At 41.6% G+C, this 72,089-nt stretch overlaps 1 protein-coding gene and 1 long non-coding RNA gene across 2 annotated transcripts; both read left to right on the plus strand.

Annotated features, from left to right (window-relative positions):
* Window positions 1-9,010: 9,010 nt before the first annotated feature.
* On the plus strand, window positions 9,011-53,476 carry LOC146660167 (uncharacterized). Its single transcript, XR_014913500.1, has 4 exons — window positions 9,011-9,551; window positions 39,736-39,808; window positions 52,379-52,416; window positions 53,040-53,476. It is a non-coding gene; the product is annotated as an uncharacterized LOC146660167 (long non-coding RNA).
* Window positions 53,477-69,304: 15,828 nt separating this feature from the next.
* LOC146660168 (paraneoplastic antigen Ma1 homolog) lies at window positions 69,305-70,705 on the plus strand. The gene has a single exon (XM_085421626.1). The coding sequence runs from the start codon at window positions 69,305-69,307 to the stop codon at window positions 70,703-70,705; it is 1,401 nt and encodes a 466-aa protein (XP_085277752.1).
* Window positions 70,706-72,089: the final 1,384 nt, after the last annotated feature.

The raw sequence follows: 72,089 nt of genomic DNA on the forward strand, positions 1-72,089 counted from the left end.
CAGTATCCAGAGTCGTATGTAGTGAGGATATAATATCTTGCTAATATATATCGTCTTTTTGGTAGCGTTGTTCTTTTGTTAAATGTTGCGTGTGTGTTTTATTTAATGTTGTATTTCCTGAGATGTTTTTGTGTTTTTCTTTTTGTCGTTGCTTAATTTTGTGTCGTTGTACTTAAAATGACACCGTAGTTTTGACACATTGCTAACCAACAGTAAGGTAAAACAGGCCTGGTATGAATAAAATGTGTTCAAGAATAATGTGTACAAACTATGACTGTAGTTACTTAAATAAATGCACATCAGCGTTCAATAGTGGCAGCTGTTACATGTTTTTTCATGACTGTAATTTGCCACTTGTTAGTCACTGCAGTAAAGCACATTAGTTTTTCCGGTTAATCTCCTGCACTAAGTTTTTAATTGGTGTCTATGAGGTAAGGCTAAAGTGGCAGTGAATCCTTTTCCTTTTTAGAAGCAGCTGCTAAGAAATGAAGTCACAAATGCACAGTGAAGAGGCCGCAGTGAGTACTCCAGATGTTTAACATTCAGCTTCCCATTTAGGCAAAGTCACAATCAGCAAAAAGAGCGTCTTGGCTTCCAGTCGATTAAAAGGGGAAAAAATGAAGATGCTATTAATACATGACGAAACATTTGCTGGATCCCGGGACCATAAATCATTACCTTAAGCCCTTTCGGTCCACGGTGTTCTTCTTTAATTTGTCCCCCTCCCCCCACCAGCTCATGGCCCAGATCACCGAGGAGCTCACTAAGACCATTGTCTTCCTGCCAGCTCACTTAGCATATCTAGTTTTATTTTGAACCCTCTGGCTGTTTGGCAGGAGGAGAGAATAAGCAATGTTAAAGGTATTTATGAGGCTGTCCTTAAAGAACCTTTCTTTATATCAACAGTTTGACTAATGCATATGACAGGGAACTTGATATTGGCAGCAGCTATGAAAAACTTGTCTGCATGACTGATGGTGGGTACGATAGCTGCCAAGCCAACATGTATTAATTATAGTAGCTTTTAAACACACTGATTTTCACTACGTTTGGGAACTACCTAAATGACCGGGCCATTTATAATTACAAGTCTGCAAGAAGCTTATAATTAAGACAAAATCGATATTTTTTTTTATGATGGCTTATGTGTATAAGCAGAAAACAGATTGTTGGACCATTCTGCAAAGCGAAGGGAGTTTGAGTGTTTGAGTGCAGGCACTTTTTTATGGAAGGTTTTTAGGCTATTCTGGATATATACAAATACCTAATCCTGCTCTGAAGGAGTCTGGATATACTACCCAGGGCACTCTGTAGGTATGAAGAATAAATGAAGGGTGGAGGCAGAAATAAAAGGCTTTTAAACAGCTCAACAGTCTGTTCTTTTTTATTCCTCTTTTTCTTCACACCGGTGAATTATTGCAACATGCATCAGGCCAAGCTGAAGAAAACCTGAAGTTATGAAAAAGAATTCAGCTAGTGAGAAAAGAATAACCGGGACTCTCCAACTTCACTTCGAATTTGGTGATCCAAAAGCAGATCCAGTAACAGGCTATACCCCCATTTCAGCAGGACCCATGGCTGCACAGCTACTGTGGCCTGACACAAGTGCAGTTTCAATAACATTACTAACTGACTAACATTTGTAATCAGACTACCTTTGGCATTGTGTATCAGGACATGCAAAAACCTTATTTGGTTTTTTAGTTTTATTTATATAGTGCCAAATCATAGCAACACTTGCCTCAAGGCACTCTATATTGTAATGTAAAGACCCTACAATAATACAGCGAAACCCCAATAATCATATGACCCTTTTTGAGCAAGCACTTAGGCAACAGTGGGAAGAAAAAACTCCCTTTTAACAGCAGAACCAGTTTCAGGGAGGGGCAGCCATCTGCTGTCAACTGTTGGGGTGAGGGGGAGGATTTTTTCGACCATCTCTGTGTGGCTGCTATGGTTTCTGATCAAAACATGTCTACAGACAGATGACAATGAGCTCAAGGCGTTGACCTGGCCTCCAAGACACACTCACACCTCGCCAAACATGTCCAATCCTGGGAAGAGCCTGCAACTCTCAGCACGACAAATTATCCCCACCACTAATCTGACATTACGTGCATATGTGTTTAAATGAAAAAAAGTTTCCGTTTGCTTCACTAAGGTCTGACAAAAAGGTTATTAGTAGGCGTAGTTATGTTTTATTCACACCTCTTTCACAGGCTGCAATGTGACTGCTGGAGTGGAGCCCATGTACGTACCTGTGAGCTTTAAATGCATTCCTGTTGTAAATATTTCTAACACATCATTAATAGTATTCCACACATTATCGGAACTGCTAACAGTTACTGTCATAGCACATTTAAATGTGTACTGCGCACACTACTGTATCATAGGTTATATATGAAGATTGTAAAAATTGTATTTTTTATTGATTTGAACATTTTTATAGTGTCTAATATTATTATCCTTTTTTTAAAATCAGGTACTAGCAAGTGGTTATTTTTTGAGGTTGATGTAAAACCACAGAGGTCACTAAAGTAAAAAAAAAAATTACTGCATAGCCCGTGTAATTGTAGATAATGTAACAAAAAATAGCCTAAATTTTCAAGAACCTATAAACGCGCTGCCAAATTTATCCTCAGCACTTAAAACTCTACTTCTGCAAACGCCCCAAAGCATCCTCTACCAATCTCCCTCAGTCAGACCCCACAGAACACCTCCAGGGGTCCCACGCCTCACGGGCATAAGTCCAGCCAGAGCCACTGAATGGAATTTGACTTAGTCAAGGACTCTGAGTCCGACTTAAACCCTTTGTGTTACATCTGTAGTTTGAATTTAAAAAGACTGGCAAATATTTTCACATGGACAGTGTACGTGGGATTTCTTGCACTAATGGAAAATTATAGCCAAGCACAAATGAAGTGACTCACACATGTCTGAACCACAGAAAAGAACAAGAGAGAGAGAGAAAATATAGCACATTTATTTGTGAAAAAATAACTTGGTAGACAGGAGGGATGACTCAGAATGACAAAACTGCAGAATAAGAACCTCCAGGTTTACAGGATACATATTTATTTTCATTCTTAGTAGTTATCATAGATAGTACAGTTATCCATCAAACTGTCTATCCCATTACCTGGGCTCTCTCACAGTTACATACAGCACCTTTGCACCAGGCCCTCTGCTCTGGCTTCTGTGACTGTCAGGTTGATGTATGTACCTGTTAGCTGCAGCTAACCATCTGCACTTTTCACGTCTTTTTTCAGTGTTTCCCTGCATCTCTGAAAGACTCTTAACATCTTATTATGTATCTTATTTGTTCTTTGGATGCTAATTAAAGTGTAAATTTACATCAAAATTACAATTTTATTAATTGTTGCGTTAATTAGCTTAGCTTAAAACTTAGCTAGTTTACCGGATGCATTAGCTATGGTTTGCTTAACGATAAAGTTTTATTTTATAGGTAGAATTAATTTGAAAGGTTGATATTGGTGTGTAGAGCAAAGGCCATACATTTCTACAATGAAAAGCAGCATCAAAGCTGCCAGGAAAAATGCTGCATCAGCCAAGAAAGCCTTGGATCCTTCCTCTCTCTCATTTGGAGGAAAACAACAGAGGAAACTACAGGGTGAGTTCAACCAGCTGCTGTTAGCAGTAAAATATCTTTTTAAATAAATACATTTTCATCAGATAACTTTTCTTTCCTTCTATTTGCTGCTATTTTTGACTTGAATTTGTCAAAGATACATTCTGGTCTAATCAAACAAAGGAAATTTGTCTTGACTTTCTGTTTTGTTCTAATCATCTTTGTTGAAGATGTTGAAGATTTTGGCTTCTTTAATTTACTGGGAGACAGGGTTGAGAAGTTCCGGAAAAATGCAAAATATTTTTCATTTGAGTTTTTTGATATCTTTTCTTCCAGTGTTTTTACTTATTCAGGCACACATTCCCTTAAATGTTTGGGATTTTAGTGAATGATTTAAAATATGAATTCCCTGACACCATACTTTCTTTTAGGCCGGAACACCAAACATTATTGTGTATAACTCAGGTGTCCTCGGTCATTTTCAAGAGCCACAAAAATAGAAAGAATAATATATAAATGATTGTAGCCCACGGCTTTCCGCACACTGTTTGAGTGTGTGAGATACTTTAAAAGCTGAATACTGAATAAAGTGAATTGAGGCACTGTACTAAGATACCACACATGACATCCTCTAATCTGCCCTCACTAAATGTCGTTGTTTTCACAGCATGGAGAGCACAGTGATGCATCTCTGCTGTATCATGGTGCTGAGCTCATCGTTCATGTAAACAAGTAAGTTTTTCATTTTTATTGGCATTTGGATATTTCCCCCTTTCAACCCTGGATTGGCTCAGTAAAAGGACAGAGAAACTTTAAGATATTGCTAATGTGTGTTTGTGAGAAACAAAGGGACAGACTGTGTAGACTGCTCCACACATTCCTTTGACTGTTTATGGATCAGGACTCGCTCTGCGTGTAGTATTTAAACACTCAGTTTTCCCATACAGCAGAGGAGGGCTGTGAGAGGTTTGAACACCTCCAAGCTGCCGTGAAATCTTAACAGTGATTGCGTCACACGTTAAGGATCAAACAAACAGATGCTGTCAGATGTTTCCTGCCCATGTTAGCGCAGGAAATTCAGCATGCTCTACATAAAATGATAATGAGAGAATAAAAATGTTAAGCACACAGTTTAGCTTCACTAAGTCCCAGTAAGGTTGGATCTGAATTATAATAGCATATCTTATATTTTTGTAAATATCTATCCAGCCCACGTGCTTTATGAGCTGTATGAATTTAAATTCCTCCAGAAGCACATGCACGTGAACAGTATTGGGACTATTTATTGCTTTTTCTCATGCAGTTGAAACACTGACTGAATTGTGTGGCTGTTCGTTACCTGTGGAGGGCAGCAGCAGGCTAGAGATATATCTGAGCTACCTCCAGAGTGAAAAGAAGAATAAGAACGGAGAAGGAGAACAAAAATCCCAATGCAGCTCTATACAACTTCAAACTTGGCCCAGCGTTTTTACTATTATTCTAAAATGCTACTATATTATTATTATTTATTTAGAGCTGAAGCTAATCCAGTTTGGGCAGACTCGCCATAGGACAATAAGGTTTAACTGTAGGCTATGTATTAATGTCCTGCTCTACATGCTGTTGAAAAGGACTAGCAGAGAGAAGAGCGACCAGCACTTAGTAAGAGGCTGAAAATTCAAAAGCAGCAGAAAATTGTTTTATTTTCATTTTTAACTCCAATATGAAGAAACTGACCCCAGTGACTGCTGGAATAGGCTCTGATCCCCGTGCAACTGTGAATTGGATAAGCAGAAGAAAATGGATGGATGAAGAAACTGGACATTGGTAACATTGGTAGCATCACACAAGTGCTTTCACACGTTCAGTATCTTGCATAAGGATACTTTGGCATGCAGATTGGAGCAGCTAGGGATCAAACCATCAACCTTCCAATTAGTAGATGATCTACTCTACCTCCTGAGCCATGGTCACCTATTTAAACCAACGTCCAATCATATTATTTACTGGCAAGTATATTAAATATCCTTTTATTTGGCACATATAGGAATTTTAGTACTTATGTCAAACACGACTTACCTTAAGTTTGTGTTCAAATTATCCTAATTCTTTCTTTATTGTGGTTAGCATTTAGAGCTGTTTCCAGCTCTAAATTTCCATTAAGAAAAATTGTGGGGCAACAAATAATTTTCAAAGAAGTTTACATCTGTAGGTAACATGGCACAATCCAAAGCCGTTTACTGTGTAAAGGATGGCTACCTTTGCTCTGTTTGATATTCATTCAGTGTTCGTGACTCACGGCTGTCAGTTTGGTTTCTAGGTGAATGATGATTCTGTCAGCAGAACAATACTACTGATGTTTGTGAATGAAATTATGCAGAGAAAGCAGTGAAAGTCAAGGCAGGATGAGGTCCAAGAGACAACCCAAAGTGGTTCCACCAAATTGGACAAAAGACCAGAATCTTCCAGACAGTCATCACTGGTCAAAAACACATGAAAAGGCGTTAAACAGAAATTATTTTATATCATTTTTCATAGAAATTCAGTAACTTGTAACAATGTATTTTACATTTTACTCAGAAGATGGTGATAAATAACACATTTTTTTTTATTCTTCTGCCTTGTGCTCACAGTTTTAAAAATGACTGTGGTCTAGCACTGATGATAGGAGTTAATTAGCTTGGTCATCATATAGTGCCAAATCACAACAACATCACCCTCAAGGTGCTTCATATTGTAGGGTAAAGATCCAGAAATAATGATCATGAATAAAGTGGTCAATATTTATTATGATGATTAAAAATAAATTTAAAATTTACAAAGTTTCACAAGAAAATATTCTTGGTTTACTAAACCTGTATTAGGTCCTTAATAGTTAGCTCACTTGTCAGCCATATTGGAAGGCTTCCAGCCAGTGTGTATTTGGAATATTGACTAAATGTACTTTGATTTCAGTGGTAACCAAGACATTAAAACTGCATGCACATCAGGGCTGCCACAAACAATTATTTTAATAGTCGACTAATCGTGGCAGCCCTAATGCACATAGAGACAGTTTATGAAAACTTTTTTTTCTCCAAATATGAAAAATTTAGAATTTAAAAATGTTTTTTTTAGGGGCTGCGTCTCCCTCTCACAAAGTCTCCGTTGTGAATCATTTACTAATAAGCAGCTTTCTTTGCTTTAACAGAAATCTTTTAAAATCCTTCTTCTGCTTTCATTGTCGCCCCGAGAGGACTAAAATGGACTCAAATATAGTGCGATAATATCTGTTTATTTTCACGATCTCTAAATATTTATCATCACACACGCTAACAGGATTTTTTCTGCCTCTTTGTGAAGCGACTGCACATTAGCACAACTGGCCTGCACTTAGTGAAGGCAGTGAGTGTTTTACAGGGTGACAGGGTGACATGTGTCTTCCTGTTCTACCTGGTGATTTTTCTGTTAGCAGCAAAGCTAAAATCTTTTTAGGGTTATATATGTGTATATCTATCTATCTATCTATCTATCTATCTATCTATCTATCTATCTATCTATCTATCTATCTATCTATCTATCTATCTATCTATCTATCTATCTATCTATCTATCTATCTGTATATACATATATATATATAAAGAGTCACTGCACCTTGACAAATATATATATATATTGTACCAAATCATTTGCATCTGAAAACAAAATCATGGTTATGCAAGCTTCTTCAGAAATGCAAATATATGGAACCTGGGTTTTATGTAAGCATTCAAGTGTCCAATTGAGCAAGCTGTCTCCTTTTATGTGGGGTCCTGTAACCTCATTAAACCTTACTTTGTGATATGAGCACAGATGGGTCTTATAAGTGGATGCATAAAGTAAAGTATGCCTTTCATCACCCAGTCAGTGCTATTCTGCTGATGGAGACTGATGCACAAATATGAAATGTCAACTGGTAAGTGATACGATCCTTTTTTTTAGCGTTTGTTGTTCCATCACTGATGTGTTTGAGTGTATGTGAGAGGCTTTTCACAACTTTCCTTGTTAACTATCCATTATAACAGCTGTATTGCAAACAGCTCATGGAGACTTTTAGTACTTTTTATTGATAAAAGGTGTCCATACGGAGATGGAAGTCTTCAAAACAAAAGTAAATCTATAATATTTGCATTAATGATTTAAACAAACAATGGTAAACTTTCTGTATGCAGTGTTTTTTGTTCATAAGCTATGGGAACTGTGTTCGTTTGAGGGATTGGCAAATAGACTGGGAGGGGGCAGGATGGACCCATATTAATAGGAACACTTGAATGAATTAGAAGAATAGGTTTTAAACATGCAGGACAGCGACAATACTGGGCACCGACTGGAGGACTGTACCAGCTTGTCTCATTCAAATGATGCAAACCTGCCTGATTGGCGGGATTTAAACGCTTGTTTCAGCACACTGTCCAAGCAAAACCAAGTCCACTCCAGAGTGTGTGTGTCTGTTTAACTGCCAGTAATCTGAAAGTAAAAAAACAAAAGCTAACTTCAGCTCCAGCCGTGTCTCATGTCATCTTTGAATTGCTAAAAAAAAAGAAAGAGGGATCCCATTAATGTTTTTTTTTTCATTTTGCATGTGTGTGTTGTTTGTGATATTTGCTATTTGGAGTGAACTTTAAACAGCAAATGATGAAATTATGACATACACGTGTAAATAAATTCCCAAATTGACACTCCTTTGTAAACCTGTGTGATTGAATGTGCTTCACTCCAACACTGTGGGCTGTCCAGAAACAGCAGCTTCTTCAGATTAATTCAGAAGAGCACCACGAGTGGATGTTTTAATTTGAGTTATTTGGTCATTTGGAAAGGTCCAGAACAATTTAATACAATTAATCTTGCTGAGTGAAGGCAGTCATTGTTGCCATGTAGCAGCAGTAAGTGTTACCCTGATTGCGGCAGTGGTGTAAGTGTCCACCAGTATTGTCTCTGTCAAGTGGCTGTCCAGGTATGGTTATATGATCTTGTGAGGTAAAGCTGCCCCACAGATTTAGGTACACACAGACACAACTAAAAGCTCCACACCCCTTAACGTGTGCACACGCATGCACACACACACACACACACACACACACACACACACACACACACACACACACACACACACACACACACACACACGTATGTGTATATATATATATATATATATATACACACGCCCTGCGTCTGACCTGCGGGTCAAGGTGCAGTGACTCTGAGGTTGTCTAACTGGGCCTCTTGAAACTCTTGCTTTGCATTCCTGCACCCAGTGGAGGGGGGTTGCCACAGACAGGGTTATTACTGGACTGAGAGACTGAAAGAAAGACTGATAGAGAGGGAGAGAAAAGCGACAGAGGGAGGGAGAGAGGGAGGGAGGGAGAAGGGGGGGTTGAAGGAAGCTGGAAGGTATTATGCACTATTTCCTTGCCTTCCTAGAAGCTCTCACTTGTTCCCTCCCACTCGGCCGGCATTCTGTGGCAAAGTAAAAGAAAACGCTGAAAACTTGAACCTGCTTATACTCGAGCTTCCTCGGCCTTCAAACGAGCTCACTTGTTTTCTTTCCCTACCCTTCCCCGCGTATGTTTCTCGCACTCTTTCTTGCTCCTCGCCTTGTTCGTCTCTCTCCCTCTCTCTCTCTCTCTCTGGGCTGTGTGTAAGAGGATCACTTTGTTTCCGTTGCCTTTTTCCGCGGTGCTGCAGACACACATGGAGCAGAGGATTGGATTTGAGGAGATACTGACGAAGTGCACAGCTGCAATGGTCCCCTCCATCTCCACACCAGGACTAAGCCCCCCCACCGACCCACCCCAGTGTGTGTGTGTGTGTGTTTGACTCTCTCCCTCTCTCTGTCGCACTCTCTGCTATCCGGCTCTCCGTGGGGTGGGGGTTGCAATATAGTAACTCAGAAAAATGGAAGTGGATTGGAGACAGACAAGATAGGAAGCTTTCGTTCTTGGGCTCGGACGTCAGGATCTGTGTGGTAAGTGCTTTCCTCTTAGCACTTTTGACAAGTTCTGTCCCTAAGAAGAATCCATCTGCCTGAAATCTCAGGAGCACTCTTCATGGCTCTATTGATTCATTTGTTGCCTGCTTTAACTTCTTTAGTTGGACTTTAAACTCCGTTCCCAAGTATTAACAAAATAAGCCTGATTTTCCTTATATTTCTTGTCAGTCTTAAATTAATTTGGTGACAGGAGAGGCTAGATCTTTGAATTTGTGTCCCAATGATTTTTAATGATTTTTAAAACATTTTTTTATTTTATTTGGTGGGAGGGGGGGCGAGGTGGAGAGATGGGGTGGGGGCAGTTGACTGGGGGAAGGGATTTTGAAGAGGTCAAAGAGAACGGCTCGGACAGAACAATGGTTGTGAAAACTTTACTAGTCATTTAGTTACGCCTCTGTGAAACATGTGTCCGTTTGTAGCCAGGGACCCGTGCTCGACTCCAAGGAGGCTTGCTGTGGAGGCCATTTATTTTAGCTAATTCAATTTATCAGCTGCTCAGTAGCTTCACTTTTTTATGAGTTTGGAATTTTTTAATTTGTTTTTTAAATGGGGTGGAGTGCAGTTGTGAGACACCGCACAGTATTTGAGACACCGTCAGCCTCACCAACCGACAAAACTGTTCATGTCTCGTGTATTTTACACCGTCACTGCTTTTACAGGAACGAAGTGATGAACAAGAGAAAAGAAATGAGACAATGAGCAAATGTTTTGATACAAAATCATAGAGAGAGAGAAAGAGAAGTTCCCAAGTTTGCAGTGGATACGGTGGGCTAAGCTTCGATCCACATTTCATCGGCCTTTGATGAAGCGCTTGAGGAATTCAGATTTTTTGTTGTAGTGCTGTTGAAGGAATAAATAATGCAGGTTACAGGGAAAGTAATACTTTACTGCGAGCCCCCCGAATAACTCCATTGTGTGAAATGTTAGGGGGACCTCACATTTCACATATGTGAGAAGCACTGGACCAACATTTATAATAATTAACATTATTTATATATTTGAGATATGTTATTGCTCAATAATTAGTTGATAATAATATATGATAGGACTTAAGATTTAGTTTGAATTAAAAAATCCTCTGAATTGTAATTTAGAAAGAATATTGTTACCTATTTATTTTAAGTAATGTTGTAGCTCATTTAAACTCACAAATGTTGGTGCAGTTAAAAAAAAGCTTCTTGTTTCCTGAATGTAAATCATCAGTTACATGAAATATATCACTAGCATCATTTAAAATTCACATTTTATTTTACTTTAATTTTTTTTGATGTGCAAATATTCTTTAAGGGTCTGACAAACTATGTAAAGTGTCAGTTTAATAAAGTAAGCCTTTTCACTCATTTGCACAGAGAAAGCTGTGGTTTGTGAGAGTCTTGAGAAATTAGCTGAGTTGAGCAAGAAACTCATTTTAGGAAGCTACTGAACTTTAGAGCCGTGATTTATGTGTCTCACCTTGATGGTTCACTGGCAGTTTGGGGTTTTTGACCTCACTCTTTGAGGAAATCAGAACCCGTTTCTCTGACCGCCTCACTCTGTGCCTCCCTCGTTCCCTTTGTTCATTAGACATCTCAGTAACATGGGAATTGAGTGTCTCGACTGGCTGTAATGGGCTTATTTCTCCTGTGAAAGGTAGTTTTTAGAGCCACGTTTTAAAAGCCTCAGATGTGCCTCTTTTAATTTATTTATGGCGTTCTCTGAACACAGTTGAATTTATAGTATGCAGGATGAAGCCTAGCTGCTACCATAGCTCCTTTATGCATGCACACGAGCTGTGCTGCAGGGTCTGGTTCTTTATTTTGATTATGTGGGTCATAGTGTTGTGAAGGAGCACAGAACTGCACATCTTCTTGGAAAAAAAGTCTGTCAGAAAGTTGGATTTCCAGCTTCAGCAGCGTAATATGAGAGTAAATAGAAACTTAAAGTGACTGCTCAGCACTGAGGATGATGCTGTCGATCGGTTTCTTCTTGGTGAATGGCTCTTTACACACTTGCAGCTTTTGCTTTTCTCTCCCAGTGTTAGCTTGAACAAATATTAAAATAATGTAAAAATTCCAGCTGTGCTCAGAAATATTTTTTGACCCTTTTTAGGAGGTAATGGCAGAATTTTTGGATTAAAATTACTTTTTTTCTTTTTTTACAAATTATAAAATGCACTTATTAAATAATAAAGTAAAAATCTGATTTGTAAAAATGACAAAAAACTTTACTTGAGTTTCTCAGCTCCCAGAATTCAGTGCTAGTGAAGAAGACTGCAGTTGTCTTCTATGACTATTAATCAGTTGGTACGGTGCAGTTCATCGTCTAATCGGAAACCCTCTCTACTCCTCTCTGGGATGCATTTGTGTATGTTTTCCAGTAGTATGTCTGCTGGCAATCTCCACTGCTGTTTTTTAAGCCAAGTAACGACATGTCGTCAGATAACCTCCCTGACCTCCCCGGGCCAATTTTAGCCTCTCCTGCAAGCCTGTTCTAGTTATAAATTAGCCTGGTTCTTGTGCGCAGGCAGTGAAAAGGAAAAGCTCAGTTAGGAGCAGTGATTTATTAGCTGTTAGGCTTCCACTGTCATGTGACTGACAGAGGTGTCATTCAGGATGAAAACAGAAACCCAGAACGCAGGCGGGATCCGACTGGTTCAGGAAATAGGAGGTGGTTTCCTTTTCTGCCACTCAACCAGGAGAGAAGTTGCATGATTTACATTTGAGTATTCCTGCCAAGTAGTGTTTGAGTCATTCTCAGAGCCTGTTAGTGCCACACTGTACTATTTACTATGATTTTCAAGGGTTTTAAGGTAATTGTCTGCGACGTTCCTAAGTTGTTTGTTTGTTAAAATCCATAAGATGAGAGACAAACAGGAAATAAAAATGAAATACTAAAATCTTTCTAAAACTTAAGTCTTTCCACTCAGCATCCACCTTGAATTGTCAGAGGGCATTTAGCTAAATGAACTTTCATTAAGAACTGCATTCGTTGAATCCTTAGATCAAACACTTACTTATAAGGGTTTAAAAGCTTTAAACAAGCCCTTCCACCCACGTCTTCCACCCTGTTTGCTGTTGTGCATTTTCCCACTGACTTCATCTCAGCTATGCCACGTCTCCCTTATGTTTCAGATAAATATGTTTGTACCTCATCATAATGCAACCTGTGCGAACCTGTGTGCTGGTAATCATCTATGTGATGTTGCCTGAAAACCGTGTTTTATTGCTCACTGCTGCTCACCTGGCTCCTTCTCTTTCCAAACACACCACCTTGCATGTGCTTCACTCTATGACTCGTGTGGCAGCTGTATACATACTGTGCTATATGCTCTATACGTGGTCAGGCTCATCTAAAAATCGATTACTTCTGTAAATCGAGTTTTGCTTACTCCGATTACGGCCTTAATGCAAGTAAGATAATTTTGTTAAGATGTTTGTATGACAGTCCCAATAATGTGAGTATTGTCTTACTCGGGTTATGATCAAATTACTAGAGTGCATGTAAAACCAGTGAGTGGAAGCCCTGTTTGTCTCTGTTTACCAAGCAGGCTGCTCCAGTTTTTACCTCTGACACATGAATTGTTGTAACAAAGCCTGGATATCACCAGGCTGAATTCAGGGAGGCTCGTGCTGTTGCAAGTGTGGACAGTAAGAAGTTTTTAGTCGTCATTGCTTTGTTTGTTTGTTTTTGAGAATGGCTAACTAGGAGACAGTTTCTAGTTGAATTTTGCTGACTAATGTAGGCACACAGTGTGGCGTACAGTTAATTCATGCTGTTCCAGGAAGAAATATGATCAAAATAACTCCTCCAACAATGCAGCTGTTCATAGAGCAGGAGTTCGTATCCCCGAAGGCCGAGAAGAGAGGAGCTTTACAGGTGCTTCTTAGGCCTGAGCAATGTGACGATCATGTATTGTGAACAATCTTAACTTGGCATATCTGCTTTAAAGTCATAAAGTTTGCGTCATTAAATGACATTCCCTTCTCTGTGTGATGTAGACAAAAGCATGATTGGTTATGACTCCTTGGATCATTAATTAGAGTTTATTGTAAACCAGAGACAGTATGACAGATGAAGAATAGCAGCGAGCAACAAAGGAGTCCCAAAAACAGCACTTCTGATCAGAACTTTCAAAATAAAAGCAAGATACAAATTGAATGCAGACCTTAGTGACACTGGCCTCGATTCGACTGCAAAAATAGGCCCAATCCAGCGTTTCTGTTATGATACTGATATCTGGGCTTAGGCAATTTCCTGATGCAAGCATTTAATAGTAGTTTTCTTCATTTTGAGACTCTGAATAATTCAAAATTATTGCTTTTATAACTTTATCATCTGATATGTCACAATTTATATCCAAGAATAAAAACTTACTGGATTTGTATTTGCTAGTAAATTAGTAAGTGAAAACAGGAATAATTAAAAAGTAATTACAACATAAAAATCATTGCATTTATCACATTTCAGCTCAAAGTGAGAGTCTCTTGTAGTTATACTATTTTCCTTTTTTGTCTCTCACACTCTCTCTCTCTCTCTCACACACACACACACACACACACACACACACACACACACACACACACACACACACACACACACACACACACACACACACATCGGGCGTGGAGCTGACATCCATCCATTCATTTATTTTCTTAACCACTTATCCAGTTCAGGGGCACAGGAGGGTTGGGGCCTATTCCAGCTGTCACTGGCTGAGTGGCGGGGTACACCCTTGACAGGTTGCCATCCATTCCATGGTGAAGTGAACTAATATTAACTGAGTTGACAACAACACTTTCTGTTATTTTAAGTGGAATAAAATCTTCCCTGCAAGTGTTAAAATGAACCAAAGACCTTCTAGCTTCTGTTCGTAATTGCTGTCTCTCCCTGAAAGTTAATGAGAGAGAGAGAAGCCTGTTCGGTTGTGTCAACTGTCTTGACCAAAGTTTGCAGTTAAATAAAAAACTTTTTCAAACATAGAAAAAAAGGAGCATGAAATGGCTCCAAACTACTGCAGCGTTTCAAAGAGATTTTACTAGGGCTGGGCCATATCATACCGTTCACGGTACCGGTATAATGTTGGGCAATGATAAGAAAATGAAATATCACGATAGAATATGGGTAAAACGCACATGCGCAGTGCTTTTGTTTTCATACGCACATGGCGGAAAAAGCATGGCGGCGACGGAGAATATAAGAGCGAAAGTGGATCGTTGAATGAAACGGATGAACCAGAACTGGTTTGTAAAAAATGCTGCAGCTTCACTGGTGTGGAACTGGTTTAGCTTTCGTCCGTCAGATACACAACAAAGCACTATTTTTGGTAGCGCATGCTAGCGGGCCGTCGCTATTACCGTGTTTTTTGGAAAATACGGCACACTTAAAATCAATCCTTTGATTTTTCTGAAAGTCGACAGAGCCCCTTATAATCCCGTGTGCCTTATGTATGAACTCTGGTTGTGTTTACTGACCTCGAAACGATTTTATGTACACGGCGCTCGAAAATCTGTCAAATGTTTCAGTGCGACTTTGCTAAGCTATGAAGCCGCACCGCTTGATGGATTGTCGGAGCATTACGGCTGTCGTAGGCGGAGCCTCGCGGAGTGATACGTACTGCGCTTCAACATAATGTTACCGTATTGTGTGTGTATAACCTCTTTTTAAGTTGTGTGGATATTATACATGGTTATGCTGAGGATATGTCGGCCAATTTCCACTGGAAATGCCTTTTGGTTAAACTATCAGCGAGGAATTTGCATTTGCACTGTTAAATTTTTATATAACTTTAATGCACAGAAAAAACAGCTGCTTGTTTAAGTGAAAATACATTGATGTTTTTTTTTTGCACTAATAAAGTTGTGGAGTTGTAAAGTATTTTGTCTAGTGTCAATTATATCGTCAGTTATATCGTTATCGCAAATTTTCAAATGTATACCATGATAAATATTTTTGGTCATATCGCCCTGCTCTAGATTTTACCATTCTACTTTAGCTTTCCATCTAACTGTTACTCACGTAATAAGCAAAGAACAGGTTAGGATGCCTTTATTGATACATGATCCAGTTTTTTGGGTCGGGGATCCAAATATTCCATCTGTGAGTCCCAGCAGAGAGGACCATGTGGTCTACTGGCCAGACTGTAAAGATGGCAAAACACTACCAGCAAATCGTCTCAGTGTTTACTGATATGATTGGTGCAATCGTGACTTCCACAGAAAGACATCTTCAGTTTCTTAATCGAGCTGGTGGCTCGTGCCTCATCCCAATAACACTGTCCAAAAAACACGATCATCCATATGAGCACAATTGCAAACTGGGGTGGAACCACCGTTAAAGCCAAACTTTTAAAATGACTGGCAAACTCTTTCATGCACCAGCAGAAGCTTTTGAGCGTGCAACTGTTAGTACACCCATTCAATGATAAATGAACGGATTCTATTGCATTCTGTTCTATTCTATTAGCACCATAGTTTCTGTCCAAGGTGGGAATCTGCTTCTCTGATTGGCTAATGTTACAAACATCACATTATGTTTCTTAAAAAGGTCACCTGCTGGATGTAGTAAAACTCTCCCGTCCTTTAGCATGTGCCCAAACTCTGAGATGCAGGTTTACTTATTTATGCATGCCAGTTTGACAAGTCTGTTTGTTTTACAGAGTTGACACTCCCTCTCCTTTAGTACACAATGCACATGTAGCCCTCCACGAGGATGATGCACCATTAAACTGTTAGTTCACATGTTAGGACGTATTCTTAGGACAGAGATTTCATTTTTAAGTGCAATAATTTGTCATTGGATATTTTTTTAGTATTTGAGGAAAGTCATAGGGGTTGTTTACTCTTTACTTATATGGTAAAAGAAAGTCATGACTTTATGGGCGATTAGCATGACTTACTTTGACAAATAGCACGAAGTGCAGGAGGATGCTAAGTGTCATTCAACACTACAATAATGATGACAGATGATATGCGTCATAAGTCACTCATTATTGAATTATTAATGACCTGAGCGAAGTCTTGAGCATTGCCAATGGAAAATAACACAGATGTTTAGTGTTTGGGATTGTTCGCTGTGATAAATTAATACCCATGGCTACAGTTTTCACTTCAACCTATTATTACCACATGAAGAAGAAAAGTAGAACAACATGTCGGTCTTTGAACTTAAAGTGATGTGAAAAAAATATTATCTAAAAAGCAAAGCAAGAGTAGATACACACATACACATGAGCACACATGCAGCATTGGATTCTGGCACAAATGGCCCCCAAAGGGTTGTTTATAAAGGGGGTGATGTCATGTCTGTGATGGAGGCTGTGTCTCTTTACCAGTGATCCATTTCTTACCCAGCTGTCCTTTGTGCTACTTAGCAGAAAGGAAGAACAAAAGAAAGACGGATATAAAGATGCAAGATTATTTTACATTCCTTTCACCTCCAGCTCACTTTATACCTGCCATTAAAAGGTTTTAGTTATTGATACGATGTTTTTTTTTCTTCATTTGTTTTTGCCCATTTGATATTTTCTGTCCTTTGCTGCACAAATGTAAGGAGGGAAATAAAAGAGCACAAGTCAAACATTGTGTTTCTACTGTATACCAGAAGGCGGTTGTTGGAGTGACCGCGTCTAGGACGCTGATTAAACAGCATCCCAGTGCTTACTGTGAGGTGCTCACACCAGACTGCTTCTGCAGTTTTGCTATTTGAACACCTTATTTGAAAAAGTGCTCATCTTTGTACTTTCACTAATCCAATTTACATATTTATTATCTTATTTAGTGTTTCAGCAATTTTATTCTGGACAGTTGCCCATTTCCTGGGTCAAAGGATCATTGGCAATTTGTCTGCTTGTCTTTGAGCCAACAGGAGTTCGTTCTTCTGTGCAGACAAAGGGTCGCGGGACTTCTTTGTGGCATCGTACGTGTGTCTGCGTGTGTTTATGTGCGTGTGCGCATATGTCAGGTCTAGTGTTTCCAGCCCCTCGACTCTGCACTATTTTAAACAGCTTGGCTTCTTTAACCACCGCGCTCTCTATGGCGGGCACGCATATAAGTGCTGTGGGGGGGTTGTTGGGGGAGGGGAGTCCATATAGAGCTCAGGGGGCTCCCTGGGAAATGGTTTCCATACATTTAGCGTTTCCTCTTTGTGGTGCAGCAGGGTTGTCGCGTCAAAGCTGTGGTACAAGGAGGGGTGGAGGTGTTGGATAATGCAGACACAATGGGCTAAGGCAAACATTAGGAGTGAGACAAAGGACACTCCGCTTAGGTCACAGGGGGGGCAGCTCTTCCCATTATCTAAGGGAAGTGATCTTAACTGAGGGACTTTTTAAACCCATCAGCAAATTAGGGGCAGCGCTGAGCTGCTGGTGTGCGTTCGGGTCATGATCAAAGCCTCGAGAGTGGGTCTGTTTAAAGAGGAAGGCCGTAAAGCAAAGGACAGCAGTCACAACACAGCACAACATGAGGCTGGGTTAGCGCTGAGAGTGCTATCATGACCGTGTTATCATTGTCACAGTCGGGATATTTACTCATGGGAAGCAGAGGATAACTTCTTTCTCATCTGCACTAAAAACAGCACAAGCACCGTATGTCATATGGTCAGCTGAGTGTTTCTGCACCATACACGTGTGTTCTAAGGCGAGCCAATCTATAATCATGCTACACCTCTAATAAAAATTGGCATCAGTTATCTTTTTTTATATAGAATAACAAAATTGTGTTTCAGTTTCATTGTGTCAAATTATCATCTAGGTTTTTGTAATTGTGTTTTCTTTGGATATAGTACAACATTAGGTTTTACCTTTCTAGTATGACTTTGTATAGTTGTTGTCTAATCTGCTGTTCAGAGATTTGGGCTATACAGTATATTTAGCTTGAATTAATAATTTACTTAAATAATTTATCATTAAAATAACCACCAAAGGATTTTTTAACATCACTAATTTATTTAGACACTCCCATATTTGCTAATCACTTTAGAGCTGAGACGTAGGTCAGCTTTTAGTATTTTTTATGAGCTAAGCAGCTTGTCACGTTCCACTCTAATTTATTGCTTGAAAACAGAGTGTCAATTACGTGGTAATTACACGCTGTTAAAGCTACTGCTTAACTGCTGGACATTATGAACATTTATGTCTTTGTTTCTCACTAAACATTTAATTTACTATTGGGGTGTTCAACCATAAGGAAACAGTGCGATCAAAGCAATTAACCTGTCGTTAACAAATTTTAAAAGATTTCACTGAAAAATCACTGAAGAAAATTGATGGAGGGAAAAGCTAGAAAAGAAAAGCAGAAATCTTTTTGCCAAAAAGCTCAACTAAATGTCTCCATATTCACTTATTGCGCTTCTTCTCCTTTTTTTTGTTTTTTGAAACCTTATTCGTGTTTGTGTGGCTGAAGGACCATTATGGGACAGGCTTTTAAGGGAGATCTGGGAAGTGGAAACCTAATACTGCCTGACTGCTGCTCTTGTGTACATGAACCCCACAGCTGCTGGACAGAGAGGGAGAGAAACTGGGGAGAGAAAAATGGAGGAAGAAAGGAGGAGGGGATATAGGAGAGCACGGTGTGCTCGGTAATTAGTTGTCTGGTTTTGTATTGACCAGTCTGGTGCTTGGGCCTTGGGGACTGTTAAATTTGCAATTGAAACTGAAAGGATTATGCATCCAAAAGACATTAAACAGGAGCAATGAATAGATTGTGGGCCACACGGTGGACTACTTTGTTTTTCTTTTTTTTAATCTTCTTCCATCTTCTTAGACGAGCTCGTACTTTCCTTGTGAGAAGCTGATGTTTTACATGTTACAGGTAAATTACAAAAATGTACTGTAGGGTCATGACAGTTTTACATTGTGATAATGGCAGCCCGTTTTAAGAGTCAACCATTACAAAAACAAACACTACACTGGTTCGAGTCATCATTCGGGGTCAGTTTATTAAAAGCAGACAAAGTCTGAAATCATTGCCACATGCTACCTGCTGCAGAGTGCGATGCGAGTCTAATGAAATGTGTTTGAATGGAGACGTGGTGACCACGTGTGGGAATTGATGGCTCTAGCCTGAGCTGCCCAGGGGGGAAGGAAGATTTGTGTCTGTGTTTATTGGTGCTGAGGTTGCTCGTGCTTGCTGCAGTGGGCCCACAGAGTAGGTAACACCTTCCAAGTACTTGCTGAATCTTATGGCCCAGAGAGATTCCCTTTAGATGCACTGCCAGCGTTGATTTAAAACGATCAAACTGGTGTGCGTCAACAGTTTAGTGACTTTTAGCAGGGGAAAGCAGAGACGGGCACAGGAATCGCTTCAAACTAAAGTGTAACGTAGCCCCTTTCTAATGACTTCCATTGTGTGTTAGGGTCCGCTGTACCTGCCGTTCTCACCCTTGGGAATGGTGCAGCATGCCAAAAGTGACATCACCCTTGCCGTCGCAAGCCACACTTTGTTGTCGTTTCAGCCGTGAACCTCTTAACCTGCCAACACCACCAGAGTGAACACACGAGTGTACGGTTGTGTCAGTTTTTGCTGCTGGTTTAATGAAGCTCAGAGATTCACAGACCATACAGAGGCAGATGATGATGCCACAGTTTGAAACGATGAGGCTTTGACTTCTTCTCTTCCTATAATGTGGAGCTTTGTCTGAGTGGAAACGCTTATCGTTCAGGTGAACACTGCAGTGAGTACTCGTGCCCTCAGAGCTGGTATAAATGGTACGGCGCTGCAGCAGCAATGTTACTGTTACTGGCAAGTATAATGGACCCATCAAGCAGGCCAGACCTTACAGTGGGGAGGCAGAGGGTGACTTTTAAAAAGGCAGGCTATAATATGAAGGACCTCTTTGCTTCCATCTGCATCGAGCATTTGAACCTGCTGAACTGTGAGCCTTGAGTGTGTCTTGTGGATGATAGAGGGGTGATGTCATGCTCTCTCTCACTGTTTGTGTAGCTGGCAGAGCTGCTGGAGAGAGTCGCACACTATGACTTAGTCGAGAGCAGAACAGCCCTGTGGGACGCTGCCAGAAAGTTCCTGCCTGCTCCAAAAACTCTGGTTTCTGCTTTTTCCTCTGATTCTGCTTTGACACGATGATTCGAAATCTTGTACCAACAGTCCGTGTTTTTAATCTGTTCGAGTGTCCTGTGACGCTTTGCGACCCAGAGCGAGGAGGCACTCTTTGTAGATAAAACACACAATCTGGTCGAGATCCCGCTTTGTGATTATCACAACGTAAATACAGGAGAGCCTGAGCACAGGTGGCTGATGCTGGGCTGATGGTAACCAGACCGGACTGATGTGTGCATGGAAAAGAAATCACTGCTGTAATGTCACGCATAAACAAAGCCTATTTTCTAAACCTTGCCATGTTCGCTTGAAACATCATACAGCTGAGCGTTTTCACATTGCCAGAACAATGAGCCAACTCCAAAACAGCAGCATGGGCAAACCTTCTTTTCTTTCACATTTACGTAAATATTTTCCCTAAACTTACAAAAATATGATTAGACAGAAACATCTTCTTTAAAAATAGCACTTTTGCTGCATTAATGCTTGAAATAAAAAATGACAACATAAAGATAAAATCAAATCTTTTCAATTGGAATTGTAGTTAAATTAAAGAATAAAGCCAAATATACTGCACATGTTAGGTGTTTATTATTCTGTCATATAAATGGTTGTATTTTTGTTTTAGAAAAACAAAAAAGAAAAACCACGGCCTTCCTGCAAAGGAAAACCAGAGTTAAAGTACTAGTATTTTTTTGTGTGCGTATTTTTATTTACTTAACAAATATATTTTTGTTTTATATATCCAGAAATAACAGGAAATGCATTGCCTTATAAATAAGTGAGCCAACACAGCTCATTGCCCCAGTCATATATGTTTGTTAGTATATTTGTACTCGCGCCCCAAAGGCCCATTTCTGAGCCTGGACAAACCCTGTAATATCTTCTAAATTGCCCTAAATGTTGTGAGGATTACTTTAATTTTCTGCACTATTAGGCATTTTACCTCAAGAAATGTGTCTGAAAGGCTTTGTGACATTTATTCTGATGATGTTAAATTTCTGGTTTAGTCTGTTCGCTTCATCTTCATTCCCTGACTCAGCAGCCAACTCCCAGAGAAAGTTCAGATTTTCTATATTTTTGGATTTTTTCAGGCAAAAACAGCTTTTTCAGACCGACTGCTGCATGCGGCACTCCATCGTCTGCTCGTCAGAATGAGGTGGCAGGTTTTGAGCTCCTGTGCTCATCTGCAGTTAAGAACCTTGCCAACTGAGACACCCCCACTCCCACACACACACACACCCCACCCCACCTTCTATTTGGGGGTCTCTGACTCCCCTCCCCTCATCCCTCCTGGTAATAGATGGCCTCCTCGCTTTGAGCTTGAGCCCACCTTTAAACAGCTAGACAGGACTGGGGTTTGTCTCGGGCCAAGCGGTGGAGTGGAACAATAGGAGTGTGTGACATTGTCTGGTGTGTGTTAGGAGACCGACGTCTGTCTGAAACATACGTACAAACACGTGATGGCGTTCTCTTCACACAGCTGCCTTTACCTGTGCCTGCCAGGTAGCAGAGAGGGAACACGGGACATCCAGGGTATGCACATCTGCACATTTTTTCCTCTTTTTCTTTTTAAGCCACTGCCGTTTGTCAAATGTGGCTTCGCGCCGAGGCATCCGTCTCCACATCACGTTCATTGCCGTTTCCATGCTTCCCTCTGTTTGTCTTTGACGACAAACCCTTTGTCTGGCTGAAGCCTTTAACACAGAGGGGCTGGGATGGAGCCTCCGTGGATCTGTTCTTATGCCTGTGTACGTGTTTGCGTCCATTCGCGATAGACCATCTCTGAATATGTGTGTGTTTTCGATTCATAAGCTGCTAGGACAGACTGCAGCATTGACCTTGGCTTTGTTGAAATGTGTGTGAGGAGAGCATTTATGCGTGTGTGAAAGGAGTTTTTTCTTTTTTATTGTTCTGTCTAAAAGTGCTTATGATGCCACGATTCCTGTTATCTGCAGTAAAGGAGCATGTAGAGTTCTCCCTGCAAATCTGTTTTCCCTGCAGTGGCTCCATGGGACAAGGATCTTGTAGATTTCTCTTTTCTTTTCTTTTTTTTTGCTTTAGCATATTCTGCATTCATATGGAAATAAGGGGCAGATGAGGGACAGAATCTCACATCAATTTGATTGGGCCATGAATAGCTGCCAGTGTGTTTGGACTGACCCAGCGCTGCCTTAAAGGCACTGCCCAGCCTCTGCTCTAAGACCGCAGAGCCGAGCACATTTTCAGCTGCGACGCACACGTGTTCGTCCACACACGCGCGCTTCCACCAAAGATGAAAAAGCAGATGCTCATAATTGTACTCATACAATTAGTTACACTCGAGCACTTAGGAAGACAGAACGCTGTCTCATTCTCTGTCACTGTCTCTGTGTTGCACATATACAGACAGCCACGCCAGATCCCAGGGAGACGTTAGTGTCGCAATACGCTCGTCTTTTTTTTTCTTCCTTTCTCGCAAATCCTTTTTTTTTTCTTTTTTATTAAATCCTCACTCACCCTCTTTTTCCCAGCAAAACGGATGTCATGATGATGGGCCTCCTTTAGCATTATTAAGGAAGTTTGACTTTATGCTTCCATTTAGTTTTGGGCCAATGAAAGATGCTTAAAATATTTTATTACAATATTTCCCTACATCTTACAATTAAACAGGACAAATAGATGTCTGTTTACATAAATGCAGAGTTAGAGTTGCTGCAGTTAAAACACAAATATAATTTTCCATGTGAAATATAAAATATTTCACATTAAAAAAAGAAAAGAAAATTTTAGCTTTAAGGTTTTTGTGGTTTTGTGTTATGTAATACTGTAACCCTGAGAAAATGCACAGGCATCGGTTGGATTAAGGTAATATGCTTTTTCTACGCTGTCTGTGAATTAATATTGTATGTGAGGAGTCCCGTTTCTAATAAATTTTGAGTGTGTTTCCTTCCCGGGCACGTCTGGTACAATGGGCCTCCCAGACCGAACTATTGCAGTTGGATCTAGCAGCAGGAATCCATCAAACAAGATTTGTCTCGGTGGATATGCTGGTTTTGTGCTCAAGAATTAGAGCCCACCACCCATATTCAACCCTGGTCTGAGTTACTTTGTCTTTTATCAAACTAGACAGTCCCTGAAAGCGTGGCTGTAGAGTTTTAATTCATTTAGTAATGCATCGTCTCTCTCTTTTTTAAAATAATGTTTTTAAAATATGATAACTGCAATTAGGCTTATTTCAATAACATAGACATTTAAAAAAATAAAATCAAGTAGATAAAGTAGAAAGAACCGATTCATTGTTCTTACTCGGTTTTATTAGGATATTAAAAGATTTTTTCACAAGTATTCAGCACCTATTTTAAGATAAATTAATAACATTTATTTAAAAAAATTTTGTGCTTAATATTTAACCTGAAATTAAACTTTTTTTGCTATTAAATTTCCTTCATGAAAGTATTTGTTCTGCTGCTGTGCATTTCATCTGCTAGATTATCTTCGCTTTCTCCCTGGTGGCTGTTTTGTTCTGTTTTCCGAGTTTATGGTTAAATTTAGGCAGAGTTAAATATTTTGCCTGCTGAAGCATGGCATGTCCGCTTTAACACCAAGGTCCAGCCTCTGTCTGTTAAAAGAGCAATGTGTTGAAGGAGGGCCTCAGTGTGTGTGCGTGCTGTTTTGTCTCTCCATTAGCACCCATTCAGAGACAAAGAGTTAGAGGAGCAGACGATGGGCTTGTTAACACACAGGCATTAGTGAATTAGTGTGTGTCTTTGTGAGGGAGGGGACACTCCTCTAGTGTTATGGGGCTTTCACCACCGATACACTACACTCCAATACCACAAGTGTCCAGCCACTGAATAGGGAGGATTTGTTGCTGCACACCTAATTAAATAGTGCTTTGGGTAGTGGTTGTGGTGAGGGGCCCTTTGTTCCACTCCACCTTCTAAAGCACCTTGGAAAGCTTAGTGTTTGACTTTGGTGACAGTGGAGGTTAGACCCAGCCTCTCTGTGACAAATGCAGCAGCTGCCTTTCATATACGATGATCATAGCTGGGACCTACAGACATGCCCAGCGAATTGCTGCACATTTTTAACTTAATCACCCAATTAATAAAGTGATTGATTCATTAAAAAACAAAAGAAATGTGAGTTTGTTTGTTTTTCCCTCCCACAGTGAAAATGTAGTGAAACAATGTGAGATAGATGACAGAGTGAAAATGTTGTGGATCTGCTTAGTGTTGTAGGTTTTGAGCAGGACTGACTGCTGGGGGGTGAGGAGATTATGATGCCCTCTGCTTTGTGTAACAGCCTATGGGCTTGACCTGAGGGAGGGAGACTTTGTGGCCCTGAGAAGGGACAACACATCTGAAGTCGGTTCAGAGTTTGCACTTTCTTTTGGATAGAATCTAGATTTGAGGTGGTAACTGTTCTCTAAAGTTATATTATTACAGTTTATATAGAATCCAGTGTAATCTTTGTGTTATTGTTTGTTTCTCTGTAAGTTAATTATTAAAGTTTTTGCCATCACCTGATATTTTAGTGCCTAGGAATTGGTCACGTTTCTCCCCTTGACAACCCTAAAAGAATAGCATTAGCTAGCACACAAGATAATATGATATTTCCCTCAGTCCACCTTTAATTTATGACAGTGGTAATCCTCATTGCTTCTGTTCTCCTGTGCACAGCTGACATTAAAGTGAATGGTAGTTTTTTTTTAGATATGTAAGCTGCAGTCACAATCTCTTACAGGAATATCTGACAGGGTCACTCAGCGATCGAGGGGTTTTTGGTTGTTTGGTTAGCTCTGCTGCCTCATCATGAGCTGTGAGAGCAGACGTGGTGGAGCAGCACTCTGGCATTCAGCTGCCACCGATTCCAGGCAGGACGATGGTGATGGTGGGTTGCTGGTTTACCTGTGTGTTCCAGGAAACATCTGCCAAAGCTGCTGTTTGGTTGAGTGTGTGCTGGTAAATGTGTGGTGCAGAGAAATCAAACGCATTTATTTATTGTCTCATTTACTGCCAGTTGTTCTAGTATGAACAGTGGAAAAATTATTTGCTTTTGGATCCATTAGAGAGGAGAGGATAGTTTCAGATGATAGAGAAGAAACACACACACACACACACACACACACACACACACACACACACACACACACACACACACACACACACACACACACACACACACACACACACACTTGATCAAAAGGAATAAAAGATGTTTTTCTGTTTTTATTTCATCATGGGGTATTTTGACACACATTCCAGAAATAATTGATTTAAAGAATTCAAAAAATATTTTAACTTGAAGGAAAAATATATAAAAGGCTTCCCTGACGTATTTATTTTCACATTGTTTCATAATTCTGTTGTGTCTTTTTAAAGATTGGATCGTGTGAGTGCGTAACATGAGACGGGAATGTTGAGCTTGTCTTTGTGGCAGATTTGGCCGACTTGTCCCCGTCACTGTGTCGTATAAAGGTTCAGTGAAGAATCCCCTCCCCTCCACCCCATGGTCCCATCTCTGCCATTGTTCCTGCTAACATCAGTCAGCTCTGTTTTTTACATGCAGCCTTTTTTTTTGTTTCATATCCAGGATGAATAATGTCCTTTTTATTTTCAGGCCTTGTCTCATGTTATTTATCTAGTTTATCTTCCCTTTCAGATTATGTTTAATGTAAAAAACAATTAAATGAAAATGAATTTATGTTGCATATTTTACTCTTTTGTAATTTTTTAAAATGTTTCCTAAATAAGATTGAAAATAAATTATAATTTTTTTTAAAGCAATTTAATAATTTTGAAATTATAACATTGTATCTGTAGTGAGATGTTTATCACGCAGTTAGCAGCTATTATTTGTTTCAATCAACATTTTAAGAGTTATTCTTGTTAGTTTAATTTTTTGTCACAACATAAACTGGAACTGAGTTTTAATCATAGAAACCCAGACTACAGAGGAGATGCACTGTTTGCAATCAGCTGGCAAACTGCTTTTTTTTTGTCTGTTTAATTATAACATTTAATTTCACATGAAAGCAGATTTTTCTTCAAGCAGGGCGAGACCTCCAGCTGCTCTGGTTCTGTGCTGTTAGGATGTGGGCTCTGGCAGCAGCGGTATTTTCGGAGGAAGGCCCGGTAGTCGCTGTGGGATCAGCCTCAATTGTTGTGCGAACACAATGCCTTTGCGTCCTTACTTCACTGCTTCTTTTGCTTTGCTTCCCCTGCCTTTGAATTTGCTCATTTTCTGCCCTGTTTTGTTCCCCCCATCGCCCCCTTTGATTGGCCCCTACATAGCAACTTGTCACATGGAGCGTGTAGTCTATAACTGCTCCTCTCTGAACCTTTTGCTTTTTAAATTCAATGCGAAGTGGTACATTTCTGCACTTAATTTTTGTAACATGTTTTATCCAATTAAATGCAGTTAGAAAAATTCTTTTAGCATTAACTGTTTTTAAGTATTGTTTTTAAACATTTAAAATATTTAAAAAAAAGATGTTAACACAATTAAATAAATTCAAACCACTTATTAATAATGTTAAATCAAAAATAAATTATTGTAAAATAAGTACATGAGATAAAAAAAATCTAACAATTACTTTTCTACTTTCAAAATAAAAAATAATCAAATAAAACCATAAATCCATATGTGAAATAACAAAATGAGTTTTTCTTTATGAATCACAACAATCACCTTATATGACTGTACAATGCTGATATGTTGACATTGATCGTGCCACCTTTTACTGTCATCAAGCCTCTCACTGCCTTCTCTCTTTGGCCCAGTCAAGTGCACATATGCTCATCCATAACCATTTACTGCAGCAGTTCAATATGTAAACACACACACACACACACACACACACACACACACACACACACACACACACACACACACACACACACACACACACACACACTTGACGTTAATAAAAGCACATCGTTTTAGCTGCCTTCACATAATGATTGTATTTAATTAATTACCAGGACTTGACAGGTCGAGTGGTTTTGACTTGAAATCATATTGTCATTGGGTCTAATAATGAGCCAAGTAATGCAGTAATGTATGTGTTACTTAATTTATTTATTTTGTACGTACAGCTAATTCCTCAGAATATAACTGAGCAGTTCATATTTTTTCAATTTTCTATTTTGTATAGTTGTTTTGTTCCTTTACATATGACTGGAGTCATTCATGTAAATAGTTTACATTTGTTTTACAAATGTTGCAATTGCATTAAACAATTAATATTTAAGTGCTTTATGTCTATTTATAAATTTTAGTTGCAGATTTTTTCGATTCAACCAATTTTCCTTTTTGTTTTTTTTATTTTTAGACAGGTTTTTTTTGCAGAAGTTTAATTAATTAATAACTAAAAATTCATTTGTAATCATAGCACGCTAATATAAATATAATACTAGAGAATACTATAGAAATCAAGCATGTTGGATCATCCAGTGATCAGTGAGGGGTGAAGAAAGCAACTCAGCTCTTTTCTGCATTCATCACTTTAGCAAAATACCAGACCACATCAGGAATAAACTTGGCAACAACTGTTAAAGATGACATTTTCTTTGCAAAAAAAAAAAAAAAAAATATATATATATATATATATATATATATAATTATAAGGATAGATAGATAGATATTCTTACAAGTATTAAGAAAAGGAATCACAGCTCTGGGCCCACAACACAAACCTGAGAAGAGAGGGGAAAAAAATGCTGGCTAAGCTATCTGTTTCACACACGCGGGGACAGAAGGTTCGATATTCATTCGATCGATGAATGAAAAGGCACAATGGCAAAATCGGACAGGCTCCTTTTCAAATCCACGTCTCCAGTGTCCCCCCCCACCCACCCACCTCTCCCTGCCGCCCCTCCACAGTCTGCAGTCGCTGGGCGGCTGGTGTGGCAAACAGAGAGAGAAAGAGAGAGAGGGGAGAGCAAGGGTTACATCAAGGCTGCTCTCTGGACCGTGCAAACAAGTCTAGACCAGTGACCTGTTCAATGGCTCCTTTTGAGGAGTGGGGCAAGTTCGGTCAGAGCGAGGAGAAAGGCAGGCACAGCCTCTTTTCACTGCCGAAGCAGCTCACAGCTCGCGATCGACAGGAGGTAAGGAGGGCCGGGAGGGCAGGCATCTGCTTCCATGGTTACAGGCCGGGTATGGGGACCCTACAATTGAGGAAGCTCCGTTCTCATGCTCCCACAGAGGCAATGTCACGCATTTTAAAAATGCGTCAGGCCGGGGCGAGGACCACATCCACCAGCGGCAGAGTCGCTCTTTCAGTGTGGAAATAAAATGATAGCACGTCTGTTTGAGGGGTGCAAAAAGAGTGTGTGGGGGGGGCCTTTGGGATGGGGGTGGCAGCATGTGCTTGGAAAAGAAAGAAATGCGTCACATGATTGAAATCCTAATTCAAAGTAAGGTGTTTGTTTTTTTCCCGCGAGCTGCAGTGATTTTCACAAATGCGCCCGATGTGTGTTTTTAGCGGCTTTGGTGGTGAAATGATGTGGTTTTGTACAAGTTCGTGGCACAAATGATTTATCCTCAGAGGGAGCAAAGGTCAAGGTTTATATGGTCCGATATCTTAATGAGGATTCTCCCAAAGCAGCAGAAAAATGGAAACAAAATAACCTTTTTTAAATTTCTTCCGCAGGAAAGACGTTTTCATTTCTTTCTTTTTTTTTCCTTTCTTTTTTTTTTTTTTGCCAGTGATTTCAAATTCAAATCAGCTCTAGTGAAATGTGCATATTTGTTACTTTAGCACAGCGTGTGTGTGACGGTTTTGGATTGCAAACCAGTCAAATGTGAGGAGTCACATCTGTCTGTTTATTTGTTGATTTGTTTGTGTTTGGGCACAAGCTGTGTGTGCGTGTCTGTGTGCTCGTGTGCACGCGTGCGTGTGTGCCGAGTTGAATGGATGCTTTGGGCTTTTCTTCACGAAGGCGGGCTGTGTTGGAACGTTGAATTTGGTCATGCAGCTGACGCTTTACCCCTTAAAACACTCCAAACAGAATGAACAGATGGCCGGCCCTCAGGAAGGGCTCGGGGCGTTGGATTTGCTCTCAGACCGTGGGAAAGTCTTTGGCTGACTTCACCTGCTCGGGGAGCTGATGTGACTGGATTAAACGGCAGTGAAAGAAATGAGAAATTAAAACTAACACAGAGCACGGTGCACGGAGCTTTGTACGATTGCGAGCATTTGACTCACATCTTGTTTAGCAGTGGAAAAAAGGGACAAACTGAGACCCGCAGAAACTGATTCAGTGTTTAAATTTAGAGCTTTTAAACACAACAAACATGCTTTGTATATTGTTATTTTTCTTTGTATGTGTGCAAAGGAGAGCAGGGTGGATGGGTTCAGTTTTTTTTTTTCATATGTCTTTGTAATCCTAATTGGAAACAGTTGATCCTCAGTTTGTTGAGACATTAGACATGATGTTTGGCCATCTCACCCTCTGCTTTTGATCATCTCTGTCTCAGAGAGACAGCCATGTGCAGGCTTTGATTTATTGTTATTAAAAAAGAATGGGGCTGTTTGTCAGCCTTCCATCTGATTGATGCTAAGATGCATGCACACTTCAATTTAATACTCTTAAAAAGAAAAAAAAAGGCCCACGTCTGTGCACTTAATGGCTCATTAATTATGTGTTTGAATGTGCAATAAACTTAGATGGATTATCTGCACTGAAAGGTTGTGTTTTGTTCATTTCATTTAATGTGTGGATGCTGGAATTTATACAGAAGCCACTTAAGGATGTGCTGACAGGTGTGAAACTCCATTTCAGACCTCACGAATGAATCATCGAAAACAAAAATCACTGCCACAGCTGAGATAATGATGGGTGTAGCGTGATGTCCGGACAGGTAGCTCTTTATTCACCGCTCAAGGATTCACTTCCGTGATCCGATTGCAGCTTTCGGCAAAGGAGCAAAACGCAAAAAGATGGTGTCCTTAGGCTTTGTGATTACCAGCAGGATGATTTTTTTCTTTCTCCCACAGTTTTTATTGGTAGTGGTTTTACTTGTGGCAGGGACTTCAATAGATATAGAAAATTAATTTGACAAGTGTCTTTGCACATGGGTAAATATTTGCCATATTGTTGTATTTATGACACCAGTTCAGTCATTTCCAAATGTCAACTGATAACCACAAGAATCCTTGGTTGGTGTTAGTCCAAGTGCTTTGCTCTCAATGAAATACTCCATTTCAGTTAAACTACAAAAAAGTAGAGTGCATAAGAGTTCAATTTAGGCAAGAGTCAAGTGCTCTCCATCTGAGAAGTGGGAAGGGAGGAGTTGTTGGGTAGTGGAGGAGGCTGTGGAGGACTAATCAGATGTGTTTATGTGCTGAGCAGCGTAGTCAGTGTTAGACAAGAAATGTGAACTTGACTACAGAGAGCCTTTGGGAGTATAGGTGCATGTGCTCTTGAGATTTAGCCAAAGTTGGGTTATTTCTGGAAAGGGGTTTGCGCCATAAGGATTAGGTCATCCGGTTGTATATTCCATATTCATTTGGAAGACGTGCCCTAGCGGAGCAGCGATGATGTGACAGCGTCGACAGCAATTAAAAAGAAATGGTTGTTTCTTTCTCTCCCTTTTTTTCTTTTTCAAGCTCTCGACCCGATCGGTCCAGCTAAGCACTTCATTCAACAAGAAGTGATGTTCCAGCTGTTTTTTTCTCCCTCTAATTGCATACGTGCGAGCTCATCTCTGCCTCTCAAAAATGTCTCATCTAAATTCAAAAAGTTCAAGAAAATACATTTTTCTGTGTGACTGCAGAGCCGCGGAGCATTGCTAGAGCTGGGCTCTGACACTGGACCAACACTAATTGGGTTACTAGAGCTCGTTCCCTATTCGCTCATACCCTATATATAAATACACACTAAGAGACATTTTGTGCTCCGGCCTGGCTGACCTGTTCACATCATGGTTTATTTTTATAGTGGTAATTTGCCATTGGCCTGATGGTTTGGTTTCAGAGGCCCACATCATTAATCATGGAGGGCATTACTGCAGTGTAATTACACTTTCTCTCAGTGAACATATAACGCAAACACAGTTAGCTGCAAAGTATGCTCGGCACAACGGCAGGGGAGGGCTGCTGTGTCTGTATTGTTAAAATATTGCACTCTAGTTTCGAATAGAAAAGAACGAGTTTAAAGGGTGCTCAGAAAATGCAGTGGTCAAAATCCCTTTTAGGTGCGTTTGTAGAGAGCGGCTGTGTTTCACCAGTAACTGTTGCTGATGATTGACTACAGTGGAACATCCTCTTAAGGAATGTTGTTTGAAGGTGGTGTTAAGAGCTTAAGAGTTGACAATAATTAAAACCACAAACACGCCAGGAAACAAATGGAAGTATGCATGTGTGCTGTGGGGGGGTTAACGGGTAAGTTGGAATCAGTGACAATGCCGTATAACCCCTTTAAGATCATTATTCCGCACAAAATGCACCCCCGGGGTGTGTGACACATTTGTGAATGGGCTCTTCCGCGGGATTTAACGGGTTAACAGCAGACAAAGGGAGCTGGGACCATGTAACCCAGCAGGGGAGACCCCAGTGGAAACACCAGGCTGCCTTATAATCCTCATGCTGTCCCATCCCGTTTGCTCTGCTCTGCAATCACAGATGACTGACATGCACCCTGTAAGTCGACATGGCTCTGGGGTGAGAGGAGCCACGTGTTTTCAGCTGGTCTCGGCAGAATTTCCTCCACCAACTCTTACACACACACACACACACACACACACCTCACGCTTTTGTCCAAGTTGTCAATGAAAAATGATAATTAAAGACAAATGCTTTGATTCCCAGTGGATGGACATGACCTTTGGACAGATGCCTGTCTTTATTGTCTTGACCAGCTGCATGTGATTTCATGCTGTAAGCCCTGATCTAGCACACATATATGGAAGCATCATGCAGTCTATTGTAGGGCAACGTGTGCTGTAAGGATCTGGTTGTGTGCTGGAGATCATAGAGGCCAAGCAAAATAAATCCAGTTCATAATACAGCGTTACAGATGTCAGTTCCACTGATGTTTGCAGTACATCTTTTGCGTGTTATACTTGGCCAGTTACAGTCTGACTTTTTTCTAATAGCAAAGCCTTTTCTGTCTGAATGAGCAACTGCATTCTGTTAAAAAAGATAAATTGTGGCAGCTTTATTTTCTTTGATTAGAGCCTGCACAGATGTGGTTTTTCACTGGTAAAAGATCTTTTTGTTTTCAGGCAGTGATTCAGGCTAAAATGTGTATTTAATTCTCGTCTTTCAAATGCACGGCCATGTTTCACTCGTTCAAAACATCGATTTTCACTTTCTTTGTGAGATTATGAAGCAGTTTAGGTCAGTAAGCCACATTTCATTGTGAGCAAACTATCTGGAGAGGTTCTGTTTGTCGGCTCAAGGTATTTTAACTAACTTTAGTATTCACGTTCTGCACTGCACAAGCATCGCTATGCACACATATCTTGAAAACTCAATTTGGTTTAAACCAAAGGCTCAAGCGTTTGCTGTTGTGGTGGATTGTCATGAGAAATATGGTGATATAATAATATTTTGGGCATTATTTTCTATTTGGCAAGAAGTAATTAACTGCTTGAGCATTGTTAATTATGAGAGGGGAAATGACAATCCGAAACTTGTAATGTTTGCTCATTTGAAATTATTCACCCAGAGAAACGGACGCGGCTGTTTCTCGTAGGATTTCTGGAGCGTAACGGTTTCAAGCTACTGTTTGACCTTGCTGCTCTTAAGGTGCACCGTGGGCATCTTTAGATTCCCGACATGTTTCCGGACCCACTCAGATGTTGCTCGATTACCCCTTAATGGTCATTTTCTTTGGAAGGCAGGGCTGATTCACCTGCTGATTTACCTGCTAGTCCCCGGCTTTATTTGCCACAATAAGAGCCGTGAAGGCTTCCAACTGTCTGGTACCCGACTGTGAGTGAAAGTCTGAGCTCCAATAGCCATTTAAAAATCATCAGATATTAATTCCTCTCCTCTTGCTTTTGAGTTTTCGGCTTATTGACTGGTACCTCCTAATTGTGTCTGATTGTTTTGCAAGGGCCTAATTAAGGTCTTGAATCACCAATCATTTTTCCATAGTCCTATACTAATTCCCGTAATTTCCAGTGTTCTCCTTCCCATTGTCAGACGATTGCTTTGATAATGAGCGGCTGTGCAGGGGGATTATCTTGGAGAAAGCATTTGGTGAGGACACACAGAGAAAAGGTATCATTATGATAACTGCTTTCTCTGCCTCCTAAATGAGAAGTCATCCTTAAAGTAGTCGATTACGGTCTGCACCTCTAGAGAAAGCCTGCGCAAAATTATTTGTGCCATATAATGTTCTGAGGTTCTGTGAAATTTGCACACCTGTCTCTATGATATTATGTGGCACAAAGAAGCATCTATAACTACAACACAGGACTGAACGGTCTCTGTAAGAGATGTACCAACCTCAAACTTAAACTAATAAACAATAGCAGCGTCGCCCTTTGTGTCTCCTTCAGGGTGAAGTGTTTTGGATATTTTGTTTACGAGTCCTTTCAGTTATAGCTCACCTGCACCGATGTTGTGCCTGATAATTTCCCTTAGTAGCAGTAATGCACCTACATATAAATGTTCCTTTGCTTTTTAATGTTGAGCACATAGATCATAGCACACAGCGTCTTTCTAGTGAACGACAACATGAATGACGCGATGTTAAAATGTTCTGAAAAGCCTGTAATGATCAGAGAATGTACTGAAGTACAAGTTAATCATTTTAAAGCTGTTCACACTGTGTGAATCATATTTTAAAAGGTGGCTGTATTTTAAAAACTGATTGGATTTTTTGAACCGGATTTTTAATAGACATCAACATCTGTGACAAATCACATAAATGTTCACCAGCTCATCAGTGATTAGACCATTAGGGTTCAAACATTAGTGTATTTCTTTGAATGACAACACGTTTGCTTAGTGCTCTTTCCATCAGTATGTAAATGGTAACCCGAGCCTTTCGTGTCTCTATTGTTTTTACCATCTGAGCAGCCTGATAGGAGACAGCGGTAATTAAAGCACGGGGGCGGGCCGTGAGGGGAGCCAAACGCACAATAAAAACCTTCTGTGAGATTCCAGGACGAAGGTGCCACGCAGTCCGATCCATTTTAATTGTCGTTTGAATTAATTTGAGAACCCTCAGGTCGATTAAAAAGATGCATTCCTCCGGCTGCGCGTGATGTCATATTCATTGATCCGTAGAGGTTACTTTATGCAGTCGTGTAGGATATGTTTATGCTTCTGAAACTTGGCCGTTTGGAATTCATTAGCTATTGATCCCTGTTAGCGATGGTAAACGCAGGGTCTGATAGCAGCCTTGTCTGAAGCCAGGTAATCAATTCAGTGCCATTCAGAAAACAAATGCCCTTTTACTTTATTATTGTTCTGCATCAACATTTGATACTGCAGCAAAAAAAACCCCAAAAAACCCCCACTCATATCTCTGTCACAGAGTAACTTTGAATTTACTGTTTATTTGTCGAGCTTTTCTTCTGCCTTTGCGTTCTTTTCCCCTCTTGAGTTTGTACGAGGTTCGGTTGTCTCTGCACAGCCTCTTCCTCTCTCCTCTGCTCTCACTGACTGATTCTTGTCCTCCATCCATGCCTCCTTGCGCACTGATTGGCTGCCTGTTAGTCAGTTGCAGCCAATAAGCCATTTTGAAAATCTCAGTGTTTAGTCTGGTGCTAGGCAGTAGGATCAACAGACAGGTGGGTCGGGCAAAGTCATTGCCGTGGCTGGCTGCACAGAAAAGCTGCGTTAGCTTTTAAAGCAACATTACCCTAAGTTAATAGTAACACGGCAGTATTTCTGTAATCCCAAACAGGTTAGCCCATGTTTGTGAGCAACTGCTATGTTAAGCCCCAATGCTCAGAAGCATGTGCTCGACTTTTTCTTTTGGCTTTTCTGTCTAATTAAGCTGAATTTCTTATTGCTCTTTACACATACATGTGTTTGCCTGTGTCGTAGCAGCAGTAGCAGGTTTCACACGCCTGACCGTGTTGCTTTTAATTCACTTGTTCATATCAGCTAATTGGCTTTTTTTTAAGTCATCTTATTCCTTTGTCAGTCCTTGTAGCTGAACGCTGAGAAAGAGGCGCCAGAGCAGGGCACAGTAAGATGAGGCCTCTCTACAGGGGAAACAGAGAAAAAGTAAATCCTGTGTACTGCCTCGACTCTGTTCGCTTTCTTTGCCAGTAATAGTGTGCAGGGTGTTTTCCCAGTATACTAAAACACTCAGCAAACAGAGCTATCCAAAAATATTCCATGCAGGATGTTAGATTTCAATATTTGGGCTTTGTATTGGGTTCTTGTCCTTGGCAAGATCAAGTCTCATACTCAGACACAATGAAGTGGCTGGATGGGTACGTTTCATTAATGCGAACTGCACAAACTCTGTCTGGATTAACCTGTTGACTGTTTTTCTGTCACGGCTTGAGGCAACATTAAATTAATGGAGATAAGAGCTTTGAGCCAAAAATAACCCCCTGTCTCTGGTGTGCCTGCAGAGAATAAAGTAGCACAAATTATCTTCCTGCTTAGTTTTGGCTGCCAGTATGCAAAGTTTTGGTAAAGATAACAAAATGTATAGTGTTTTATACACTTTGAAAATGCCACGTTTCTAAATGAATAGCTGCTTAACACAGCTTTTACATTTTCAGGCTTATAAAGATGTAATGCTTATTTTTTCCTTCACAAAAGGATGTCTCAGGTGGAGTCTGGTTTGGTCGTCATAACCACTGATATAGTGTTTGTGTACCTACACAGATGTATGTTGCCTTCACAGTATAACAGGGTTCTCATCAGTGTATAACAGGCCATTCGATAAAAACAAACACTAGCTTTTCTCAGCCTTTCTTATATCCTCGCACATGTAAATCATGTCGTTTCCTCCCCCGCTGACTTTATTGCATTGTCGATGACAGTGTTGATTTTTTCCACCCCTGTCTGGTTCATAATGGTACGTTCCATACCCAAGGGAAGTCCTTCAAACCCCCACCCCTCTGGTTCTCATTTGAACTTTGACCCTGGCCTTCTGCCTTTCAGGACATGAACTGACCCCCTCATTGGGGGAATGTTTTGGCTGAGCGTGGCTGACGTATCAGATGAGGCGCTCAGGTGGCCTCATGGCCATTTTCTTCTACATCGCAGAGCTAGCTGTCTCGTAGCTATGCAGACCTGTGCACTTATTTTTCCCTTTCCACAACATAGTATGTGTGAGAGAGTTGTGAAATGGATATTGTGTGGTGGTTAATAAAGATGACCTAATTATGGGGAAAGATGAAAACGGCACACAGCAGTTTCTCCAAGAAGAACATTAGGATGCCGCCTTTTCCTATCAGTAAATAGCACCGTCAGATCTAAGTGAACAGTCTGAATTGTCGACAGAGAAGTGTCGACATTTGTGTGCTTGTTTTGCACCAGCGAGGTGTTGACTGCACACGATTTAATAAATGTAACCACATTAGATTCTGATGATAGCGTTGCACAAGTTAGACAACAGGTGTAGCACGCTGCTGTCCTTCTTCTTTCTGTTTCCAGGGATTTAATCAAGTGAAGGTGAGTTGTTTGCTACAGGCTGCTCTTGATGACAAATAATGGGGGGAAACACACATTAATCTTCAGCTCAGAACAGACTGCTTACTGGCATTACAATCCCATTACGCCGGCATCTTTGATGTTGATCTATCGGTTGGAGCCTGATCGAAGTGTTTGCTCAACGTTTATTCTGTACCGTCGTGTCAGTGCGGTGTTTCTGACTTGGTCTCATTTGTCACGAGAATATGAAATGGGTAACATTAAAAAAACAGATCATTTCTTGTTTTGTGTTTTTATTTGCATGCATCTGCAAATGTTTTGTGCCTCTCCTCCACCTGTGTTCTTATCACGCTGTCCTCTCTAAATTTGATTCTGTTTTTCTTCTTTATTTTAATGCCAGTTTGAAATTGTCCTTTCTTGCAGCAGGTCTACAGTTATAACTTCAAACGATGTCCTAATCCACTATGAAAATTAGCATCATATAATTTAAATAAAGGCTAAGATATGCACAGAAATATTTTATATGTTGCCGCTGCATCTTACTGTCTTATCCATCCATACTGGTGAACTTTTCTTTGAATGACTGCTACACTGTGGAAACGAAGGTTTTAGATTATGTGCAAAATGTGAAGTATTTCTCCACATTTTGTGTTAAATTAAAGTAACGCGGTGATTGAAAATACAGAGGTCGGGAGTCATTGCTACACTGATCGTTTCCTTGAAGTCAGAGCTGAGCAAGTAAGGCAGATGCTCAACAGTCTGGCGTTACGCTGAGTGAGGAGGCCGGCGTGTGAGATGCTCTCAGCACAGAACTGTAGTGTGGTCTCTGGCGGATACCTTTCTCTTTAGTGAGTCACAGGTCTATGACATATGCTTGTGTTACGGTAACAAACCACCTGACTGTGCTTGGCTACTTTTCTGGCTAAACTGCAGAAGTGTGTGGCACAGGAAAACACGCTGCTGATGATGCATGAGCGATTGATACACTATATCCCAGCGTGTAAGACAGAGCTCGTCTCGTCTGCTTGAAAGAATCATTGCAGAAGTTTGCAGAAGATTCCTTATACTACCGAGTGTCCTTTTTTATGTTTTTTAATACTTTCCAGCAAAGCCACATAAAGTGTTTTATTTGATGTGTGACGAATTTGATCCAGTGTTTGTGTTTACTGAAAGAGCTCACATGATTTTGATGAATAGCGTTTTAAAACAGAAGCATGTGAACTTTATTTCAATCAGGAGGTGCAGTGTGAGCGTGTCGTCAGTTTGTCATGTATCTAGACGATTTTATTTACTTTGTCAAGAAAAACAAAAAATCTGACATCAGCACTGAAATCTTAAGCAACCAGCACGCCCATGGAGTTGACTTTGGAAGGCGATAAGCATTCCTGCTCCACTCCATATTAGCCCGCAGTGCTCGTGTGTTGGGCAGCCTGCCAGGTAGAGGTTGCTATGGCTTCTAACACCGCCCTTTACACTGCCTAACCCCCCCCACCCCCTCCCAGAAGGTGCGAGATTTTGGGAGGGGGCAGGCCACGCTTTGATTTAGACAAAAGATGTCTTTACAGTGTCAGCAGAATACTAACTGGGAATGCTGTGGCTTTCTGGTAGGAAATCATGTGATCTTTCCAGCCAAGGTTTTGTGATGGTGCCAGGCGAGGCAGAGGGAGAGAGAGACTCACACACGGAGGGAGAAAAGGGGAAAACTTTGAATAATGATGCCAGCAAATCATTTTTATACAATTTTTTTCTCTTCTACTTTGTTTCGGAGAAAATGGCGGACAGCACATCGCTGAACTGAAGCCGTGATTTCAGTGAGCTCAGTTTAGAAGTGTGCCTCGGTCTTTTCATCATTCCTCCATTTAGCAAAGTAATAAACCAATGGTCCTAGCACCCACTGCGCATAGCTCACACCCAAGTAGAAAGTGTGGATACAGAAAGATAGAAACATAAAGTCTGACAGAATAGTAGAGACGTAGGTAAGTGGCATTTTCTGTTCTCTTATTCCAGGTTTTCCTTTGTCGCACTGCGGCCGTAGGAATATTCTGTTGTTTGTGGCTCTGTGGCACTGGCACAGTTAATGGTAGCTGACCGTGGCATGCTTGATTACACTGGCATCCCTCTCAGGCTCTGCTCTCTGCTCTCTGCTATCTGCGGTCTTGACTAAGTTGAGCTAAGCTCTCACCACAGCCACATTGCTGTTGGCCAGGAGGAGGACCGCTCTGGCAATTCTGTGGGCTAGTTTGGGATACAAGTCCACAGCAGATTGTTATTATTATGGATTTAATTTTGTAGCTGGGAACTGCAGAGACATATGACACTCCCAAACTGAGGCACAGAAACTTACCGATATACACACATTTGTGTTTGTGTTTTTCTTCTTTCCCGTGTGGATGTGATGTTGTCAGAACAGTTATTGACATGTAACTGTGAACCTTTTTTTTTCTTTTCTCACAACGATAAGAGTCATTGTTAAAAGTGAATCGTAGCATTAAGCTGCAGGTCCTGGCAGATGCAAAGCATTGTGTGGTATTTAAAAGCAATTCTCTTTTCCTGTTTTTAGATAAATAAATGGCCACCCTAGAGAACCCACTGGCCCAGCGACCCATCCTCAGAGCAAGATGCAGCGACGATGGGTAAGTTACCACAATGCTGTCACCATCTGTTTGATGAACTTTGATCGTGTGGGGCGAATGTCTTGCTGCTAGCTGCGGTGTATTCACTGGCACTGCCGTGATCTGCATGAACGCCAGTGTTCAGCACACGCGTCCTGCTTTTTTACACCTGTGTTGCTATAGCTGCGAGGCAGTATTAGTCCTTTATTGAATTATTTTGCTACTTTGGCCATAACCATTTGGCACAAACCCGTAGATCCGATCTTGTGGCGAATCTGACAGCACAAGCTCGCCTCTGTGGGTCTTTGTCATTGTGGTGCGATCGTCGTGCTTGAACCTTTTTTTTTCTTTAATAATTTAGGTTTTAAACTGCTCCATATATTAATATTCAATCTTTCTCCAAGCGTAAACCTGAAATGTGGTGATAGTGATGAGACACAGTTTGGCTTGAGGATGACTTTATTCAGTACATAGACGAGAGGAACCCTAGTTGAAAATGTGTGCATCCGGGTTGAGGTAGTAGGTTGTATGGTTTAGAATTACACCCTGGGAGTTAACTGTACAACCTTCTAGCTTTCCTTGGAGTACACGTATGACATCAGTTTGCAGTTTGAACATGCAGCACCTCTAAAGTGATGCTGATCTTTAGAATAATGTAACTCTGGCTCACATGTGGTTTTTGTTTCATGGCGGGCCTGCCAGCTCACTATGGCCCTGCTAGAGTTCTAGTTAGAACACATTGTACTCAGGCTTACTGCTTGTCTTCATCTGCCTTTTAAGTGCTAACATATTCAATCCTGATAAAAGATGTTAGGAGTTGCTCCAGTTATAAACAGTTGTGAAATTCAGTATGAGTTAAACAGGGTGCTAAAATATAAAAATATGCCATATTGTCTTATTTTGAAGTGCTTTCTACTCGCTGAGGTGTAATTGCGTGGTGGAACCTATTTCACACCGTGATGGCCTCGTGTTTCAAACCGCCGCTTCATCTTTGCGGCCTAGTATTACACGTCGGCCTTTTTATTCAACACGGCTGTGGCGTCTTTCTAATGTGTGCTGCGTGCCAAATATTATGATACACAGAGGGTTCGCTGTAAACAGAAAGTATAAAATATAATAATCAGACTTGTTATATTTAGCAGATGCTCTGTGATTGCCATTTGCACACATATTTTGAACAGCTGACTCAGGTTAGGTCTAATTGACACACCTAACACTTCCTAAAACTGTCTACCCAACGCAGCCCCACTCTATTATTGCAGTTGGATGTTTATAGGTTGTTGCCAAGTCTTGTGATACATTGTCCACAGTTCCATACTATGTGCATTTGTGATATGAGGTCCAGTTTCAGGTTGAAGCTTGCCTCAGCGACACTAGAGTCTCTGTTTACTGTGGACTTGTCCACTGACTGACTGCGTCAGACTACATCTGTGTCTGGCATTCAGCCACAGCTTGTAAAATGACTCCAAAGCACCACACAAGAGAAAAACGGCCTGGCAGATCAGCTTGAGATTGTTACTCTTCAGGACGGTTTGATGTAAGCAAGCTGCCTGCTCGAGCTGGAGCTTTGTTGTAAATTCTGCTGTAGTTCTTCATCATTGTGATAGGGTTTTTTTTTATTGATGACACAGATGTTACAATGTTTGGAGCTGAAGCTGAGCAGGCTGCCCTTCTGCAACCTTTGTCATTTATCCAACGAGCTTGTATCTTTTTCATTGTTTGATGCTCAGAGTTTCCATTGAATTGCGCTCATGCTTAGCCAGATATGCTGTTCCACTCTGAAATATTTGATGTTAAGATGTTGAAGAATTTCTTTGGCTGAAGGGTTGTCTGCAAAGTTAGCCTGCTCTTCCAGTGTGAACAGTTGTGGAAAACCCCTTACCTGTTTCCTATCAGTGCAGCTATTGAATGGAATTAATTGGCTATTTTTAGATCATCAGTAATTAAATCTGGAGGGAAACTAACACCGTTGAAATCCAGCGATCCTTGTCAGCATCGCATGGCCGGTAGAGTCACTGTCATCAAACAGGTTTCTGTGTGGGAATATGATCCTGGTAAATCCCTGGAAACCAAAGAAGGCCTTTTATCTTCCATTTTGTAATCCCACTGTCAGGAAGATCACGCCTCCTTATTCAGCTACACACCACCGGGTTTCACATTGCTGCTGCTGCTGCTGCTGTTCTGACCCACTCACAGGAAGAAGAGTCAGAAGAAGTGTTGAAAAGTGGACAGTGTGCTGAGGAACGCAGAGGGGATCTCATGCCAGTCAGCTTGGAATGAAGAGTTAGTTCAGGCAGCACCAAATGTAGCTTCTTTATTCAATCACAAATGCAAACTTTGTTTCCTTCGTCTTTAGCTCTTACAAATTTAACAGAGTATGCAGAATGAAGATGTGCCTCACTAGTGTTTATTTCAAGAGCTGCGATTTTCTCATCTTTCCTCACCTCTGAACTTCAGTCGTTCCTCCAGATGTGTCGAGGAAAGCGTTGCTGCTGAGAATCATGCTGCCTCAGCACTCTTCTGTCCAGCTGGTCATTGGTTCCAGCTGGGCCTTCATTTATGGGATGGTTAAACAAATAAATTATGGGATTAGATAGGGCCGGTTTAGGTCGCTGATTTATTAATTTTTTTCTGCCCCCACTGCTATAACAGCCCCTTTGAGAAGTACGCTGGCAAGGAACTTCAAGGTTCTTCAGATGACTTTAAGAATTAATAAAATAAAGATTGCCTTGATTGAATTTGGTGTGCTGCAGTCCAAATGATGTACAGCAGGAAGAGCTGGCAGCACTGCGCAGACAGCCAATCATGGAGCATCACATTTGCTCTACATTTCATCAGTGAAGGCAGCCAGAAACCTAAAGAGTGCGTGTATTAGACCAGCAATAAGGAAAGTTGCTGAAACCTAGAATAATAATTCATTTTGGATGATTTTTCTTCTTTTTTGGCCAGTTTATAGTTGTTTCCTGTTGCATGTGTTCAGCTAAACGCTAGCAAATGCTGCTGCTCTTTAAAGCTCCATATGAAGATAAATCTCACTGAGCTCAAAACAAAAATAAACAGTCCCTAAAGTGAATTTATGTTACCGCCTGTGGAGTGGATGCAATGTTTACATTGTGATCAGATTGCAGATTGTCCTGCATTTTTGTTTCGATGTCAGAGAAACTGTATATTCAAAGCAAGAGACCCATCACACGAGACTAATACACTTTGTGATACTCAAAGTTCTGTGAGCCGTTTAGTTGTATTGCAGACAGTGACACTCAGGCACAAAACATTGGAAAATCAGCCAACTGCTGCTTACATCTGTAATCTCTCTGAGAGCAGAGATTGGCTTCTTGCTTTTGACGTCACCAATGGGTGGAAACCTTGGTAACAAATCGTCTGAGACCAGAACGCTGTCGGTTCTGGCCAGAACGCTACTCTAGCTCCCCAACTCATAAAATCTCACTTCCCTATAAAAATGAGCAGCCTCGAGCACCATTTCTTCCCAAGGAAACATATTCCCTTAATGCATTCGGGTTAATGGCAAATGAATAATCATAACTACTTTCACCCGCCCCCCAAACACACACAGACACACACACAGACACATGGGGGTGGGGTGTCATCGATCTGTCTGGAGTGCGCCCCTCTCTGCCTGCTGCATCAGCCGCTCTCCCCCTATTGATACGCTCTTGCCCCTTGACCCCTGGGACAGATCGATGCAATTGATTGGAGAAGGGCAGGGACAAGGGCAAGATCTGCTGACTGGCCGACAGCAGTGTGACAAGACATGATCGTCATTAATGTCCCGCTGGCTGGCTGGCTGGCTGGCTGGCTGGCTGCGAGGTGCTGTGCATCACATATTCCCCGCCGCCCGCTCTCCTCCCCTTCCAGCCTCCATCTTTCTCCTTCACTCTTCTCTTTCCCTCCTCCTACTTGTGCTGCTCCATGGTCCCAGTCTGTGCTGCTTCAGCTGACTGAGATAACTCCATCAGTGGGATACCTGTCTAATGCTCGCCTGGCATCTGCCAGCACAGATATGCATCTCCAGGCTGCATGGAGATATTCTGAGCTGAGTGTAGAAACATGAACAGTGTCATTGCGAGTGTCTGCTGCATAATGTCTTTGGGCTCATTGTGCGAGCTACTTACCAATCACAATGGAGCCGATCCTATTTTTGGTTGCTTTGAAAAGCTGTGTCTTGATGCAATTCAAAGCAAGTGTATCAGAATCTGCTTCATCTCTGTCAAAACAACTTTATGCATCCTCTGATTGGAGGTGAATCCCATCCTAGTATTATACATGCGCATGCCCTGATTCTGAATCTGAGAATATGTCACTGATACACAGCAGAAACTCATCTGTTTTTTCACTGTGTTTACTCTCATGGACCAGTTTCATCACGCTGCGGGATTCTATTTTCCAGTCTAGACTAGAAACAGGCGATGTTTGCGTGTATTGTGGAGGGGTGATGGGCAGGATAACTCCAGACTCGGCAGTGACACTGCTGTAATGGAGCTGATTGATCACCTATATGGCCGCCTGCTGGCCCCACTGGCTGTAGCATACAACAAAATCCCCCCCGCCCCGTCTCTGCGTCACCGCCACCATCGCCGAGCCGATCCACAAGGACCAACCATCCCCCATAGACTTCATCCTGGCCACGATTTTGACATTGGCAGCAGGATTTACTTGTGCACCTCTTCGGCGCTTAGCTCGCCATGTTTCTGTGTGTTTCTGCAGGACGGAAAGGTACAGACGAATTTGACATCTTTGATGAAGTGACATTTGCTGTGAGAGCCTTTTTCCTGCACTGCAGCAGAGTTGGGAAGCTGATGCTTTCCATTTGAATTAAAGGGCATAATCAATCAATGATAACATTTGCAGACCTCTCTCTCTCTTTCTCTGGCCCCTCTTTGTGGCACAGGGTCGTAACCCTAATCTATCCACGGTGTTGAAGGTGATTAAGGTTTGAGATTAGCGCAAGCTGTCGAGGGCAGATCTGGTTCAGGCTGAATGAGAATGAGTAAAATGTCATATTTTTAAAATGTACTCTCTACGGGTTTGTCCCTCGGTATCTCAAACAAAATATCTTAATTACATAAAGACAAATGTATGTCACATTTCTTTCTATTGTTGAGGTTTTTAAACATTAAAATGACCAAATGCTGCTTTGGCTACGAACAGTGAAGAATTCTGGCAAACGCTGAAAGTAGGTTTGATGTTTTTGTGACCCTTCGAGTTAATCAGTCTGACTCGAAATTATGCTTGCTGAGCTCCATTATGTATATTTCCACATAGACATAGATGTAGTGCTGGGCGGCACAGTGACACGTTTCTGTATTTTGCGTGTGATCGTGCAGGATCCAAAAAGCATGATCTGAAAATGTAACACTTGACAAGAACGATGAGGAAATTCTTGGACCAGATATTTGCTTTTGTGTCTGACTCAAACAGCCGTGTGCCTTATGCTGCCGCTCGCTGCTGTCAAGCCTCGGTCACAATATTGTGACAGTGACAGTTTGTGTTCGTGCTTGTGCTGACCACATTGCTGTGTGTGTGTGTGTGTGTGTGTGTGTGTGTGTGTGTGTGTGTGTGTGTGTGTGTGTGTGTGTGTGTGAGAGAGAGAGCTAAGCAAAGCAGCTGGAGTGTCACTCTGTCTCACTGTTCTCTGTCTGGTTTTTGGGGTGTGGGGGTCTTGTTAGTTTGTTGCTGCCTATGTTGTGTGTGTGCAATGCCATTTGTGTGCTCTCTGTCTGAGATGGTAATTTTGTGTCAGTGGCTACCTCTGCTGTGCATGTGTTTGGATGTGACTGTACCAGCTGCACCGATGCTACAAGACAGTGGGATAGCTACAGTGCATCCTCCACCACGGCCAACCAGTCCACTGCAGTGTGCACGCGTGTGTGTGTGTGTGTGTGCTGCTGAAAAAGAGAAGAAATTGATCAGCACAGGGAGGAACGTGTTCACCAGCAAAGGCTGGATGGAGGGTGTGTGTGTGTGAGAGAGAGAGAGAGAGAGAGAGAGGGGGGAGAGAAAGAGCGAGGGCTGGCGCTGCAGACTCCTGCTGCAGTATCTCACTTTGGGCAAGCAGCTGCAGACAGGGAGAAACAGACAAGCAGACAGGTACAGACCTGGAGTGATGGGAGGGGATGGGTGGTGGGAGGGGGTGGGGTGGAGATAGTAATAGAAGGTAGGGCTTGGGGTGCAAGGGTCAGATGGGGGAGGGGGATGAGTGAAAGCAAAGTAGCGGGTTCCGGCGGCAGCGGCAGCTAGAGGGAGCAAATGTTTTGGGGTTTCTCATTTTAATTTTTTTATATCCCGTTGTTTGTTTGGCAACGGCAGCGTGACGCGTCGGACCTGCGATGGGTACGAGAGAGAAGAAGACAGGGAAGAAAAATAAAAGTAGAGGGTGTAGATAACAGTGTCACGACATGGCTGATGTCCCATCGTCATGAGCAGGTAGGAGGAGAATGAGTAGTTCTGGTGGTGGTATTGGTGCTGTGGAGGGGTGGGGGTTGAGATGCTGAGATGGAGCTGACAATGCAATTGGAAAGGAGGGATGCTGTGTGCTGGGGAGTAGTGGGTGGGGGTGAGGGGTGGGGTGGCGGAGACGTCCCACCTCACTGACCTGCGTCTGGCTGCAGCTTCCCGCGGACACCTCAGCCTTTATCGGCACCCGCGCCGCCCCCCACCGTCTCCCCCTCCTTTCTTCTGCCACTGCCCTTTTTTCCCCCCCCTCGTTCTGTTCTTCATCATCCTCAGCTCAGAGGCGGATAACAAAAGGCGTAGTCGGTGGCAGACAGAAGAGTGAGCATGCGAGGCAACGCGTCGGGTGGCGCGGCGCATTCATTTCCGGAAGCCTCCACTTTGCCTGGCGTTCCCCAGAGAGAAGGAGACAGTCAGAGACATCTATCCGGCTGCTTTTTTTTCTTCTCCTGGTCTGAGGAGGAGGAGTTGTGGGATGATTGGGAGGAGGGGGGGGGGCGGGCGGGGGGAGTGGGGGGGGCATTCACTGGTGTGTTTGGGTACACGACCGGTGAAAACGATATGGGAATGTTTTCAGTATTGCTTTAGCATTTACTGCAGTTTGGCATTTTTAAGTGCAGCTAAGGTCTGGATTGTGACTGTTTGGCTCCGGCCGGGCTGGAGCTGCTTTCCAGTTAATTGTCTCGCTGAAGCGCCGTGCCTTCTGACACTGATAACTTATCGCCAAGCTTGCTGCTGTGGCGGCAGAGTTGGGCTGGTAGGTGGTAGAGTCTGGTGTCGAGGGTATTGCAGTCAGCAGTGGAAAGTGAAATATGGGAAGGGAGGCAAGTTTCGGTACCTGTGCTGAAGACGAACCCGCCCTTCTCTCGTTCGTACTGCTTTTGTGAAAAGATGATTTTTCTGGAAATTTACCCGCATTCTGTGTAATGCTGAGCAGCTCAAAGTGCCGTGCGTTTTTTATTTTTTTGGATTCAGTGTCTAACCGTACCTATCCGTAGGGGCTGCTGTGATGGAAAGCCAGAGGGTGAGGCTGCTGCTGGTGGCTCTCTGCATCCATCAGTCGAGCAGAGTCTGCCAGCCAGGTCCTGGTCCCGCCACCCTGGAAGCGAGAAATTTAGACTGATGATCAGCTGATGCTCTTTAGGACAAAGGCGAGCCCAGCTGCTTGGCTAGGGGGCTTTTCCTTCCTCAGCACAAAGGCTAGTTAGCACAGAGCAGGCAGTGCAGGCTTGTCTGTTTGTCTGAGCCTCTGCTTCTGCTTCTGTCTGGGCACTGCCACGAAGATCATTTAGGTCTGGCCGTCTCCGGCGAAATCCCTGCTTTGTCTTTCTTTGTCATCTCTGCAGCCTACTGCTGCCACTGCTGCTGTCTGCTGCTTTGTTGTTTTTTAGTGTATTTAAACATATGCCTGAAAATCTGTCTACCTTTGCAGGTCTTTGTGTGCACAGGAATCAAACCAAGCCGTCGAGAAAAAAAAAGTTGTCCGCAGTGGAAGAACGGAGGAACGCTGGAGCATATATCTGTGCAGAGCTACTTTGTTTTTTAATTGCAGCCTGTGCCTATAGTTTCAACTATATTTAAACTATAGACACTTTGTAGCTTTCGGTGCCTTTTGATAGAAATTTGGTACGTTTAAGTGGCACTGGTTGACGAAGAGACAGTGTGTGTGTGTGAGTGTGTGTGTGCATTTGTGTGTGAGTGAGTAAGAGAGAAAGAAAGGTGTCAGTGCCCTGCAGCTGACTGCGGCTCCTCTGTAGACTCTGTCGTACTTCACCTGCTCCCTGAGACCCTAACTTGTGAGCTCTCTTGATGAAAAATCACGGGTTAGGCTCTTGGGACGCGGGCGGACGGCACAATCGACTTTCTGCCGAATGTTTCACATGGAATCGGAAAGAATCAGCGGCTGATTTTCTTTTAAAAATGCATGTATGGATGGGACGGTGCAGAGAATGGCTAACACACAGAAAGGAAATAGCTTAGCGCAGTAAAAAAAAAAAAGCACATATGTGAAGGGTTTATGTTCTGTTGGCTCCTCCGTGACATCGTATATGAACCCGTTAAGGAAAACTGCAGCACTGATGCGACTGCATCTGCAGGGCTGCGCTTGTTTGAAATTTTTTTGTTTGTTTTTCCCCCCAAAATCATGAAGGACGCCTTTCGTAATGGCGCCAGTACCGCCGCCATTAAAGCGAAAAATACCCATCGATTCTGCACTGGGCTGTCAACCGGCACCGTAATCTCTCTTTGTGTCAACATCTGTTTGAATACAATTCTAGTAACACATGATCTGATTAGAAATGACAGGACACCAACCAGTCCAAACCACCACACCCCAGGCTCATGTTGATTAACCCCTGTCACCACCTCCACACAGCCAATATATCTGATCCTCCATTACCAGAGCAGTCACTCTGAAATTGATAAGTCTAGACGCTATAGGAGCAAAAGGACTAATGCCACATCTGCTGCTGCTGTGAGCACTGGAGAGCTAAAACACACAAGTTCAAAAACATTTTTTTCTTTACATTTTTCATAGTTGATAATTTCACTTATCTGCTTCATCAATTGATACATTTCTCAGCCAGATGTCAGAAAGTCTTCAAATATTTTACTGTTAGAATATAAATTTTCTACATTAGCCTCAAAATAATTCTTCTAATTATAATTCACTTCTACTTTTTTTTTTTTTTTTAGTTAGAAGTATGCACATAAACCAGATACATAAACAAAAAATACTCTAATGACTTTATATCTTTCTATATTTAATTGATTTTGAAAGGTCCCGATTGTTCAAATCAGGGGAAATAAAGAAAGATACCATGCAGTATGTGAAATAAAAACCTATGGCCACGCTTTGAAAATGTGGAATCGGGTCAACAGAAACCGAGTTGCTCTCTTCATCTGAATATTTCTGTTGAAATCTGCGATTGTGGTGAGATGAAACGACCAAATTGGTTAATGATCTCAATCAATATTTAAACGGGAGGCGTAGCTCAGCGCAGACAGACATCGTAATTCATTAAGACAGGCTCTTAAAGAGAAAAGGACAAGATTGAATGCTGAATAGAAAATGAAAACACTGGACCCGTCTCTTATAAACATGACTATAGAAGTGCAATTACAATAAATTAGGTCTGCATAAAAAAAAAAAAATCGGTTCTTTTCCTTTTGTGCCAGAGAAAGGTGTGAATTCATTTATAATTACAGCTTGACCTGGTTTTTAAACTTTCAGTTTTTCCCAAGACGGCATGCTTTTCTGAAAACCTAATTTCTGCTAAATTACTCGTATTAGGAATACAGTTCAAAACAATTGATTTTCTCTCTAATGCCCTCCTCTCCAACTCTCTCCCAGTCTCCAGTCTTTCTCTCTCCCTAATTATGTTTTTTTTTTTCTTGTCTCCCTATTTGGTTTCATAGCGAACAATGCCGATGCCAACTAATAGTCTGTGCCTATGCCACAGAGCCCCCAGCAACAGCTGAAGGAGCGCCATGCCCCATGAATACCAAACAGCCAGGCACAGTGCGACAAGTGCTGAGCAGTCAGACGCAGCACAGGCAGAGCGGAGCTGGTGCCCACAAAACAGCCAGACAGTTTTATTAGGGTCTGTCTGACACGCAGCAAAGTCTGGCAGCACCCGAGCCCACTGATGAAACAACCACCCCCCCACCCCCCTCCAACAGTAACAAAGCAGCACGCTCAGAGCAATCCACCAAGGATCCAATAAATATCACCCCGTAAAAATCAGCTCCCAGCTGGTTTGTAACTGCGCTCAATGGGGAATACAAACTTTGTTCAAAGTCAAACTAGTTCTCAATGAGCTACCGCTAAATTGATCTCGATTCTGCCATCACACATCACACACTGCATCGGACGTAGCAGCGAAGGCAGGAAGTGTCGTTCAGGAAAATGCTGCTAAAGCTTTAATGCTGTAAAAGTCGTGATTTTATTGAAAGTGAACAGATCCAAGCCTGTAGGCATTGTGCTGAGGGAAAACATTGACACTTTGGGATTAATATGTTCCTCATTAAAAGTCTTTGATTTTGTCAGTGTCAGTTTTGTTATTACTTATTATTGAAGTGTATAAAGTGTGACTTTAAAAAATGGGTTAATTTAAAATAAGAGCTGATTCAAATTGTTAAAACTTTTTTTAATGAACTCTTAATCAGGTTGCAGTTATAGTAGATCTGAAAGTGTCTGTCAAGGTTGCACTATCTAACAGCGAGGGGCAATATTAGCTTTTCTTTTCTGTTTCTGTTTTAAAAAAAACAAAACGTTTATGCACCGTGTTTATGCCGAGCCAATCAAAAGACTTTTCCTGGTGCCGGTTTAGACACAGGATGTTAAATATTATGTTTGGACTGATTAAAGCGAAATAATTGAAATTGCTGCACGGATCAGCAGATCTCGTATATTAATATGTTGCGATGCGCTTTTATCTGCACTCGTGTTAAACAAACAGCTGTCGGTATGAGGTTTCTGTTCTCGCCAAGTCTTCAAGCTCCTGCAGGAAACATTGATCCAGACCTTGAATAGGTGGAGATAAACTAAAGACTCCAGCTGATGGCCCGAGTGTGTGTGAGAGATTACGCTCCATTGTTCAGAGGTGGTCATGTAACACACTCCGCCGCCGCGTCGCTCAGCTTTAAAAGCAATAAGGCCAGATTAACATTTATTCGGCACGTTAGGATTTGGGCTGGAGCGACATGGAAATCAGGTGGATTTTGTGAATTAGATGGCTTGTTTTTGATTTTTGGTTGTTTTCGATTGTCAGGCTTTCCTGTTGGAGGATCTCTTATCGCAGCAGGGTGGGGAGGAGGCGCAGGTGGTGGTGGTCAGTGTGTAGGTGTGTGTGTTTGGGGGTGGGGGGTATCAGGTATGCCCGATAGTGGGGCAGTACAGAATGGAGGGGGGGAGTGTCTGAGTTTCCAGACACTGCGGCAGGAGGCCAGACAGTCACCTAAACGCACACACGTAGAAGTGCATTAGCGACAAAGCGACACACACAAATAATTGAGAAATACACACATTTTTGTACACAGCCTATTCAATTTTGTTTTTAATTCAATCAAGGAGTATAAATCATAGTGCCACTTGTAATGTAATTATCCTCATGCATGGAAAGCACAAAAGTTTCTTTATTATTCTCAGGGCGACGGGAGATAAACTCCATTAACTATTACAGATTACAGTAAGTGCTGTGGGAGGTGCGGCTGTCTGTTGAAAGGACAAGCGATCTGTGCTGAGACTCGAGGATTTTCGCGGCGGGCCCGTGGGCACGGAGCAGGATTGTGGAAAAGTGGGGCCGATGATTAAAAAGCAAACAACAAAGCTCCGAGGGAGCAGACTGACGGCCTGGCAGAGCAGAGGTCTCGGCTTAGCCAACTGGAATGCTCGCAGACCTGGTTGGTTGCGAGTGTTTGTGCTGTGCGCAGGTCCACAGTATTCGAGGGTGTCTCCTGGCCCTGCTCCCTGCTCGGGTCCCGTGTTTTCTCGCCATTCTCTCTCTCTCTCTCTCTGATCTGCGATTCACTTCGGAGGCGTTGCCAGGGAAACCTGGTATCTGGCTAGCGGCTTGATGGAGTTATTGAACTGTAACTGGCTGGGATAATTACGCTCTGTCTTGCCGGCTGGCTGTCCAGTGGCTGGGACTTGAATGTGACCTATAGCTAGCCGGCATTGTCACCGCAGGCTAAATGTTTTTAACCCCTTGGCTGCCAGACATTTGGGCTGTGGTAACTTTGGCACTGATGTCCAGTTTGAGTTTACACTTACTGGAACTCCTGCTTCTGTAGCCACGTCGTTGCTTTTGTAGCTAAAGATTCAGTTAAGCCTACGCCTGTAACTCCAGCAGACACATGTTCAGCGTGCTTTCTGTTCATGCTGAAACAGGCCATGACTCGGAATTCCTCGTGTGTCCTCAAGTGTATCCACTGATCCCCTGAGCAGGTGGATCCTTAGATAATAAAACTGTGTTTCTTCAGAGTTTGCATGGATGGATTTGTATCTTTCAGTACAAAAGGCTTAACGTTTCACAGATTCTCTTGTGTAAAAGAAGGTTGGTGGAGTTTCTGTGTTCCTACATTTATGCTAAATTGCTATCATTATCTCTCCTCGTCTAGGAGCCCCGGCAATTGTCTGCCATTCTCCATGCTTTAAGGTAAGACAGATACCACTTGCATCTGCAACACCATCAACAAAATCCTTACTTTTCTAGTCTTATTCAGTCTGATCCATTATGCCAGCAGACAGCAGCAGATGAGAGTTTAGTTGTGTGACTGCCTTGTTTTGCTTGCAGTAGACGAGTGAGTCAGTAAAAGTGTCAGACCGCCGTAACAGACGGCCTGCGCGAGATAATTAGCCCGGAGTCATTTGGAAGGCGCTCAGCTCTGCCCAGGTGCCCACTCTGCTCAGGAAGAGACCAGGCGACCTTTTACTCAGCTCCGTCCCACTGCAGTCACTTAAAACAGTGATGGATGTTTCCCTTTACTCCCTGCTCCCTACCGGCTCTCATTCTCCTTTCCTCTCCACCCGTCCCTCTCCCATGTCACCATTTCCCTCACTTCTGTCCTCTGCTTGCAGCGCCTTGTTTGTCCCTTCTCCTCTCCTTGTTTTTCTACCCTCGTCTGCCTCTTACAGCTGCCATTCTCTCTGTTATTCCAAAGTGATGAGAGGGAAGAGGAGGAAGAAAGGTGTGGAGAAAAGGGGGAAGGGGGGGATTTAAAGTGAAGTGGTGAAGGAGACTTTTTTTTTCCCCTGTCTTTTTTTTTTTAATCCTGCCAGTTTGAGAAGAGCAGACTCGAGCCCCGCGCCCCCTCGGCTCCTCATTAGTATGCACCGGCTGTCGCTCAGGTGACATGGCCACTGGATTCCATCCCAACTGCAGGAACATCAGCAGCACGGTGGAGAGTGGGATAGCAGGTAAGGACAATGAGAACGGAACGGCGTGGAGGAAAGGAGAAGACGAAGGTGGTGGGATGGGGCATGGACTTGTATACACTGCTGCAATCCAAATCCAGCTTCTTTAATTAAAGCGTCTACTGCTGTGAGCTGAGCCGTGCAAGTTAAGTCATCGTTTGCAAAGCACATCCACGCAATTTTCCTCGTTAATGAAATATCCCGCACTTCTCTGTACACAGTTTGAACAATTCATGAATTCACGAGCATTAAATGTAGATGTTGGAGCGTCTGCTCTTTCTGCTGATTTTAATAAACACCTCTGTTGATTATGCTGCGTGTGTTCAGTTATTTCGAAATATAATATTTTTACTCCATGTAAGCAAACAGCGGAGGAATCCTGCAGTTTCCCTCAAAACAGTTTCATTGTTTTCACTTGTGCGATTTTGATTCCCCGTGATATGTAGGATATTGGTTTTGTTGCCAAAGGCAGCAAATAGAGGGGCGTACTACACAAACAGTCGCACTCTGTACGTGTGTGTCAGAGAAGCCAACAATATGAGAATAAGGAAGGAAAAAAGTGCAAGAAAGAGAGTGTGTGTGTGTGTGCATGCATAGGTGTTTGTGTGTGTGTGAAACAGAGACAAACTGTGTGTGTGTGTTTGGGGAGCAGTGCGGCCAGGCTGCAGATATCATCCATCTCCCTGTCACAGGCCCAAGGGCTGCTGGGAAAGTGGCAGACAGCTCCCTGGCTATGACAACAGAGGCTGCATCCTAATTTTCCGACAGAGAATGCCTGAAAAAAGCTGCGCCTCTCCTCCCTCACCGCCCAGTACGGAAAGCCATTAACCCCTCGATCTGGGAACAAAGCACGGAGCTCGGCCCGGGCCACCGTTGGCTGCGAGTCACATCGGCTCCCATCATCCTGCAGCCGTAACTCCGAGCAGAAACGTTCCGCCTGAACTCGTCTTTCCGAAGCGCTCCGGGCCTGCAGAGGTACGGCTGAGCGCGGCGAGGAGCACGGACCAGCTCTAAAGGTGTATCTGATGAGGAGCTCGCATTACTGACAGATACTTGATGACAGCGCAGTGATTTAATTTGTGAAGTGCATTTTCAAAATAAAAGAGCTCGTGGCAAAAGCTGTTCTAACTGGATTACATGCTTTCTGCTTAGCCATGACTAATTTTGTTATAAAGCTGTTGTCAGATATTCTATGGCTTTTGTTACACACGCCAGCACTCTCTAAGTGTTTCTGCATCTCCTCCCTGATCCCGGGAGTTAAACACTGGCACCAAGATTAAATCAGGACTCATTAACATGAAGGAAGTGTGTGAACGTTAGTCTTTTTTCCACTCGTGCCGACTTTGGTTTTAAAGTTTCAGCACTTTAAGGAAAACCAAGCATTCAGAGCCGAGTTAAGACGCGCAAATGTTTAATAGATTCCAGGTCTGATGAACATATGATGACTGATCAAACGTGCTTTGAGTTAAACACACAATAGAAACGTGAAAGAATGTTAGTTAGTAAAGCCTTTTTTTTGTTACATAAGTGCATCGTTTAGTATCCAGTGTGTCAAATGTCTATTTTAAGAGTTCATGTATTAATTTCACGAGTTTCACTAGAACTTAATGCTAAAATTACACACAGAGCTTATTTAGTTATTTTTCTGCAGACATAATCACATCCCAGCTCCTAGAATTTCCAATGAAATTGTTTTCTTTGTAAGCAACACTATTGTTGCTTACTCTCTGAAATTGCACTGCAGGATTTCGCAGTAGGAATTCAGAATTTCAGTAGGAACTAAAAAGAAATCTTTTTAAAAATTTCATTAAAAGAAATAAAGCTGAGTGAAGAGTCGATGGTGCCAAATAAATGTAATATTTTCCATGAAGACAGAAGATGGTAGTAAGCAGTGTAACAGAGAGTTTAATCTTGTCCCACATCAGGGCTGATATGGGAACGTGCTGTAAAGAGCTTGAATTGATGAATTTATGATCAAAGACGCGAGGACGAGGCCTGCTTTAGATCTTTGATCATTGTTAACAAATCAGTGGAACGCAGCGTCGGGATCAAACGTGTTCGGTACCGAACAAAGACCGCACATGTTGGGTGGGAGGCAGAGCGTGTTAGGCAGGTACTGCAGGGTACACAGAGGAGCCGCCCTCTCCTGCATTCTTATGTTTCAGAACTTGCTCAGTGCGTTTTAAGGCAGATGTAACTCATACAGATAGTGAGTGATGTTAAAGAAAAACACTAATATATGTGTTCAGTGACATTTACCAGTTTGTACTTCATGTAGTAATGAAGTGCTCATTTATACTCTGGACAAACTCTACTGGCTGATGAAAGCCAGCAGCTGCAGCTGGAAGCTCAGGAAGAGATCTGGCACGGTAAGTGGCCCTCCAAGGTTTGAAACACATTTATTGATCATTTTAGATTCATTTGCTGATGATGGTTTTTTTTTTTTTTTTATCATTTTAACATCTTTTGAGTGTGTGAAACAGCACACACATAAATGCACTTAACAAAAAAGCCATAACATCATCTTGGAAAAACAATATTATTTTGTTAATGATTCACGTATTAAGTCGAATTTTAGGGTAAAATAAATCTCTGGTTCTTTATTAATAAACCATGAAAACCAGCACAGGTAAAAAGATTCCCTTCTCGGCAGAGATGCTGCATTCAGGTCTTAAGGGTTAAGTAGTAAATCAGAGCTTCGTGCTTTGGGGTCATAAATGCTTCATGGGAAATGAGTTTCAGTCATACATGTCGATTGCGCCTCCCGAGTGTCAGCAACTATGAAATATGGTAAGTGGGGGGAGCGAAGTGATACATCCACCTAAAATAAACCCAAAGAACTGCATGACCTCTGTCTCTCTCTCTCTGCTTTTTTTCCTGACATGAAAAGAGACAAAAACACGAGCGCATTGAGCTTTCTGGATTTGTCATTTGTGGTTTACATTTCTATGTTTGGCTCGCTGTAAAACATGAACTCCCTAATCAAGCGCACATGTGAAGGAGCTTACTTTACACACAGCTGCAATCGCCGCGTCACTGCAGCTTCACAGCAGCCTTTATTCCGACCGGCCATCTCCTCAGTCACGGGTGAAGTTGACGTCGCTTCGTGCGCAGCACTCCTCTGCATGTGCACGATGCTGATCGGGTCACGGGTCGGAAAAGCTGAGCCTGGGAATCCGAGGCCCGCTCAGCGCAAACGCAACTTTGATTTGTGATGATGAGTCACACAAACATGCTTGTGCATGCGATCACAATCCTCTGACTGTGTCTGTGGAAGTGGCCTCGGGGATTCTCACACTCAGACTGAGGGGTTAAAAAATTCTCAGATGTTGCTAATGAGGTCGAAAACACACAAACTCTTCGTTTGCAAAACTATATTCATGAGCATCTATGCTCAGATGATGAATCCACCCACTTTATAGTGGTAGGAGGACTGAGTAATATCAAGCGATGATGCAGCAATTCAGGCGGCTCATTTCCACAGAAGATACACAGTGCACAAACAAACTATAATTTACGATATTTTTTAAAAATCTAATATTATGATTGAAAGGACATCCAATGATCACAATTGACAAGGTGGAATTTCCTTTGCATGAAAACGAACCTAAATTACCATCTTTCAGCTTTACTCGTGTAAAACACACTGATGGATAAATTAAAATGAGGCACAGTTTCTAACAAGCAAAAATTATGATTTTTTAAAAAAGAAGTCAGGCGATCAAATAAATGCAGCAGAGTAAACAACACAACATTTTCTTCTGAAAAAGTTTGTTTTGGAGTTTTCTGATGGTTTTCAGTTTTTGTGTATTGTTTCCAAAGTGACTGCTCAGACTCTTTTTATTTATTTTTATTATTATTTTCATTTACACAGTTATTTCCCCCTTAAGGAGCGGGATTACAAAACTCCTGTAAATAATATAATTATTGCCACAATCACTGGAAGACACAGTTTCAAATCTTTCTTTGTGCCACTTTTGCAGCAGTGCTTTCAGCGTGCCTCCCCACAGCTTCCCCGGAGTATAACTCATACTAACTTTAATGATCCCTGAGTTTTCCTGTGGTGCAAGCAAATGGTTGACATTTATTATACTCAGTGAATTAGCTTAAAAAACACACAGCTGCTAAGATTTTGAAGTTATCCATGTTCATGAACTTTCAACAGAGCACCAGCATCATGAAAACCTGAGACTTTCACATGAGACACATAGTAGACTGTTAGTACTGTTGTGTCAGTGTGTGAGGGGCACATTGCCGCTGCAGCCATGTTTACAGGTAGTTTAGTGCCATTTCCGGATCACGGGGTAAATCAGAGGGGTTGTGTGGTGATTAGGATGATTAATGAGGCAGGGAGAAAAACAAAGTTCTACTTCTCAGATTTCTATTTATTTTTTCAGACATGGAGCTTCCTGCTTTCATATGAAATATCAGCTACACTGACCTCTTTGGGCCTCAAACAGTTTTATTTAAAATGAAGGCACTGAGTGATATTGTATCTCTGGCGGAGCAGCTAACAGCTCTTAAACAGCACTGCTTTTGTTATCTAGTGTTGTTTATTCCACAGGCTAAACAACACTGAACATAAATGCTATATATACAGTAGATATATCTTTCCGTATCAAATAGATATTAAAGAGTAAGAAATATTGTCTCACCTAAAATACAGTGCATTAGAAGAATAAAGCAAAAATGGAGAAAAGAAGTCTAATGACACACATCAGACGCAAACAAATGTCTGCCAACATTATTATACCTGCTGAACACTGTCAGTACACAGCCTTACAAAGCTGCTAGCAGGTATAATACAAATACATAAATAAAAATAAATGACTTTTATTATTATTATTATTTATTTTTTAATTTGGTTCTACTGAACAAGCCTTTTTTCACACTGTGATATAAAGAACACAATAAAACAACATTATAGCATCTCATTTTGTATTTCATTTCATTCCTAAAGCCTTAGGCAGTTTCTGCTTGAGTGGCACTCCTGAGTTCAGAAACCGAAATGAGCCACCCTGGGCTCTGTGGAGCAGACACGTGTGGAAATGAAGGCTTTCTGCGTCCCATCACCAGGTCAGAGCCAGACCTGAAAAAGTCTGGCAAAGTGAGATTTTCACTTCTGCATATTGAAATCAGAGCATATAGCATTCAGAATAAATAGCATCCTTCAAACGGTAAACTCTACAAAATGTCACGAAGCGCAACAACTGTTCCACTTTGATGTTCGTAACACTGGCCTGCCTCTCCTGTGCTGCAGTAAGCAATCTTTTATTCATGTATGTATACAGCCTGGTACTGAGGCAGCTCCAGGGAGGAACGGGACACCTCATAGAGGCCATTTTTGTTTTTTTAAATAAATCGACAAAATTGATTTTAATCCATTTGATCCATTCATTTTTTCCATTCTTTTCTTTCCTGCTTCACTCTCTAAAAGGCAGCTTTACTAAGATGGAAAATGACCTGTGATTGAAAATGATGTGAAAACCACGACCGCAACAACCAAGAAGAGAATAAAATCACAACATTTGTTTTAGGCCAGCAAACTCCTACAGACTCCTGCACTAAAGACACACATACACATGTATATGTCCACATGTGTGTCACATCCCTATATGTGCATGTTCTATAGACAGTGTATCTCTGCAGTGTATTGATTCATCTTTATTTCACAGTCTCACACAACAATGATGGTGGCCACGGCTCGCCACGCAGCCAGGCGAGCGTGTACCTCCTCCTGTCCTGCCACGCGCACCAAGCAGCACGCCGCAGGAGTAGAAAGCTCGAATATACAGATGTTTCTGTCCCTCACAGGCTCACTGGTGCCTGCACGCAGCGTTACTGCTGCTGCTTCTCAGACTACAGCCTGTCAGACGCTCATCCATCAGTGCAGAGACGGAGGGTACAGCACTGCGGCTCCGTCTGATGTGAACGACTGAATGAGAGGACAGACTTGTGTCAGAATTAGCGGCTGGAACAGATAACACAGAGCTGCTGTGTTCTCGGTGTGTTAAGGAGGCGCTTTATCATCGAGATTCAGTGTGAAGATGATCACGTCTTCTCTGGCAGAGAATGTGACTGACAGCTCCTCACACTGCAGACCTCTGTACTCACTGAACACATGTATAGTCTGCAAACCTCGCAGAAGGCATTTCAGTTGTCAGGCATGCTAAATTTCCATATCGGATGTTCCTCAGCTTCAAATAGCGGTCATCGGTATCATAACACAGAGTCAGTGGTGTTATCGCTCAGGCCTGAGTGTTGTGAACATTGCACTGCCAGCTGATTGAGTGATAGACCTGCATTGCTGTCTGCAGAGAGCTCTGGCACCATCTTGTGGCACACTTTTCAAGGCAGAAACTGTAATAATAACAGTATTACAGTTGTAGTAGTATTTAACATGACCAAACTAGAGATGCTCTAGTTTAAAGGAAGAAGATTCATTTATGTAATAAGGAGTGATAATGACAGGCTCAATATAATGACAAACTGGTGCGGAGGTCTAGCTCTGTGCTGGGACGTCCCCTGGAGTCTGTGGAGGTGGTTGGCGAGAGGAGGGTGTTAGTAAAGCTGACATCCATCATGAACAACCCACATCACCCACTGCATGAGTATGTGAGTGGGCTGAGCAGCTCCTTTAGTCAGAGACTGAAACACCCTCGCTGCAGGAAGGAGCGCTTTCACAGATCATTCATCCCAACAGCAGTTAGACTCCATAACTCCTCATTCACGATGTCATAAGTCACTGGACACTGTGAACATCCACGGTCACCACTTCATGCATAATGGACCTTCCATGTGTACGGACATGTGCAGGTATATATGTATGTATATGTATATTTAGTGTGTACATGTGTGTGTGTACATGTCTATAAATAGGAATAGTAGTGGTACAATAGTTATGTCAAGCTATATAGTTTATGTCTTCCATATTTCCAACCATACTCACATACTGTGTGTGCTACCATTATATATAGTGTATTATCTTACTTTTTTCACTGATTGTACTTATTTGTATTTTTGTATTTCCTTCCGATATCTGTACCTGAGCAAAAATTTCCCCGTTGTGGGATCAATAAAGTCTTATCTTATCTTATCTTATCTTATCTTATCTTATCTTATCTTATCTTATCTTATCTTATCTTATCTTATCTTATCTTATCTTATCTTATCTTATCTTATCAAACCCAGCAACACTACTGTAACCTTAAAAACGCCACATTCACTCACAAAGACATGACAAGAACTGATGATATAATCCCTCTAATATCTCAGTTTTCTGTCTTAGTTATTGTTTTATTTATTTTTTCCTTTTTCTCTCTGTTTATGTCCTCGGTCCAGTTTATTTCTGCATTTTGTTCGTGCTATGCAAATGAGAGGTCTGCCATGAGTTCATCCCACACCAGTAGCCAGAGTATGTTCTGAAAAAACGGCCGATAGAGGACATGCCAGATATTGGAGACTGGCCTCATATGACAACTGACAAATGGGAGCACAGAATGCTCTTCCAAGCTCCTAAAATGACAGGTCCTCAGTCATGCTTTCATTCAATTTGGAGGTTTTTCCAAAATAAGACAGACCATATCGTACATCAGTCCAGGTGCCATTGTTTCCCGAACTAACCTCATTCATGGGGAAGACAGCAAGCTATGACTATGCATGTATCTCTCTTGCATTGATCAAGGGTTACAAACCATTTCTAAGACGTTGAGACTCCAGTAAACTACACTGGGAGCCACAAGGAAACTTAGAGCTGTGGCGAACCTTCCCTGGTTCACCACTGATGGATGAAGCATAAAGGTAAGCTAACCCAGATAAATATGAGGATATCTTGAATAGCACAGGCCCCCGCTGTGTTTTGGTTGGACTTTTCTTAATTTTCTTTTATTGGATGTTCGGAAGGAATTTTTGGTTCTCTTTGGTTCTTTGAAGAAGGTAAGGTATGGGGGAAAGTCATCACTGGGCTTCAGCTTGTCATTGTAGCTTGTCAGCCCAGGCAGACTCGGCTCTAAGATGACTTTTCTAACTTAGAAGTTGACAAAAGACGTTTTGTCAACCCGCTGTGCTCCTCCTTAATTCAACTCGCGGTGCTGTTGCAGCTCCTTTTATGATGTTCATACAAAAGACATGCAACACATTTTAGCTTTAAATGTGTCAGAGAGTAAACAAGCATGCTGGGATTGTTCCCAGCTGTGGGAAGAATTGAGCGACCACAAAAAGCTTAAAGATGTAAATTAAGTTAATGTGCAGAACCGCTGTGTTTACAAGTTCAGAAGAAGAACAAGCTCTTCTTGCTGCCACGCTGTTAGCCTGTCATTGCTCTTCCTCACAGTGATCTGCCAGCAGGTGACGGTAATGCACCTTTTTAAATCGTGACCGACTGCAATGGGTTTGTTTGTCACTGCAGCTGGGTTCAGTATGCCTCTTTATGCAAACACCCTCCCAACGAGCTCGCCCTCTTCTTCAGTCTGATGTTGTGTGTATACTCTTATAAAGATGTATATCATTAACTTTGCGTCTCATCACTGATGTGTTTGCGAGAGCAGGGAGTGCTGGGACTGTCTGGGAATCAGCGCTCAATCAGCACAGCAGGAGAAAATGAAGTGAGCCGTCACTTTGCAGATTACTGAGTATTTACTCAAAGAAGTAAAGTGAACAGTTGTTCAAAGTTGGATCACACCCCGAATCACTCCACAGAAGACACACTGAAAGTTATACTGTGCATCTGATATCTGCAGCAAGCCTGAATGAGAATAATGTGTTGACAGATAATGGAAACTGAAATATTTCAGAAGATGAATCCCAGTGAATTCAACAATAAGCCCAACATTTCCTGTCATGGTGTCCTGCTGATTTTCCCTCTGTCCCCAACATGATGCAGTAAACCCGTCATTTAAGAGTTTAGGTAATGCTTCTTTGGTGTTCCTGTCACCTCTCTCATTTCTCACTAAGGACTCAACTGTAAAGTGAGTCAGACAGCTCTTGGAGTCCCTTGTCAAAGAAATGCATTGTTTGACTGTAATAGTAGTAGGATTAGCCAAAAAAGAAAAGAAGCCATCTATGAGTTTCTCACATAAACACATTTTAGCATGGTAAATGGACTGGTTCTTACTTGACCGCCTTTCCACTCTGCGAGCACTCAGAGTGCTCTCTATATAACATTCACACACAGATGAGCACATTGGGAACAACTCTGAGCAACTCTATCTTACTCGAGGATACTTTTGATAACCAACCTTCTGATGGCTCTACCTCCTAAGGTAGATCTTTGGGGTTGTTGTTTGAGTGATGGGTTGATTGTGTCAGTGAGGTTTGGGTTGTTTTCTTATTTTAAAAAGAGGGAGTTTTAGTAAACATGGACATGTCTAGAATTGGGCCCTTTAAAATTGTAACAGTGCACTTAGAGAAAACCTGTTTTGATGAGCTAATAATCAGCTCTCTTTTTTCTCATTTTTTGTAGGCAGGACTGCAAGATTGAATTAACAGCGCTAAAAAAATTTTCGGGAGAGCAAATATAAGGTGACCTTTTCCAGATTACAACTGGCTGAGGAGAAGGCCACCTGTGGGAACCTGGAGTTCCGGTCTAGAAGGATTGCCGCGTGTCAATCCAGACCAAAAATAATAGACAATTGTTTTTCTTTTGAGTGAATGCGTGTGAATGAGTGAATGAGGGTTAGCACGAATAAAGGGGGGCAAACAATTGACTCTGTTGGGGAGAGAAAGGGGATGCTTTGCAGACTTAATCCTTTGGCTGCTGATTTTGGGTTGCTGATGTTTGCTTTAAGAAAATTTTGTTTTATTGACTGGGTGTAGATTATGGCAGTACATTATATTGTTGGGGAAATGCCAAATGCTAAAGGGGAGAAATTTTTTTGATAGAACTCATGCCATTAACAAAATAGGCCACTGTAAAAGTCAGCTAAAGTTTATAGAGGAAAATATCGTTAACTCGATTTCCCCGGGTCTTTTCCTGTGTGTTATGAATAAATCTTCTTTTTCTTGGTACCGGTACTGGTTTTATTTTGTTGTATTTATCAGTGACACCTTAAAGGCAGGTCTGTGAATATATTGTCAGACATAAACCAGTCCGTGGCACTAAAAAGGTTTGGGGCCGATGTCATAAATAGTATAAAAGATGAATGGATCTACTGCAGCATCACTGTTTGTTTGGTTGTAAAAAAAGCTGGGTGTGAGTGTGAAATCACCTACTCGTCATTGATAACTCATTAGCCAATAAGCATACAGTTTCATAGCACAGATAATCCTCCATTTTTAAACACGACTTAGATTTATGAACTCATTTTGTCTATTTTCTAGAGTGAGTGAGTCCATGAACGTGTTTAGAGCGATCAGGTCAGACAGCTGTTTCTCTATTGACTTCTGTTCATGTGACATCATCCACACACTGCTTTAGAGTTGTACACCTTATTGGATGAGACACAACCACCGGTTGCTAGGGAAATATATGTGTTCCCTGACTGCTGCTGCACAAAAACCTCCCAGCGTTTGCTTTGGTTACGAGCAGTTTGCACCAGTTGCCTGTAGACCAACTCGTGTTTGTCTGTAAACACTCCCTCACTGCTCGCTGAGCTGTGCCATGCAAAGAGAGAAGTAAAAGTTGTGTCTCAGTGCTGCACCCAACATCTTTCAAAAGGCACAATTTTGAACACTTTACCTGATCTTACATTTTAACACTTACAAAATGGTGGACAACTTAACATCATGAGTTAGCAGTCAAGTATCAGCTTTAAACCCAGGACTCTGTGTCTTTTTGTAGAGGGCTTCTCACAGATTGCAGCTTTTTAGGTGCCTCGACATTAGTTTCGATTTTTCCAGTCTGGATGCTACGTCCATGTTTCACACTGTGCATGCATGTCATCAACGTCACCTGGTAACTGTTAAGCATTTTGTGTAACATTAGCTCTGGAAATGACGGTGAATGATTTTACCATCTATCCATCCACAGATTTATTTTTTAAATGAGCAACTTTTGTTAATTTTTATAGCTACTTTATGTAATTACTGGATTATTATTTTATTATTTATTGTCTTTGTAAGCTTTGTTTTTCTATCTTTACCTTACAACACAAAGCGCATTGAGACAACTGTTGTTGTGATTCAACACTTTGTAAATAAAACTGAATTGAATTATTAATCGAACTGTGTCATGAATAATGTTGCTTTCTGTGAAGTACAGACCATACAAGTTTGCATTTAAAATTTTTGGTAAGTGTTTTAGTGTAGTATTTTGTTAGACAGCTGCATTAATAAACAGATATGTGGGCCTGTCTTTTCCACTCAGATAGTTAGCATGCTAACACCTTAATTTAGGAATATTTAGCACGCTAACACAGGCAGCGCGGTGGCACAGTGGTTAGCACTGTTGCCGCACAGCAAGAAGGTCCTGAGTTCAATTCCAACATCAGGCCGGGGTCTTTCTGTGTGGAGTTTGCATGTTCTCCCCGTGTTTGCGTGGGTTCCCTCCGGGTACTCCGGCTTCCTCCCAAAGACTTGCAGCTTGTGGGGATAGGTTAATTGGATAATCCAAATTGTCACTAGGTGTGAATGTGTGAGTGTCTGTCTGTCCCTGTGTGTTGGCCCTGCGACATACTGGCGACCTGTCCATGGTGTACCCCGCCTCTCGCCCTATGACAGCTGGGATAGGCGCCAGCGCCCCCCGCGACCCTGAAAAGGATAAGCGGATGGATGGATGGATAGCACGCTAACACACTAAGCTATTGTGATGATATGTGAAGAGCACCATCTTAGCATTCTTTTTTGGGGGCATTTCCCTAAAGTGCAGCTGCATTGCTAAGGTAAGCTAAAACTTAGCTTAGCTAAAACAAGCTAATTTTTAAGAGGATACCTTTGTATTAGGGGTGGGTTTTGATAATCGATTAAAATCGATTAAAATCGATTCTGGCTTGGATAACGTGATATCGATTCATTAAAATCCTGAATTGATTGTTTAATATAAATTTATTTACGCCAGAATCTCAGGTTAAACCTCACCAAATTTCAACAACCACCAAACATTTAAAACAGTAAATGAGAGCAGGTACACGGATTCTGCACAAAGACGTAAACACAAAGCGCGGACCCGCCGACGGATCAGAATCAGTGAGATGTCACTCACCCGACGGCACGGACACGGTCGGGGCTGAAAGCCGACAGCTCGCTGATTCTGAAGTTTCGGCGGGTCCGCGCTTTGTGTTTACGCCCTTTTTGCACTGATTCTAAAGCTGTTAGTTTGATCTCTCTCCAAACAATATTGACCGAACCAGCAGCAAAAGAAGATCCAACCTACGCTTCACAAAAACATCGTCATGAATTCCCTCTGACTTTTGCTGTTTTGCTTCCACCAGGATAAAATCACACTTCATGCAGAGCTCTCTCTCTCTCTCTCTCTCTGTACTTCAATAACAGTTTCCCGTCTAAAAATCTGTTTTCTGCATTATTCGCTTGCTTGTTACGCACAAGTCTACCGTTGTTTACAGCGCTGTCGGCCGCTGTTTTTTTTTCTTTTACTTACTTCTGAAAAGAAAACCTAATTTCTGCCGTTCAATAGGCTTCTGAACAAATGTAAACTTTTTAACATTATGCAAAATGCAAAACGCTTAACCGTGTCTCTAATAAAACCGCTGTAACGTCAGAGGTAATGTTCATAAGTTGATTAATGGTTTTCTTTCGTTTTTGATGTACTGCAGAATATTTTTATAAAATCCAGGCCAGGAAAATCACCTTCATGTTTTTCTGTGTTTTATCTTCAGCTGCTTTGACACAAAGGCATCTGCTGTGATGCTCACTCCTTTAATAAAGTCTGGAAAGTGTCAGCTTCCTTTTTATAGATACAAAAATATGTAAATGTACTGATCTGAATTATAATATTTCTGAGTGTCTGACGCAAAATTTCCCAGATTCAAATCGAATTGAATCAAATCGAATTGAATCGAATCCTGGATCGAATCGATTCGGGACCTCGTGAATCGGAATCGAATCGATTCTAGAAATCGGTGACGATACCCAGCCCTACTTTGTATATACAGTATTTGTTTTCGTTACGTGTGAAGTAGGACTACACATTACAACAACGTGGAATGACTACTTTTTAAATTCAAAACTCAACAAAGAACCCATTACTTCTCCCAGATAGTTACAGCACTGGGGCAGCAACTAGAGTAAGTGCCAGGTTGTTGAACTTTGAACACTACATCACTGCCATCATTGTTAAGATGATGAATTAATCATTTACCTTCTGAGGTAAGAAGCCAAATGTTCCTAGCACCATCTGTGGTGTCTGCATGGAGCAGAAATTTGTTTAGAACCTTTCAGAAAGTGCTGCAGGAGAGAGGTCACTTTGAAGTCAGGAAGTTGGAATGTGAGGATGAATAATGCTATGCTGCAATTAACACATTAACCATGATTTATGCCTGAAACTTAGTTAAAGTGGCACCTCTTAAATTTCTACTGACCTTGTTTTTGTCTGTATGTAAGGTTTTTTGTTGGTAATGCAGGCGTACCTCTTCTCTAATGCAGGTCATCCTAACCTTTTACTCATGCTGGTGGAGTGCTGACGGGAATTAAGAGTAAAAGGGCACTCAGGCAGAAGGGCTTGTGTCTTCTCTGGCTTTTTTTCCTTTTTTTTTTACCAGAGTAATCTGGGACATCAGAGTGATGATTCAGACATTATCATAAAGCGTTGTGTTACAAGTCTAGCTGGAAGATTATACTTGAACTTACACCGAGAGAATCTGAAGATCTTATTATTTATTTACTTTTGTGGTTTTTGCATCCCGTAGCTCCTGCTGCTTTATCCCCCGCATAAAAAAAAAACAATAAAGAGGGAGGTCGGATGCTGGGGAATATGGCAGCAAACAAGGCAACAAACAACAGGCCATTATCTCTCAGCAGCCTCTGGATGTTTGTCCTAAAACTTGGCACTGCTCTTGGCCTTCAAATATTCTACATCAGGTTTCAAGTTTTTCTGAGCATCAGGCAGTCAAGAGAGACAATGCAATGCAGTCCATTAATACTGATTCTCTGAAAAGTGCATTCCTCCACGGAGCTGGTGTAGCTCGTTTCTGAAAGGAGGATAGAGAGATCAGACTGAACAAGGCGCATCAGTGTTTTCAAAGCAGACCTCTAGATTTGTCTGTAAAAATGTGGTTTATACACAAAGATATTGGTATTCTCAACATGCTGTCAACAATAATAAATCACAAATACTCTCCATGACTCTGATTATGCATGACCAGACTCATTTACAGAACCCAACACCAAAAATCAATGGCCTTTGTGCATCACAGTAGTCTTTGTACACTATATTAAAGTCTCTAAAATGTCATTGCATCCTTATAGTTGATGGATGCTAAATAGGTGTGTCAGTGTTACCTGATCATCTTATTCTGGCTCCAAATTTCCAAGATAGCAGCAGAAACAGGACTCGTATGCAGGACTCCTTTTGGAGAAGACAGTGGATTTATTTACAGTGTGGTAAAGGTGCAACAGTTCAATATATATATACACACACACACACACACACACACATATGTATATATATATATATATATATATATATATATATATATATATATATATATATATATATATATATATATATATATACAGTGTTGGGAAGGTTACTTTTAAAATGTATTCCATTACAGAATACAGAATACATGCCCCAAAATGTATTCTGTAACGTATTCCGTTACGTTACTCAATGACAGTAGCGTATTCTGAATACTTTGGATTACTTAATGTAATACTCTGATAAATATCAGTGGTATTTATTTTGTTTTCATGAGAATAAGTCGAAGAGGAAATAACGGTTCATGGTGAGGTTAAGAGTGGTATAGATATGTGATATAAATGTTTGTATTAAAATGCATAAATAGTGTGTGAAAAAATCAGTTACGTTAAAAAACCATAATTTCATGGAATGTGAATGTCTGTTAAAAGAGAAGAAGTGTAACTTGTTTTGTATGCTACGTCACGAGAGGTCATGACTTGCAGATGACTTCCGGGGGAAAGAGACTCGGGAGGAAGAGAGGAGAAAAAAAGGAGGATTACTAAAATGGCATAGACGAAGCATGGACTTCGGGACTGCTTATGTCACCAAAGTTGTTCGGCAACAACATATCACCCGTCTGCGGACTTCCCGGTAATCATTCGGAGCGTTTGAGCCGGGCTTCCCGTATCTTTTGTGCTTGGCTAAGCACGAGGCACGTTTGGCTACGTTGGCTAGCTGGAGCTAGGCTAACGCCACGGTCCTGGCTAACGGAGATTCCGCCGGAGCGAAGAGACGGAGTTTGAGAGTTGTCTCGGGAGAGAGTCGCTAACCGTGGATGATTTGCTGCTATCTAAGGAACCGGAGATTCGTTGCTCGCTGCCGCGAGTGGAGACGGTTGCTACCACAACGAGCGAGTTATTCATCGGAGGAGGTGGAGACATCACGGATACTCGGAGGTATTGTTGTTATTATTAAGAGCTCCAACTAAAGCGCGCCAACAACAAAAATAAACTAAGAGTGCACTCTGGGGAAAGAATAACATTGGACAGGTTAAGGGAAAAAATACTAAAATCTATCCCCCGGGGTTTATTGTATGTTTTGTATATGTGTTTTTTTCATGAAGAAAAAAAAAGGGTTGGATGTGAATTTCCTGCAATTGTTTAATACATTTTCTAACCCTGAGATCCTGTGTTGGGTTTATTGCATGGTGTCTTATCATTTGAGTATTCACATGTATTAGCCTTAATCGGTTAAGTGTATTTCCTTAGCCTCCGCTTGTCTGTGTAGACACGAGAATCATATGAACCTTAGACTGATATTTATTTTTCGAGATGTATCTTTTATCACAGAATGTTTAAGTAGAGTCAAGACTGCACCCGAGGGCATAAGGGGGGAGTCTTGTCACACGAGCCGGTGGTAAAAGTGTTACATTTTTGGGGGCTCGTCCGGGATTGTATGTAATTTTGTTATGACTGACCTGGTTTTCCGTCATTCACCAAAGAGAGGGAACTATTTTTTTTGAGATTGCTAAGGAAATTATTTTTATTGTCAAGTGTGGTTACATTTATTGTGAGATCTCTTACTGTTTGAGCTAAAAAAAAAAAAGAAAAAAAGAAAAATGGAAGCAGTTGAAATTGAAGCTTGGTGCAAAAGGAAGCAGTTAGCTTATGGACATGCAGTTGTTTTGAGTGATGTGGACCCCGATGTCACAGATGCAGTTCTGCTATCGGCCTTGAGCCAGGTCAAAGTATTTGGAAAATCCGAGATAGTTGACCGTTGTCTTGATGTAGCTTCTAAGACACAGTTGGTACTGATCAAGACTTCAACTGACTTAAAAAATCAAACCGTACCGGATGTTGTTGGACTTCCTGGGGAGGCGGGTCCATGGCCAGCTCATGTGCTCACTGCTCCTGCAGAAAATGATGAGTTTCAATCTAAGCTAATGTCATTCCTGAATGCGGAAGGTAAAACTCTTACTGACGTTGGTGGCTTACTTCAGCCTTCACCCCTTGATGTGAACACGGCTTTGATACATGCTATCAGTTCCTTAGTGGATAAATGTAACACCACATCTGTTGATTCTCAGAGCTATCGTAAGCTGCGCATGTTCTCTGGTGTGAAACCTACGCCCAATGGGGAGGAAGAGTATGATGCCTGGGCAGAACAGACAACACATCTGCTAGATGAGTGGCAGTGCAGTGACAACATAAAGAAACAGCGAATAGTGGAAAGTCTGAAAGGTCCAGCTGCAGACATTGTAAGGTTCTTGAGAGTCCAGCAGCCCACTGCAACTTCATATGACTACATGCAGGTTTTGGAGACGGCTTTTGGAACAACTGAGAGTGCGTCCGATCTTCTGGTGAAGTTCAGACATACCTACCAAAATGTGGGCGAAAAGTTGTCTACTTACTTGTTGAGGTTGGATAAACTGCTGCACTGTATTTTCAGAAAAGGAGGCGTGGCACTGTCTGACATGAATCGATTACGGATGGAGCAGGTTGTGAGGGGAGCACTGCAACAAGACATGATTGCACTTCGTCTTCGTATGACTCACAAGCTGCGAGAACCCCCTTCTTTCAGTGAGTTGCTAAAAGAAGTAAGGGAGGAAGAGGACATGCTCCAAAGCAGAAACGATAGTAAGAACCCAGTAATGTCACAGTCTGTAACTCCTATTTCTAAGTCGGCACCTGAACAAGAAGTTGATCCTGAAGTGGCAAAGCTGAAAAAAGAGTTAAGTGTCATGAAAGCTGAGATGCTTAGTCTTAAAGCTGCTACGGTTGCATCACATCCAGACACCCAGATTTCACAACCAGAAGTCCCTGCCAAGCCACCTTATAAAAGAAATGCTACCCCACAAAGGTCTGGCTATCAAGAGGATAAACCTGGAATATTTTGCTACAGATGTGGGGAGGATGGACATTTTAAGAGAGAATGTGAAGGTGAAGAAAACCTACTCAAAGTCAACAAGCGCCTCATTAAACTGACAAAGAAATCGGGAAACTACCGCGGGGTCCAGTAGAGGAACGGCCTGGCATCCCGGTGGTTGTAAAACGTTCCACCAAGTGCAGCACCTTAGAGGGAAAAGTGAAAGACACTGTACCTGCAGGCTTAGTGGGCCCTAGCTCTGTAGTGTCGGTACAGATTGAAGGCATCTACTCTAAAGCCATACTCGATTCTGGTTCTCAAGTAACCCTGCTGTACAGATCCTTCTACGACAGATATTTGACACACCTGCCATTGATGTCTATCGACACGTTGGCGATATGGAGTCTCAGTTCCGCCGAGTACCCTTATGATGGCTATTTGTCACTTAGGCTGGAGTTTTTGGAAGCAGATGTAGGTGGGAGTTAGAGCTGGGCGATATGAGATTTTTTCATATCACGATATGTTTTTTTCATTTCAGGCGATAACGATATCTATCACGATATAAGCCAAATAACTATTTGTAAGATTTAAATGTGCCGTTGCTCACAAGTAAAATGTGAAATAATCAGCAGCTTGTTTTTATTTAAATATTTATTTCCCATAATAAGTTCAACAGGGTAGATGTACTTAAGGAACATGAGACTTTTTCAGATAAATAAAGACAAATATTGCAAACTACACAAAAGGCAGCCGCTAAAGCGTTTAAGTTTCAAAATAGAACAAACGAAACAGACTAAATTGTCAATTCCACTTAGAAACAAAATATTAATTCTAAAAATAAATCTTAGTTTGTTTTACAGAAGAACAGACAAAACTGACTAACTTTTGTCAATATCAAATAAACTGAGAACAAAAAGGAAATTCTCAATCTCTCCTTGTTGTATAGCTTAGCTTTTCTAACAGTTTTAACAGTTACTTTAGTCTGACAAAAGCCGAATGACGAATTAGCGCTTCCAGTCAGAGACTGAGGCTACGTCCACACGTACATGGGTATTTTTGAAAACTGAGATTTTCCGTTTCCATTTTAAAAAATAATCCCGTCCACACATAAAGGGAGAAATGAAGGAAAACGCTGCTATGAACATGCCAAAGCAGCAGGTGGCGCTAGATTCCTAACCGTGCAGAAATGTTGGCCAATCAGAAGTCTAGAAGCCTCGGTGGGAAAAAGTAAACAAAGCTGGGGCATAGAAGCAGAACCGAGTCGTAAGTGTGGAGGGACAGTAACTGTGTGTATATGTAAGCATTTAAACACTGCAGAGAGTAGAATTAACAGTAACAGTATTGTAGAAATTCATTTCACCGAAACAATAACGTGGCGCACAGTGTGACGCATGCACCAGTTTATTGTATTTCCAGACTTGCTTTCGGCACAATTTACAGTGCACGCTACTCTGTTTTTTGTCAGACTTGAAATAGCCGAAATACCTTCACACTACGGAACTTCTATGGCTCTTCCGTTTGACAATCTCTCCGGCATT

Source organism: Rhamphochromis longiceps, linkage group LG10 (genome assembly GCF_057381845.1).
Source record: "Rhamphochromis longiceps isolate RC_006_pf linkage group LG10, R_longiceps_female_GT1.1, whole genome shotgun sequence".
Taxonomy (NCBI): domain Eukaryota; kingdom Metazoa; phylum Chordata; class Actinopteri; order Cichliformes; family Cichlidae; genus Rhamphochromis; species Rhamphochromis longiceps.

Excerpts from the sequence above, each read along its gene's own strand:
- LOC146660168 (XM_085421626.1), top strand. The coding sequence starts at position 69,305 with ATGGAAGCAGTTGAAATTGAAGCTTGGTGCAAAAGGAAGCAGTTAGCT.